This window comes from Adiantum capillus-veneris, chromosome 2 (genome assembly GCF_014529385.1).
Source record: "Adiantum capillus-veneris isolate H3 chromosome 2, ASM1452938v2, whole genome shotgun sequence".
Classification (NCBI taxonomy): Eukaryota; Viridiplantae; Streptophyta; class Polypodiopsida; order Polypodiales; family Pteridaceae; genus Adiantum; species Adiantum capillus-veneris.
The window spans coordinates 160,172,021-160,244,109 of NC_140932.1; the positions used below are offsets into that span (position 1 = coordinate 160,172,021).

General features: G+C 38.9%; 1 protein-coding gene and 1 long non-coding RNA gene across 9 annotated transcripts; both read right to left on the reverse strand.

Annotated features, from left to right (window-relative positions):
* Positions 1–16,397: 16,397 nt before the first annotated feature.
* LOC147463959 (uncharacterized) lies at positions 16,398–33,238 on the reverse strand. Of its 6 annotated transcripts, none has more exons than XR_015185512.1 (4): positions 32,809–33,234; positions 29,229–29,337; positions 29,013–29,090; positions 16,398–17,175 (listed from the first exon to the last, which is right to left on the reverse strand). It is a non-coding gene; the product is annotated as an uncharacterized LOC147463959 (long non-coding RNA). The 6 variants fall into 6 exon arrangements; XR_015185513.1 differs by lacking the exon at positions 16,398–17,175 and adding an exon at positions 24,130–24,640; XR_015185514.1 differs by lacking the exon at positions 16,398–17,175 and adding an exon at positions 25,358–26,524 and having other exon boundaries at positions 26,690–29,090; positions 32,809–33,238.
* Positions 33,239–52,841: 19,603 nt separating this feature from the next.
* LOC147463960 (uncharacterized) lies at positions 52,842–58,001 on the reverse strand. 3 transcript variants are annotated; one of them, XR_015185516.1, is made up of 7 exons: positions 57,772–58,001; positions 55,934–56,036; positions 54,710–54,805; positions 54,356–54,616; positions 53,898–54,058; positions 53,768–53,813; positions 52,842–53,089 (listed from the first exon to the last, which is right to left on the reverse strand). XR_015185516.1 is itself a non-coding variant. In XM_086492053.1 (6 exons), the coding sequence occupies exons 2-5, from the start codon at positions 56,007–56,009 to the stop codon at positions 53,904–53,906; spliced, it is 585 nt and encodes a 194-aa protein (XP_086348179.1). In that variant the 5' UTR covers positions 56,010–56,036; positions 57,772–58,001; the 3' UTR covers positions 52,842–53,089; positions 53,898–53,903. The 3 variants fall into 3 exon arrangements, 2 of the variants coding, with proteins under 2 accessions (XP_086348179.1, XP_086348178.1); XM_086492053.1 differs by lacking the exon at positions 53,768–53,813 and having other exon boundaries at positions 53,898–54,055; XM_086492052.1 differs by lacking the exon at positions 53,768–53,813.
* Positions 58,002–72,089: the final 14,088 nt, after the last annotated feature.

Here is a 72,089-nt window from a genome sequence, read left to right on the forward strand (position 1 = left end):
TTTGCAATCAACCATCTCAAGATTTTATGTCATCTCAATCTACACTTTCAATTCCAGGATAGCATTTACCATCTAGAAAGGCATTATGGTGTACCCATCTTTATCGCAGAATGTTGTGGGGGTTATCTCATTCACACAACATCTAGGGGTCATCAATATCTATTTCCATCCAAAGGGTTCAAATAACTCCTAAAAATGGCTCCTTTATATAGTGTTTATCCTCTACCGATCATTCTAGGATACAATATTCGTTTCTCAGGCTTTTGAATTCAAATGCTCTACACATCCAAACATGTGCTTTCTTCACAACCAAGCATGCAATTGTGTTTTGAATTTTGTAGTTACATTAAAGTCTTGTATTGGGTTTGATTTACATCTCTGTAACTATGGTTCTTTGTACTGACCCTTGTTGGTACACCCTTATGTCTCAAGTAGAGTGTCATAGCCCTAATCTTGAACCGTTTTGAGTTGACACATGAATGGTCATCCCAAAATAACCTCAAAGTTTTTTCCTTTTTTGAAGTCTAACACAACAAAAGTGTGCTCATACTTAATTCCACACGAGGATATAATTATTTGTTCAAGCATCCTTAAGGGTCTCTCTACAAATCCAGTTGCTAGCTACATCTTCATGCGTGTCTTACTGGGAGCTAGTCTACCCCACTTCTCCCAAATATCTTTCTTTTGTAGTGATGGCTACCCCAGCTCTACTATCGAGTATAGATATCATTTTTACTCCCTTGTGCTCAAGTGGCAAGGTGGTGTTTCCTTCTTCTCCCTCACAATAGTCACCCACCTTATTCACTGGTACTAGCTTTTCTTTTGGTTTCTCAGATTGAGTTTTATCCATGTTTTTGTCTGTAGGTCTATCATATGGTGGGATTTTCAATCCCATCTTTTCTAGGTTTTTGCTCATTTGACCCCATAAATGTGGTATGATCCCTAGAAGTTCTACATGAGTAATGGTGCATCTTATAGGAGATGACATTAGTTTGTGCAGGCTCTTTGTGTGGATTGTGGCCATAGCTCGTCCACTTCAGGAACTGGTTGTATCTCTAGAGACTTTGCCTCATCTGTAGTGTTTGTGATCACCCTCGTATCCAATACACTTTCATTTCCCGGTTTAGTTGGTTGGCCCACTTTGTTTTCTTTTAGCGTGCTTTTGTCTTCTTTTTCAGGTACAGGCACTACTTGTTTAGGAATATTCAATATTTTTGGTTGCATTAGAGCTTGAGTGGTCTCTATGAGCCTTTTGCACATTTCCAACCATTTTGTTTCAACTTTTGGATGCGGATATGTCAACAATATTTGTTCTAATGTCTGATTGTTTTCAGTCTTGCCTCGTAAGCTTGAATCATGGCATCTAAGTGCTCGTTTACTTTCTCAACCAAGACTTAACCACTCAATGCGTTTTTTGACTATTTTGCTCCCTTGGTATTTTCTTTGTTCTCTTGCTCACACTAGAGCTGCTCCTTAGTTTAGTTTAATTTTGTCTCTAAGGCCGTCTTTTCCCTTAGATTCTTTACATTCATTCTGTCTCTTTTTGCTTTCCATATTTTTCTTTGTCTTTTGCTCTTTTCACTTTCTCTTTGTTCTCTTGGTCACACTGGAGTTGCTCCTTAGTTTGGTTTAATTGTGTCTCTAAAACCATGGAGCTATTCCTAGCTGAGAAGGGGACGCTAGTAGCTGGCTTGGAGCTCACTCTTGCTTTTTGCAGAGCCTATAAAATCACCTGCAAGCCTCATTTTTCAGTGCCATCTGTTGCGTCTACTACCGCAAGGCTATACGTATCTATTATGGAGTGGTGCAAGCTCTTCATCACCATATTCATAAACTCTTCTTTCTTGTATGCAGGAAGAAGAAAAAGAAGAAGGATATTCTCCCTCTCTACTTGCTCGTTTCATGGTGTACGCGCTCTCCGAAAGCTCTCGTGGTGAAAATCTCTACCTAGCTCTCATCACCGCTCTTTTGCGGCAAATCAAGAAGCCTTTCAACAGTTCCTAATCAATTCTAAAGCATGGTGAGAATCTCTAAACTCCATAGCCATCATCATCTCTCTCTCTCTCTCTATGTCGTTTTTCTATGTAGTCACCCCCTTGGTGATTCTTTTTTCATATACGAGTGCATGTATGGATTACCCGAGTACGTATGAAGTTGCAAAAAGAATGTATCATATGGAAAAAGTGATGTGATAGAGTGCTATTCTATATTATGGATCTGAGCTTGATGCATTGGTTTGAGGTCAAATACTTTCATTTGCATGTTATACATGCTCCCAAAAATATCAAAAAGTTGTTTTTTGCATAGGTGTGAAGTTATGGTTTATGGTTGACCTAAAGGTCGGAGCTGTTTTGCATCATGTTTATGGTGATGGAATGTTATCATATGATGTATGGAACCTTGTGGATTGATGTGTATGCTTCATGTACATGGTTATGATTGCTTTCCACCTTTCTAAGTCAAAACTAGCTCTATGTGCTAGAGAGGTGAAGTGTAGATGTGATGCATCAACTTTGCATGATTGAATGTTGTCAAAATTGTATTTTTATATCATGTTTACTTGCTGGTTGGATTCCTTACATGCATGAAAAACTCATGTCTTAAGAGTCATATGTGTGTCGACTCCAATTGACCACAGGGGATGTATCAAACTCCAAGTGTGGGAGTTGGTTCATTGTGAATATGATTTGTGGTTAAGGGTTGAGATTCCCTCATGGATTATGGTTGTGATTTTATGGTGGAGGCCAGTGTGGCTCTTGGTTTTTTTTTTGGATATGGTTATACTGCCAAAATTTTTGCAGTCATGTTATGTTCTAAAGTGGTTATGCAGGATTGGTCGTGCCTCACCCGAATTGGGTGGACTACTCACCCATGTGATGTAATTAGATTATGGTTTATGGTTTTGGGATAAGATCATGAAGTGATCTGGATGGTTTATGGTAGATGTGTAAGGGTAGAGACCTTGTACAGTCTAACTGCTTGGAAAAGATTGTTTGTGCATATGGAAAGTGTTATTGTGATTGGACTCATGTGTTATGTTTCTCATCGCAGAATCGTTACAAGACTAGGATCACGTATATTGCTTAGCCTTAGACTAAAGAGTCATTGACCTGGAGCTTTGCTGAATCGGGGGTGTTGCCTAGGTCTTCTTCTTTTTGTTAGGCTCATCTACACGGTTAGTGCGTCAGGAATTGAATGAGCTACATAGCTAATGCATCGGGGATTTTGCCTTCGCATTGCCTAAACACCCGATGCTAGGCATCCAAGAGGCGTGGTGCCTAAACTGGTATGGTTGGTGTTGATACCCTACCACCTACTAGTACTTGGGATCCTTTCCGAGCTCGGGTTCATGGAGGGAGGCGAAATGGCCTCAGCTTATGTGTGGCACAGGTAGGTTGGAGGTGTTTTGGCTTGCTCCTGACGAAGTGAAATTCTCTTTGTCCATAGTAGAGTAAAAGTGGATAGGTGGACCGGTCGATCCCTACACAGGGTCCAGTGCTCTACTAGTTATTTTTTCATAAACTTTTTGATGTTATGGTATAGCTAGATTTTTTTTCATTGCATTAATACATGGTTGCGTGTTTCATTTAGACGGGCTATTTAAAGATTCTTTGTTGTCATACTCTCACGTCTCTGTGCACTCTATTTCATCTCTCTCTCTCTCTCTCTCTCTCTCTCTCTCTCTCTCTCTCTCTCTCTCTCTCTCTCTCTCTCTCTCTCTCTCTCTCTCTCTCTTCCTTCCCGCAATGCGGTGTACACATATATTCGCCCTCCAGAATGTTATATTTTTCTTGAGTATGCTTTCATTCATAACACCCATTCAGGGGTAGCACTAGTCTCTAGGTGCCTCTGGATGTAGTCCGGCTCATGGCCTAAACTCCATGCTTGGTCGAGTGTTGAGAGCTCCTCTGTTATTCAAACGATTCCGCAACTCTGATGTATATTGAAATTGTATAAAGGTGTAAATTGTATATTTTGTGCACAGACCCCCGGGGAGGGGTATCTCTCAGAATTTTCTGGTTCAAGTTGTGAATAAGATATTTAGACTAATACTCTAACACACACACACACATCCACACCCTATCCGCAATATTTTTTTTGTAAGCTACATTTGGAGGAGATTTCACCCACCTGCAATCAATCATCCTCTCGCGTTCCCAATAGCACCTCAAATACTAGCAAAATATTGTCAGTTTTTTTTCTAGATGAAAGCATATGTGTTACAAGTATTCTTGATCTCTTCTTCGGGTAGTTGTTTTCTATAAGTTTTGAAACTAATAATAAGGGAAAGGGATCATTGACATCTGTCTTCCCAAGCAAATACTAGCAAGCTTACTGATAAGTTTGTTGCGTTTGTGGATGGTGGGCAGGTAAGGGGCTCCTTCCTTGGGATTGCAACAATAAGTGTACCACTAGCAAAAGATCATCCATCTTTTGGTTGTCCCTTATTGTTGATAGATAGCCATTGTATACACTTTTTGGATAAATTTATTCAATTTGTGTCATTGTCAAGTCTAAATATCAATTATAGCCTTATCTCTCTCAAATTTAAAGTTTACTTTTGCCTAGTGTATAGACATAATTTTCAACTATTATGTACACGATGTCGGTCTTTAGTCCCATTGTATGGTTCAATAGTTTTTGAAATCAAACTATTGTTAGATAATCAATATTAAACACACACATATATATGTACACACACACACGCACACACATGCACACATGTCACACACACACACACACACACACACACACACACACACACACACACGTATGTGTGTGAGTGTGTGTGACACACACACACACACACAGAGAGAGAGAGAGAGAGAGAGAGAGAGAGAGACTTACCTCTCCTAGGCTCACAACATCCACACATCTCTCATATAGGTGTTAAGTGGACAAGGACTTAGGGTAGCATATTTTCAAAGCTCACCAAGAAGAAGTAATAGAAGGAAAATGCAAAAAATAGACCCAAAGTGTGTGCTGGCTACCAACACCCAATTGCACAACAAGATCCTCCTCAATTGTTAAAAGGTTTAATCAAGATAAATTTTGGCTTCACCTTGAAATAAGGGTACAAAACCTTGAAATTGAGTCTTTGGAATTTTTGAGGAGCTTACATGTGGAAGTTTCACAAAAAAACTCAGAAGCTAGTGCAATGGAGGAGGACCTTGAACCCTTCGAGGTCTAACTATTGACCCCTAAAGTATGGAAAAAGAGCAAGGTAAGAAAAGGTTGTTATTGAAGAAGACCTCGCAATCACAGACAAAAGACTCATTGACTTGCAGTTTTTCTTTAGAATCTAGTGATAAATTTCAAAAGGTTTTCTATATGTTTAATGAACCCTTCATTCTTAATGATATTATATCTCAATACAAACATTTCATGAACTAAAAGAGAGAGGTTTGAGTTGGAGGTACAAATGGGGTGTGCCATCATTGATGTCATGAATGTTGTCCATTCAAAAGACTTTTCTCGGATAGGATCACAGAGTATCTCATACAAGAAGTACCATTAGCTACCACTTTCCTCGATACCCTTATGGTGCCCTATGCAATAAGGAGACTACAAGCTAGTGCAAGAATCCTTTGGATTTCTTCTATTCCTTAATTGCATGTTTGGTAATCTTGTGACCAAGCCTGAGGAAGTTATGTAGGAAGAGGATTTTCAAGCGGAGGAACACGCGAATGAAGACATGTATGATGATGAAGTGGATGAGATTGTGGAGAACATTAACCTCAAGGAAAAAGAAAAGGAGGTAGAGCGACGTAAAATGATGTCAGTCTCAACATTTGAGATCAAGCTACCTTTAGATGTCTCTGGCTCTAAGTACTTGATCCCAAAACCAGATATCAATGGGAGTCCTCAGATAAGGAAAATGTTCACAATGAACATACAAAATTAAGGATCCAATTGGGGATGTTATTGGGGAATCACCTTGCTTACAAATGCATGAAGAAAATCAAAGATGAGATGAAGTATAGACTTCAAATATTGTAGATTGCAAGAAAGATACTTTTTTACAAAGTGCATATGCTACTAGGAAATAATGTATCGAGTAGAAGAGATAGAATAACCAAAGTGATAGTAAGGAAACAAGAACAATCTCTCAAATGACTTCTACTCCATTTGGTCAGAGTAACCCAAAAATGATGCATGATGAAAATGAGAATATGATGTGTTACCTTGAAATTGCGCCAAATTCACTTGTTCTCATGTATGACTTGCTTATGCAAGAAGATGAACTACCAAATTTCTATCCATCACTCTACCCTATCTACAACAAACTTGCAAACAATATAGCTTATGTTCAACTAGCAAACCAGGCTCAACACTAGCATGAGCGTACTAATGCTTAATGGGTAGCATGGAAAATAGTGCTCGATGCCATTGAAAAGGACATAGTTTTAACCACAAAGAAATGATGAGCCAATAAAAATAGTTGGGGCAGCTTGTCAAGTATACAAATGATCTACTCTAGTTGTCAATTCAAGCATCAAAAATTCTAGAGAAGGATCTCCCCAAAAGGGCTAGTCATGAGCCTTACTTTAGAGAAATAGATGAGATTTTGCTCAAGGTCAGAGCCAAGGTATATCACCCATATCCATGACGATTTATGGCCCAATAATCTCATTTTAAAACTCTTACACTTTATGACTCATGAGATCTTACAAGCACTCATTGTTGACCATTTGTATCAATCATACTTCTTAAGATACAACTTGATTTCAAGTTGTTAGTCAATCATTTTGAGAATCTTCTACCAATGTATCATTGAATCTCTGAATCTAAATCATTTGTACCCATCTATAATCTAAACCACATTCCAAGTTGTCTCTTATTCTGTGTTTCTATGATCCAAACTTGTCTATTTAATTTGGTCAATCCATTTATCTAAAGTCTCATATGAATTTGTTTTTCAATGATCCAAATTATGCTTTGTCTAATTCTATGCCATTTGATCATTTGATATCTGAAGATTTGAACCATTTACCAAATTTGACCAATTTATTTAATACTCAAATTTCTTATTAGTTTTGAGTGGAATAGCTACCAAGCTTCTGCTCATTCCAATTGCCGATAGGTATTGGGATGCACGGCTTAGTAAATATCCTAGCTTTCAAACTACAACAAATAAGGTCAATCAAATTTTCAATTCTCTAGTATTTTGGAGGAGTGTTGGTGACCAACAAGTCTACAGAACCACAGGACAAGGTGCTAATTTCTATCCATTTCAAGAGTGTGGCCTGCAAGTCTACACAATCTTAGAATGTTTCTACGCACTTGCAAACTAATCTTGTGTGAGATGCAAGACTCTAGCAAAACACAAATTAACAAAACAAAAAATTGTTAAAATTTAAATAAAATAGATAAAAATAGCAAATTTCACAAACTAACTAATTTGGCATAAGCTATCAATTCCATACTAGCTATTATAACCAAGATCTTTTATCACTATCACCTATGTTAAAGTATATTATTTGATTATAAAAAATTATTTGATTGAAACTTTTTCTCAATTATACAATTTATTCCATTTGATTCAAAAGATAGTGTATAATTTTGTGCTATACATATAGTTCATATTATACGCGTTTCAATGCAACCCAACCTCCAAATGTGTACTTTAAGTACCAATTAAACATCTCACAAAAGATAGTTAGAGTGAGTTTTCCAACATCGTGTTTGGTTTTTTAAATACACCCCTTGCTTGATAGTGGGACTTCTCCATCCGTTCACTGTTGTATGAGTGAGTTTTGCCACCATCGTGTCGGTTTTTTTTTTTAAATATACACCCCTTGTTGCTTGATAGTGCGACTTTCTCCATCCCTTGAGTGCTCTATGTGTCAAGAGAGACATATTGCATGTCGTAGGTACCATGCATAAACAATATGTGCCAGAAACATTGAAAATTTTCAATTCATTTGAAGATAACATAAGTACAAACTTAGGATTATGAGACAAGCCATGTAAGGTAATGTTTCTTTTTCCCCATGCATAAATGAATGGAAGTCATGAATCCTTGAAATTCTTGGTGTTGCTTATTCCCCATGCATAAATGAATGGAATTTATGAATTCATGGAGGAGTCCTTGAAATTCTTGGTGTTGATCTAGTGTTCTGCATGTCAAAGACATGAATTGCATGAGTCTCTCAAAGGATACTCAAACAAAATTACAATGGTTTGTGAGAGACACTTGTCTCACGAATACAAAAGCTGTTCACGAGCTACCCTTGCCTCTAGAGAAAATGAGAGAGAGAATAAAAAAGGATGAGAATAGTGTGTTTAACTCTCCATCCCACCTTAGCTTGTAATAGGAAAAGAATTTTCTCTTTTAGGAGATCCAATGTGAATCATTCCATGAGGCTCCTATTAGCCTTGGGCATTTCCATTAGACCTCTATCCCATGTTTACACCTTTTCTTCCTTATAAGAAACCCTGAGCCTAGGTTGGGATCCTAGCTAGTTGTTGCAATCCATTGCTAATATTGGCACCTTGTCCTTATGTGTTGTAGTCACATTTGACATGCCTAGCTATTCCGTTTAGCAGACCCCATCATATGTGCCAGAACCGGAGCATGCTGAAGCTTCTCCATGTAAATGTTACCCCCCAAAAACAAAGTCTGCTTGAAAAGGTGCTATGGTAGTGTTTTCTTGTCTGAGCAATGCATGCATCTCACTATTGGAAGCAAAACTAACTTCTCCTTATCTTATTGGTAGCATTGTGTCGGAGTATCCAAAATTGTCCCAGTTTTGCTATTGAGCATTGGAGTTGCATCAATTTCATCATGAGTATGGATTGATCATGGAGGGAAAGCTTCCCAACGATCTCACTGATGAAGACTTGCTACTTGATCAGTGGCTCGCTATATTCAAGGTGCATGAGAATAAGAAGACCAAGGTATTCCTTCACATGGTGCATAACCACCTCTATGAAGCTTGTTGCCTCATATACCAAGTTTGCAAGGGGCTTTGCCTTTGAGAATTGTGTAACAGACAAAGCAGAACTCATGACCAAGTTTGCAAGGGGCTTTTCCTATGAGGATTGTGTAGTAGACAAAACAGAACCTGAAAGCCACAGGATTGCATGGGTACTGGTCGGTGGCATAGTCTTGGAGAATGTCAAGTCACAGAAGGGGGGTTTGAATAGGAAAGTGATGAATTTCACTGACAGATTATGGTGTGTGCATTTTACAGGACAGAAGGATTTTGTTGTGGACTCCTACAGTCCTACTGTGTCCAATCTCCCTTCAAAACAAATTGAGATTGCAACCCAGCCCTTGTACACTGAGTGGGTGGATCAAATTTTAGATGAACTTGGTGCCATGCCCATAAAGATGAAGAGAAGGTCCCGTTTGCTTAATCTATATTAGCAAAAAAGTGTAATCTATGGTTGCGCAATGAAGGTGGCTACTCAGCTTGTGTCCCAATTATTGCAAAGATGGAGATGCTTAGAGCAAAATTGTAGGTACTGAAAGAATCTCCATCACATAATGAAGGTCTTATTGTCCAAAAGGAAGCTGAGATTGGAGTGTTGATGAGTGTAATTTCAGTTGGTGGTGGACTAATACTGTAAATATGAAGGAGGAGGTGTCTGTAATGCAGGTACTTAACTCTTACAATTCTATATTGTTCTGAATTTTTAGGTGCTTAGACCACTTCAAAGTGCTTGGACGTCACTTGAGAGATCAGAGCGCTTGAAAGTTATTAGAGTACTTTAAAGTGCTAGGAACACTACCAAGTGTATAAGGCTTGATAACGCTTATAAAATTTTGAGACACTTTATACCACTTAAAAGTGCTTAAAAATGCTTGTAAGTACTTGGTAGAGCTTAAAAGTGCTCCAGAGTGTTTCAAAGTACCTCAAAGTACTTGGAGTGCTTCATAACATCAAAGTGTTTTAAAGTACTACAATGTGCTTCAAAGTAATTCAGAGTGCTTCCAAGTGCGTGAGATTTCTTAGTAGTGCTTCATCTTATGCGCATTTCCAAGCTCTCTACACCACTTTGAAGTGTTGCAGGTACTCTAAAGTGGTTAAAAATGCTTCCAAGTGCTTAAGATTACTTGAAAATGCTTCTTCTTCAAAGAATCTTCAAGCACTTGAAACCACTTTGAAGTACTGGAAATCATTCCCTGGAACTTTGAGACACTCTAAAGTGCTTAAAAGTTTTTGAAAGTGATTCATTGTGCTTCCAAGTGCTTTGGATAGTGCTTGAAAGTGTTAATGCCTGATAAACCTTCAAGCTTCATGGTTGGTTGTGCAATTTATAATTTTCTTTTGTTTTTCATTTCGTATAGACATTAGTTTAGGATATGGAGAGGGTTCCACGTGAGGTTAGAAGGCATTCCTCCTTCATAAAGGAGTCCTACAAATTCCTAAAGAGAGAGGGCAGGGCCCTTCTAGTGCCTACTCCACCTTCCAAAAAGTGCTAATATTGTTATAATTGGTGGAAATAGTGTGGCTTGTGGACAAGTGTTATCGAGAAAACATACGGCCTGGGTTTTTTATATGCCATGTGTACAAAAGTACCATCCCTTCTGCCTTTTTGTTGATTGTGTGACTGAGCCCAAGTGCTAGACTATCAATGGGAGATACGTGTGATTGAGCCTAAGTGCATTGTATTAGACTATCAATGGGAGATACGTGTTATAGCAAGATGTTGGGCCCTTGGGAATGAGTATGAGGAGCCTGTGGGTAAGATGGAGATTTCATAGAACAGGAATCATGCTACTTTGTTATGTATACTAAATGTGTTCTATGTTTCAAGTGAGCCAATGGCTGACAAGGGATGTGACACAGGAGCTTCCACATTGTTCACGGACAATAATTAGCAAATCTCAAGTATTTTCCACATTTTGAAATAATCCTGTAAAATTTGTACAAAAGAGTTGCATCCTGCCAAACCACCCGTAAGTTTAAAGCAAACCATATAACTTCAAAGTGATTAGAGAAGCTTTGTATTGTAACTTAAATCTTGTTGTACAAATCTAAGTCGATCCCTTCAAAATAATGGAACCGAAACCTACTCTATAAGAAAGAGTATTCCAAAGTTAGTAACCGGTGGCATTTTATCCTTGAATCAAGAAGTAGAGACCACCACAAATCAAGGTCAGCTAATGCAAATCTAGCAAGATTGATACTCGGTTGCCAATAACCACTAAAAACCATATTTCTAGAAAGCCACGATGGAAGTCCTCCAGGGCTCAGCATGCTTGATCAAAACAATAGTATGATTTCAGCTAGGTAAAGCTAAAGAATAATGGTAGAACTATATTAGAAGGGTAACAAATCAAAATATCAAGCATAAAAGCTTGTGGTGGTCTAAATAAGCTAGGCCAGCAAAGTCAACATACTAAGCCAGCAAGACAAAGCCAAAACCCCCAAGATTAGCCAAGTTTAACTCCAAAATTGTCAGAATAGACATCATCATTTAGTGGACCATGCCAAACTTATCAATGTAAAAATGAAAGTATTACAAGTTAAAAGCCAGTATATCATTAATTAGGTGATGTTTAAGCAAGATTTAAAAATTAATCTTCCTAACCAACAGACCATACCCAAATCGAGCCAAGTCTTGAAAAATAAACTCTAGTCCCAGCAAAAAGACTAGCAACAACCAGAGACCAGGATTAAAATATCAGCAAATAAGCCATAGACCAAATCTCCAATCAAGACCACAGCCAGCAAAAAAATACCCGCTATTGAAACTTATGTAAAGATCAAATCCTAGTGAGCCACTATCATAACTTTCAACCCTTCAAACCCCAGCTAGGGAGAGCCATCATTGTGTATGAAAACGCTCATTTTTTAGTATTGAAGCATGAGTAATATGCCAACGCATACTTGGTAGATCATGCCATCCCTGTTCAGAATACCAAAAAGCCTGATACAAAACTCATTAATGTCATGCCTTCTTGAATCATGCCCAATTTTAAAAAGGCAAAAAAATACATGTTAATCCCAAAGTTTAGCCAATACAGGAGAGTCCATCATATTCCAAGTTAGTGTTTTTATAATCTATCAATATAGAGTTAGCAACCCCTGGTAAATGGGCACCATGGAAACAAAAGGGCCCTACCACAACTATCATACCAGATCATTATAACCCATTTATTGTCTTTCTTATGCCAAATCTCAGGTAGTAAAGCAACAAAACCAGGTTAGAAATGATATGTAGGCAAAAAAGCTATTGCTAAAGTCCACCATCTTCTTTTCCATAAGCATCCATGATAAGCAACCAAAACTACCAATGATATGCATAAGGTAATACACAAATTGTATGGTTTAGATTAGTAAATTCTCAAGCTCAGTAAATTGAGTAGGCTGGGAGTCCAGCAAAACAGATACTAGCTTTATTAGTCAGAAGACTAGCAGTAATAAGAGAAAAAAATTCATATTATTTTGCGTCCAAGCCATCCCATTAATGTAAATCCATAGTTAACCAATATGTTACTCATGCTAAGCATTAGAGATCAGGTGAGCAAAGCTCCCCTCCTTTTTTTTAGACTGGTGTCTAGAATTTCCAACATAACAGTAAAGAGATAAAATAAAAAAATTCCCCCAAATGATGCACATAATTGAATGCCATCAATATGAAATGTCAATACAACACCACCATATAGTCCAATGCTTAACACATCCATTATTAGCAGTCCATTGGGAAAACCGCATGTCCAAGTAAAAAGTCAAATGAGTCAAATAATATGCTTGGAGTGACCTAAGAAAATTTCCCAACACACTAGCTTTTATAAAAAAAAATTCAATCAATTTTATGGAACCAAAATTGTACAGCAAGTCACTAATATGAGGTAGTTACCCTTCCAAAGCCTATCAAGCATAAACTATGCTTAGAGACCAGTAACTTTAAACAATGCATGGCAACAGCGACCTTGTAGAACATGTAAGCCCAAGGCTAACCAAAGGTTAGATTTAAACCTCACCTTAGATGATATCTGATGATAAAGAAAGTCAGCCACATCTGGTTGTTTTAATTTTGCAAGGGACAACACAACAAAACCCAATTCCCAATCCCTAAACTAGAATTACTTTCTCTATTTGCAAAATGGCAAAAGGCAAAAAAACTCAAGTCTAAGTGAAGCGAGAAGAGCCCCTCACCTTTATATAGGGGTAGTGGATAGGTATGAAGCAACACAAAGCACGTAAGCTACTATCGGTATAATGAAACTTGACAGGTATGGCCACACCTGGCATTCACACCACAGTGAGGAATCCCATCAGAATAATGTCATGCAGTAGCCCATCTTGGGAGGGGAGCAATGAAAGCTAGCATCGGGCTGGATGCAAGCACATCAATATAGCAGAAACGATTAAGGTTGGCAGAGCAAGTTATAATTTCAGTTACAGGGAGGCAAGTTTTTAGTTAAAACCTAGTAGGTAAGGGATAAGAGGTGAGTCACCAGGGGTGGGGTTGGTGCAAGGTACTCAATACCCAACAAGTGTTCGCTAGCAAAATCTAGGCTACACAAAATTAAAGGCTCCAACTTGGGGTTTGTTTTCGCTGGAGTTGACGGCCAGATTGTACGAGAAATTTGAACTTAACGGAAAAGCTCGAACTTGACGAGAAATTTGAAACACCCACCTAGTTTAGCGTCATCTATGGATTGTGTGTAGCAGACAAGATTCAGACTAAAAAGACCTAGAGAAGCAAGGTGGAAATGGCCTTGTGCGTACCTGAGGAGGCGGGACGCAACAGAAAGCTTCTTGAATGGGTATCTGATGTGATTTTTTCTTGCTATATTTACTGATGGTGTGGAGGATCGAACTTAAGTTTGAGCCTCTAGACCGTCTAGTTTGTAAATAAGTTTATGGTGATCACAACAAAAATGGTATCTCATGTGCTTCCTTCTTGCTATATATTTACCTCGTTGGCCTAAGGGGTTTTCTTGAATTAAACCCGCCCATTCCTCCGTGTAGATTAATCACAACACTTAAACTCACAAAATCTACACTCACTTAGGATGTTAGCAGTCTCAATTGCCTACGCTTTTTATAGCAACTTGTCTTTATGAAGCAGTTATAATAGTTTGAGTGTTTTCGATAATGGCTTTTGTGTCTAGGTAGTTTTGGACTAGATGGGGTGAGGCTCCAACTTAAGTTTGAACCTCCAACCCAATCAACTAGGAAACAACCCCATGGTATTTTAAACTTGACAGTTTGGAGCCTAGGATCTAGTTTTCTTTGGAAATCATGCCTTCATGGGTTTCTAACCACGAAGGATTAGAGGCTCGAACTTAAGATCAAGCCTCCAAATCATCTAGTTTGTGGTGATCACAAAAAAATGATGTCAAATATGATAAGTTTTGAGCATAGTCTTTGGTTGGATCACAAGAAAACAATAGATAACTCAAAACCATATGAATAAAATCTCAAAATTAGACACGATCTATTAAATAAGACTCAAAATCATCTACTGCATGAGTCCATACACTGGTCTTTTTTCAAACATACTTAAGGATTTTTATTACAGAAGTAGTCACTTTGCAACTTGAATTTGGATAAAATCAAGTACTTTCTAGCCTTTTTTTTGTTTACATGTATACAAATTGCTTGATGAAATGGCTCCTTTTTCTTGAAATCTTAAAAAATGAGACTTGAATAAATCCCAAAATTCCTAAATATGTCTTATATCTTAATTAAAGGACCTCATTCCAAATAAACTCATGTAAGAAACCCATAAAATGCTACATACATCAGTTCAATTATGCATTGCTAAAGCGAGAATTACTCATTGAGGGAAGTGCAGAGTATAGACTCACGATAATCACCCATACAACAAAATAACCATGAACTACATCATTAAAAGTGTGTGTGTATCCATCCATGCAAATGAAGTATAGCAAGGTATAGACATCCAGGTGCTCACCCATAGGTCCATATACTTACATGTTACCTCAATAGTTCAAGTGTTTGTCTGTAGCCAGATAAAGTAGTCAAAGCTAGATGAAGTGACCAAGTAAGTGTGTGTGTGTGTGCGTGCGTGTGCGTGTGCGTGTGCGTGTGCGTGTGCGTGTGCGTGTGCGTGTGCGTGTGCGTGTGCGTGTGCGTGTGCGTGTGCATGTGTGTGTGTGTGTGTGTGTGTGTGTGAGAGAGAGAGAGAGAGAGAGAGAGAGAGAGAGAGAGAGAGAGAGAGAGAGAGAGGGCTCTAGTACACTCCTCAAGGAAGAGGCAACCAAGGCGGATTTATCTTGGAGCATAAAACAATCAAGGCATTGCCAAATTAATGAAGAGAGAGAGAGAGAGAGAGAGAGAGAGAGAGAGACCTCTATCAAATCTGTCCAAGCTTCAGAGCCGACCTTGCGCAAGTTGCAAAGATGCCAAAATAGCATCGCAAAGAGTTTTATTTTTTTAACCATTGGCTAGCCGGACATTGTTTTGAACATCCATAACCCCAAGACAAGTTTGTTCAACTTGAACTGCCGCAATAGGAGGTGGTGGTTGATGTTCTTCCTTTCCTTTTAAACTCCTTAATTTAGCTTCCTCATGTGCTTGATCTTTACTTATTGAACTCTCTTTTGTTGCTTCTTAGCTAAATGTATCTTTTTTAGCATATCGATGGTAAGAGGTTGGTGTCAATATGCAACCATTTACCCAGTTAGAAATCACCTCTCCCTCTAATGTTGCCAGTTGGATAGATCCACTTGGTGCTTTATCGTTGATCACAAATGGATAGTAACCCCACTTTTTAATTTTCTTGGAATGTTTTTTAAGGTTGTAGACTAATACGTAGTTACCCTAACTGTCAGCTATATTTGCAAGTACTCCCACCCCTCCATGTGCTCTTTGTTTGTGTATCTCCTCCATTGACCTTTGATGCACGCATGTAAAAAGCAAGACAATAGTCTGTGCCTTAGCCCATGCATATATGTTTGATGATAGCTATTAACACAATGAAAGGATCGAGACCCTTGTTGCGCATGCAATCCCACACTGTGTCTTTGTCGACATCACCAAGCTTGAAGACCTCCTAGTATAAACGATTGACTTTCTTGCATGTCTGTGGACATTCTTTTTTGAGGGTTCGATTGAGGAATGCAACAACACTTGAAGCTTTATGAAGCACCCATCCTTCAAATTTCAAATGCTCATGTGTGAAGCTCTTTTGAGTACTACACCAGTCCCATCCTGTTTACCCTTCCCATGGCAAGAAGCAAAGAAATTGTGCATCATCTCGATACTAGTCATATTGAAGAATCAAGCTATAGAATAGAATGCCCACCTTGCTTTCAATTGTGAAGTAGCACCATCATACCACACACATGGTCTCTTGACACTATAGCCTTGAATTTTTAGCCACTCATTGTGAAAAAGAAAAGAGTGTTGCACAAACAAAGTGTCATGTGTTTTGTCATCAAAGATGTAGGGCTGACTTGTCTTTTGAATGGCACCAAGCACATCACGTAAGTATGAAATGTGAACCAAAATTGTGACATGAGTTGAATACCAATGCATTGAATGAATCTCATTCTGCACCTTGAAGTAGTATTTCTTTGCAAAATCCACTACAGACACCACTACATCGTCAGGAAAGTTATCCAAGCATTCCTTGAATTGTTGAGCTTGCCATTTATACGCGTAGTTGTGTTTGATGAAGTTCATTAATTTGCTTTGAAGCAAGGAAACAAAACACATTGGACTACCTGCCAAACCCTTAGGTATTTTTGGGATTTTTTGTTATCTTTCTCATCCACTTCTTGCATAGGAACCTCATCAAAAAGCTTCATAGTCATCCTAGAGATATCATCACTCTGTTTTCCTAGACACAACAGCAACCTATCAATGCCACAATGTTTTCATGTTCCCAAAAGACATTTTTTGTGGTGATAACACTGTCAATGGGCTTTGGACACAATATAGACTCCCATAGGTTTTTTAAGCATGGAAATGTGGCATTCAATGTTGTACATTGTGCTCTTCCATCACAGGAATTGCAAAAAATACACCTGCCAAAGCATGACGCTCCATGGATCCCGTATCTTCCTTGGTGCATATAATTGAAGGCTTCCTTGAAGTATACAAGCTAAACATGGTATTCACACCAACAGCAAGTGTTGCAATCCTTCAACTTGCATACAAAGTATGGCTTTAGACCCTCAAACAATATGAGGGGGATCATAATGTTAGGATGAGCCTCCTAGAACCGCATGTAGAAGTCTCTCTATGAAATTAAAGACACATTATTAAGTATTGGAAAGTACTTGCAAGCACATTAAAACACATATAGCTAGATCTAAGATGTGCTTAGAAGCACTTGGAATAAATCATGAGCACTTGGAAGCACTGAGATGCATTTAAAAGCTTTTGGGAGCACCTGTAAGCGCTTGAAAGCTTTTTAAAGAATTTTAACACATTTAGAAGAACTTTCAACCACTTGAAAACCTTCAAAAGCACTAGTAAGCACCGAAAATCATTCAGCAACACATGGAAGTATTTGGAAGCACATGAGAGCACTCAAAGGACTATCTTCAGCTAAAACACTTTGAAGCACTTGAATTCTTTCATTTGATCCCCAACTCTGAGGTACTTGGAAGCTTTGGAAGCATTGAGAAGCATTCAGATGAGCTTGGAAGCATTTGAAATCTTTCAACAGCATTGAAAAGCACTTGGAAGCACTGGGAAGAACTTGAAAGCACTTGGAAGCATTCAAAATATTTTGGAAGCAATTGAAAGCACTCAAAAACATACAAAAGCACTTGGAAGCATTGAGAAGACCTTAGAAGCACTTGAAAGCATTCAAAATATTTTGGAAGCACTTAAAAGCATTGAGAAGAACTTGGAAGCACTTGAAAGACCTTGGAAGCACTAGGAAGAACTTGGAAACACTTGGAAGCATTTGAAAGCACCCAGAAGCATTGGGAAGCACTTGGATGAACTTGGAAGCACCAAGAATCACTAGAAAGTACATGATAGCACTCAAAGGACTTTCTTCAGAAGAACTTTGAAGCACTCAAAGTTTATATTGAGCTTTTCAAAGCACTCTAAAGTACTTGGAAGCTATAAAAATCAATTAAAAGCACTCAGAAGCCTTGGAAAGAACTTGGAAGCACTTAGAAAGAAGCATTTGAAATCACTCAAAAGTCTTCAGAAGAAATTCCAAGTACTTGGAAGCCTTTGAATTGTTTTTAAAGCACTAAGAAGTAGTCATGATCACTAATCAGCACATGGAGGTACTTAAAAGCACTTGGCATGATAACACACATGAATGGATTGTTAAGCACTTGGAAGGCCTTGAAGTATTTGGAATCATAATGGGACATTTGGAAGCACTTGGATGCACTAATAGGAAATCATGAGAAGTTGGAATCATTTATCAATCTCAGTGAAGCACTCTATAGCACAATAAATCACTATAATGAACTACCATACTAATAGGAAATCATGAGAAGTTGGAATCATTTATCAATCTCAGTCAAGCACTCTACAGCACAATCAATCACTATAATGGACTACCATACACATGAAAACCGTTGGAGGCAAGTTGTAAATACATTTTGAAAAGATTACAAGCACATAGTAAAGAATCTAAATAACACTAAGTAAAGCATTATGACACACTCCCAAGATGTTCGGGCTGATATACTTGAGGCAAATTGAGTAGATGCAGTACATGCGTACTCTTGCCTCTTCTCTTTTGAACAACATATTTCTTGTTTGGGGAGATGCGAGTTTCCACCGACCAAAATTGAAACACAATTTCTCTAAATTTGGTCATTAAGATGCTTCCTCTATGCGGTTGACAGTGACAAGCATCTAAGGGAAGTGCCCCATCCTCCACATAATGTTGCAACCAAAAATTGGTAGGATGACACATCTTTGGTGAGGTTCTAAAGCCTTGGCAACAAAGAGAGAGAGAGAGAGAGAGAGAGAGAGAGAGAGAGAGAGAGAGAGAGAGAGAGAGAGAGAGAGAGAGAGATGACACTAAGATGCTACATTGTGGAGATACCTCAACGGCTAGGCAATGAGAAAGGTACCAGCTGTTGAATATGGTGCACTTGCAAAGGCTATGAAGGAGAGACACAAAGTTCACTATGATCCCTAAACTAGACGACAAGCATAGCCAAGGAGCCCAAAAGTAGAGGCAATGAAGGAGGGAGAGAGAGAGAGAGAGAGAGAGAGAGAGAGAGAGAGAGAGAGTGACAACATATGATTAGTTCTAGGGAGGGAGGGACCCATTAAGAAATCACTATAGAGTCCAAAAGTAATGGTGGTGAGAGGATGTTCAATAATGTTTAATGGTCCAAGTAAGTTTTTTATACGTTTAAAAATTCCAAGATCGCCTGCCTTATTCCCTTCCTCTCTGCCAAAAGGGCTTTATACTTTTACTTATAACATTTGAAATTAAACAACCCACACCCTCTCTCTCTCTCTCTCTCTCTCTCTCTCTCTCTCTCTCTCTCTCTCTCTCTCTCTCTTCCAAAGGGGTGTCCAAGACACTTCTTTTTGGTACCACCTAAACATGCTTTCACCCAGAGAGTAGCATGTCTTGCTTCAACCATTCCCTATACCTGATTCTCCATCGAAAAGTATATCCAAGGATTTTATCTTTCGATTACCCAAGTCCATACATGGGAACACAAAATATGGACAATAGTAGATTGGTTTAGCAAGCAAGCACATTACCGGTCAAAAAGACTATTAAATCACACCATATGGAAACTCTCTTTATCTCAAAGGTGTTTAAGTACCATGGCTTACCAACAACTACAGTATTTGATAGAGATCCAAGAAGGACTAGTAATTTTTGGAAGGGTCTTTTTAAGAATTTAGGTGCTAAGTTGAATTTCTCCAATGGGAAAAGTATATAATGTTAGTTGGATATGCATACAATAACATTGCCCATACTTCTACAGGAAAGGCACCCTTCCAAGTAATTGAAGGAAGACCCAAACTCCCATTGATGGTCAAGACACTTGGGAATGTATTTGTTTTTTATGACTATAGCAGAGAAAGCAAAAGACTGCTACTGATAAGCATAGATGCGCCTTGAACTTCAAAGAAAATGATTGGGTATTGCTCAAGTTTCCAAAAGAATGCCTAAGTCATACTATGGGCAAGGGAACACAAGGATGCCCAACATGTCTCCATAAATATTATGCTAAGCTAGCAAAAAGGTATTATGGCCCATTTCAAATTCTCAAGACAATCAATTGAATGGCTTACAAGTTGAGGTTACCAATTTTCAAGGTGTTTTGGAGGTCCTTTTAGTAGAGAGAGAAAAAAGAGCTCCTCCAATGAGAGAAGAGCCAACATTACGTAGAATAAAAGCATGATATTAACAAAAATATGAAAAAGGTATCACCCATGCATTCAATGATCAAACGGTCCTTGAAAACAGTCACCTTTTCATTAAATGCAAGTGTCTTTTTCACGAGGTCGATGCTGCTCATTCAATATGGCTTGCGTCATCAATCAAATGAAATTTTTTTTCCACAAAACTAGAAACTAGTGTCAAAGTTTTGTTTTGAAACCCTTTGACAGCTTGCAGAGTAGCACTGTCTCTGCAAAAGATACCTCATGTTTGTGGGATAGCAATGGTAGAAGGAGCACTAATAAAATTAGAATTAAGGCCACAAAGCTTCTTGAGAAAGTTGGATAGTTCTGCTTCTGATGAAGAAAACTACGCTACCTCTTGGTTATATTGTATGGAAAGTATAGGCAATTGAGCAATATATTGGAAGATCAAGGCTACCCCATCTTTGTCATCTTTGTCTAAAGTGGCCAAGATTTTGACCAATCATTAAAAGACAGTGAATGTAAAATAGAAGACTTTATATCTGAAGCCAAGGCTCATTCATAAATTTATTGTGATGCTTGCAAACTGTTAATACATCTTAAGACAAGGGAAGCTTCCATAGAAAGGATTCAGAGGATAGTTCGAGGCCTTGAGAAAGGGCTAGGGCCTATAACAGACAACATGTAAGATTAGAAAGAGATGACTTAGGATAGGGGGCAGCAAAATTTTTAGCCTTTCTGGCAAGAAAAGGTCTAGTTCTATGGGGTGGGGGTTTTCTTTGGGGGGTGATCCTTTAAGTACAGTCTGATTTTCTCTAAAACTTTTCCATGCTTCTCCGAGTCCTGGATAACTCTCATTCGAGATGTCAATTTGTAATGTGAGTGTTCTTGAAAGAATGTATATACATCAAGGTTAGTATTTTTGGATATCCATGCAACCTTTAAACCAGCCAAGTCTAGAGACTATGATAGCCGTGAGCAGGAATTCCAAATTATAGTCTAAGAGGGACCACCTAGCACCAGCCAACCTAAAAACAGGATTTATTGACAGTGGGTACAACTTAGCTCTATAATCCAAATTAGTCTCTAAAGCCATTGTCATGGATTTTTCAAAAAACCTGGGAAAGCCTTGTGGGTAGGACATGTGTGTAGTTGTTTTCCTTAAATACATAAGCACAAAAGAACCATAAAGTTCAAAAAAAACTTGCTTTAGACAAGTGACTAGGGGTAGTAGCACAAAAACAACTCAGTCTTAGAATTATTTTGTACATTGCAATAAGAATGAGGTCTCATTCTAGTAACAGAGTAAAAAGGAACAATTGTATTGTCTGCTTTAAAAAGTGGGGTTAGTTTTATATGAAGGATGGACGATAGCAAGGCCAAAGAGATTCCAAGAAAGGATAGAGTCCTCACTTGCATCCATTTAAACAAGCCGAAAATTATGTTAGCCTTGAATGTGTATTACAGGTGTCAATGGACAATATCATTTGTTATCCATGTCAAACTTAAATCTATCATCCAAAGTGATGAGTTTTGTTGAAAAAGGTGTTTTTTTGTTAAGGTAATATAATGGCAAGTCATCCAAAGGTCATCACTCTTTTGAGATAATGGATAATTAATGCAATTTTAATAGATATGGGTTTTATATACCCCAATTTTATCAAGACCTTATATAACATATTAACATACATATCATTCTGATCGGAAGGCCACTACCCCTTTTGATCCAAGTGTTTTAATCCCAATATTAGGCCCAAAATTTTAAGTCCTTCCCTACTGCAAGATCCTTCAAACAAATAGGCCACATGATTGTGATTCCTTTATAACCTCCACCTCATTTAAGTTTCATTTATTCATTTAAACAATACAATATACATCACATTCTGTAACACTCAATAGCCAGTAGATGTTTTAAAATAAACCTCACAGGCCTCAAAGCCCCAACTTTTTATGTTTTTTTTATTAAACATTGATAGCACTTAGTAAGAGGTAAAACATTCCGATAGTGCAACTTAGCAAAATCATCGTGCAGAGTTTTCTTTGCTTGTCAATATACAGGGTAAACCTCCTATTTTTATCCATAAACATGAGCCAAATCATTTCTACACAAGACCAATACCAAGATAACAAAGCCATAAATTAATCCAACCATATGTGTGGTTATTAATACAAACTCATAAGTGGTCAGTACTCTGCAAGGGCAAGCACGAGAAAAAGGTGTTAACATAAGACATTTATTAGTACAGTATACCATATGCAGCACCAAATGAGCAGTCTGGGCAAAATGCGGGCCACCTTTTACTTGCTATGCAAGGCAATTAGAACCAAAAAAGGCCAAAGTGTGTTATCACAAGGCTTGTGAGCCTTACAAACATCATAAATTATGTTGATCCCTTTTACCCGTTGGACTCAAATCAAAACAGAGTATGATAAGGTTGACTGGCTTAGAAAACAAATAACTAGCACTAACAAAATACATCAGTTTTTCCTACAGCAAAACCGTCAGCATGACATCATGTTATATCTACATTTTATGCAGTAAAACTAGAGTCGTATCATGACCAACGCCCAATGGACAAGTAAATGCCTTTGCAAAACAACCTTTTTAGTGCAAAGTATATAGAACGACAAGGGCGGGTATATCGAGTACGAACCTGTGTAGTTCCCTTGTGTTCCACTAACTCCATAGTCATGCAGTGAGAGATCGACTAGAGAAAAGCCCTCAAATTCTCTCTTTGAAACACTTAAACTCACACACACAGTCAAGGCTAAATGAGTGGTATAAAGCATCCCTCACCTTGTTTATATATTGATAGGTCATCCTCTGAAGCAATGAGTAGAGCTAGCAGGGCAAATCACATTCAGATCTACTTATCACCAAGGCACACAAATGCTAGTGGCGGTCGCCATGGAATCAATGTAGAGGAGAGGGTGATGGTAGAGAATAAATATCACAAAGACGACTCAGTCCTCACAGTGCATAGAGAAAATTTTAAGCGTGATGCGTTAATGCTTGATTATGTGCTAAAAAGTCATGGGTTAGAGAGCCAAGATAACAAATCATGTTAAGGATTAAATTACCTTGACTCAAGAGGCAAAGCAGCCCCTTCAAGGGTAGTATCATATGCGGGATGCGAGCTCTATACTATTGTAGTGTTTTATAACCAGACAAGAACCTTCTTGACTAGATAGGTGTTTTTTGCCACAAAGGTACCAACCTTGGGTAAAAGAACTAAGTAAAAAAAAATTGTGTGTGTGTGTGTGTGTGTGTGTGTGTGTGTTAGCAGACAAGGGTTTTGCTTGTGCACTTTCAAGGCAAAGTTCCCACGGGGAATAAACGACAACCATATACTACCACCAGAAAGACATCTCAGGTAAAAAGTTATTCACACTAGGGAGAAATCCAAAGAAATCACAACAAAACCTTTCACAAGAGGTGGGTGTCCATATTGCCCCCCATAACCAAAGGTTCCAGCTGTGGGTGAAACAAAAACCAACTCCCCCCCTTTTTTAAAACAAAACTAACTAGAAAAACTTGTTTGTGTGTGTGTGTGTGTGTGTGTGTGTGTGTGTGTGTGTGTGTGTGTGTGTGTGTGAGAGAGAGAGAGAGAGAGAGAGAGAGGGTCCCTACGCTATTGTAGAGTTTATAATAGGAGAAAAACCTTTTTGATTAGGTATGCGTTTAATTTTCCACAAAGGTGCCAACCGTGGGTTAAAAATTCCAAGTAAAGACCTTGTGTGTGTGTGTGTGTGTGTGTGTGCGCGTGCACGCACACACACGAGAGAGAGAGAGAGAGAGAGAGAGAGAGAGAGAGAGAGAGAGAGAGAGAGAGAGAGGGGGGGGGGGGGGGGGGGGGGGGGGGGGGGGGGGGGGGCGGTGCTTAATGAAGAAATTTATGGGCAAGTCTTGGCAATATTAAAGTGTGCATGTGGATGTAGTGTAAACCCTTGTGAACCCGATGTAGAAATTCACATTTTTAAAAACTTTGAGCTATTAATTGTTTGCCTATGCATTCTTAGAGAACCTCATCAAAAAGTCTCTAAAAGCATTCCTCCTTACAATACATCGTGCTCTATCTCATGTGCCATGGAGGGAGACCCCCATGAGGGAGATTGGAGATCACTCATGTCACTATATAAAAGTACTCTTTCACAAAAAAAGCATCCAAACATATTAAAGAGATTTTTGCATAGCTAATTAATGTATTTGAGGAGATGACTTACAATTTGAGATGAAAAATTGATATTGACCCATTTTTGGCATATACAGAGGGCATTGCATTAACCTGCCTCACTCTTTTTGCCTTGTCTAAAAGGAACTTTGCATTTTTTTATTCTTATTGGATAAAATTGTCTCTACAATTGGAAACAAGGTGAAAATTCATTGTAGCCTACATAAGGATATAAGAAGAATTTAATAATAAAATATTTCTTTGTGAGAAAAAAAAATTAACAATAATTTTTTAAAGCATTTGTTATCACAAAAAAAATATTATATTTCTTAAAAACAATGTAACAATAAACTATTTAAACTACAAAATATTCTAAAAACATAAAAAATATTTTTTGAAAAACCACTTCGAAGCATTGTAACAAATTGAGAAAAAAATGTGAAAGAGGACAAGAAAGATTGTGTGTGACCCAATATTCAATGACACTCTTTAAAGAGAGAGGTACACATTCACAAATGTCAACACCTCTCACAAACACCTTAAAAAATATTAAACAAGGTGAAGACTTTACGATGGCCTCAAGAAGGCAACATTCTTTACTATAATAAATTGAGTGCTATATATAAAGTATGGGCAAAAACCATGAAAACTATACAATGACAAATTGACCAAAATCCCTATCCACCACTGGTGGAGTAGCAAAACGTGGTCTAATGCTAAAGACCAAAGATAATCTCAAGTGTTTGCTTAAAACCATCATGTAGCATCCCATAGAAATTAGAGAATTGAGAAGGCTCTATGATGTACCTTAGAACTCATCCGCATCCAATCCAGTGTGTGTGTGTGTGTGTGTGTGTGTGTGTGTGTGTGTGAGAGAGAGAGAGAGAGAGAGAGAGAGAGAGAGAGAAGAAGCAGAAGAAGAAGAGAGTTTTAATGTGTGTGTGTGTGTGTGTGTGTGTGCAAAAAAGAGAGAGAGAGAGAGAGAGAGAGAGAAGAAGCAGAAGAAGAAGAGAGTTTTAACGTCGTAGGAAACTATCCCAAGAGACCTTAATGATCTAGCCGACAAGGAGAGTTGAACTCAAGACCTGTTATTCAAGAGTAAGTGAGTGAGTGAGTGTGTGTGTGTGTGCGGTGCTCTAGAAACATGGATTCTCAATGATTTCATATGCTTTTAGGTTTTGATTGATAATAATGGTTTTCAACTATATCCCCACACACACACACACACACACACACACACACTTTCATAGTGGAAATGTTCAAATGAGTATAGTAAGGCTTCATTACAAAGAAAACTTAAAGGTCATGATTGCTAGCATATTTCTAAGGTTCTTTCTCATATATATATATATGTCAAATAGCATTTAACATTGTATACCAACAATTCAGATAAATATTCTTCATATTTTATTAAGCAGCTCATGATGTGAGCAATTAACTATTAAAATTATATGGTGTGACTTTTTTTTTGAAATGCCTTGAAATGTCAACAATTAAAGTTAATATGATGGTGACAATTTGGATGGTGACAGGTTTGCACGTTTTTTTCCACCACTCTCTTGTGGCCTTCAAACTAAAAAGAAAGTTTTTTGTCATAAGACACTAATCCGTAAGCTTTATCCAATGATCCACAATTGCACCAAAAATATAACACTTTAATAAGGACTCCTCATGTAGTCCAACAATAAAGTGATTAGGTCTCCACAATTGAAAAAAATAAAACTCCTTTTAAAACATCTAAAATGTAAAAGTGAAGGGAGAGAAAATTAAATGCTTGTTCAATTGGGAAGTGAGAAGGCTTCTATTTTATTCTATATAAAGGGGTGGCCTTACCTATATGCAATGTGCAATGTGTAAGGCTTTTGCGGAATTTAGTTTACTTCTTAATTTTAAAATGGTTTGTGGTACACAAAAAGAAGCAAAATTTTTCAAAAGATTATTATGTTCAAACTTCAAATCATTTTTTGCACCGTCTCCAAAAAACAATAAATGCAGCTTTTTGGGAAAGATCATTTGAAAGGACATAATTTTTTTTTTTTTATTCTACTCAAGACTTTTAAGACTCTTTTAAGGACACATATCAAACGACAAGAATTGAACGACCTTCATCCAATGGATACAAAGACCTTTAGAGACCAAAAATAATGGTTCTCTCAAGGGTTTCAATTGAGCCAACCAACCATAGGAAAGTTTTTCTTAAAAACTTTTTGGCATACTAAAGGCCTTAGTTCACTATGGATGAAGGTCGTTCAATCCTCATTGCTTGACAAGTGTCCCAAAGGAAGCTTAAAAATTTGTGACTGAAAAGAAATCACGGTCTTTTAAATGTTATTTTCTAAAGTTGCATTTACCTTTTTGGATTAAGAAGTGTGTTCAAAGGAGTTTGATCCCATGATCCATCATATGAAGTATTGATAAAGGGTCCTTTGATTTAAGAACTTCATAAAGATTCATTTCAGTAATTTGTTGGCCAAGAGGCCATAGGAGAGTGGTATAGAAACCGTGCAATTCCTCTTTGTACCTCTCACCATTCAATGGTCGCCATCACATTAACTTTGATTGCTGACATTTCAAGTCATTCAAAAAATAATTTCACACCATATAGTTTTAAGTTGGCTGATTGTTCACATTTCAAGTCATTTTTTAAAAAATCACACCATATAATTTTTAAAGTTGATTGTGCACATCATGGATTGCTTAATAAACTATGAAGAATATTTATTTGAATTGTTGGTATGCAATGTTAAATGTTATTTCACACACACACACACACACACACACACACACACACACATATATATATATATATATACATAGATAGATAGATATATATATATATATATATATATATATATATATATATACACATATATATATATATATACATATATATATATATATATGTATATATATATACACACATATATATGAGAAAGAATCTTACAAATGTGCTTACAGTCATGTGCATCTCTCTCTCTCTCTCTCTCTCTCTCTCTCTCTCTCTCTCTCTCTCTCTCTCTCTCTCCATCTCCATCCATCCATCCATTAACATGTCAAATGTGTTCTAATAATCGCTCAATTTATTACAACAAAAATTGTTGCTTTCTTGAGGCCATCGTGAAGTCGTCACCTTAATTTATTATTTTTTATATTTATTAAATTTATCTTTTCTGATGAAAAAACACTAAATTATTTTTTTGTTATAATTTTTTATTTAATTGGTTTTATTTTACTTCCTTCTCATTTCATTTTGTTTCAAAATGTTGATATGCAATGTGCACCTTTCATATTATTTAAGTGGGGCCCTTCGTAATATACAAATGATTTGTGATTATATATGTATAATAGATAATACAATTTTATAAAAAAACGCAATAAAAATTCCGTGTGATTGTAGGTACATATTCAAACTTACTCTCCCTAGTCTCCCCTTAGCTTAGCAAGCCTTTGTATCTCCTCACCCTCTTATAGGTAGTTTTGTATAGGCACAAAAAAGAATTCTTAATAGGGTGTTCCATACAACCTAATTCCATTCTCACTTCAATACAAGATTGGTAACACAACACTTTTACATCCAAAAGGGTGAGAGAGAGAGAGAGAGAGAGAGAGAGAGAGAGAGAGAGAGAGGGTTGTGTTTATAAAGGCTACCCAACCACTCAGAATGGGTCCCCTTGAACTTGTGCAACTACCCCATGCGAGTATCAATAATAAAGGACAACATCCATTGGATAAACAAGTCCCAGAGGTCATCCCCTTTTAGAGTAACCCCTATCTATGAAGTAAATATAACTTCCCAAGTGAAGAAAGTTGGCTCTTTCAACCCAAGAGATCAAGTAAATAATAAATAACTTTGCATGCCTGATCAGGTGATTCGATATTATCTAAAGATAGAAACAGTGAGAGAGTGTGAGGGATTGTGAGCACCATATTAGTGAATTTGAGAATTCCCAATTCCCACTTTCAAAATGAGCTTAAAATTTGACCACATCGTCAAATCTTAGCCAAAGTTTTGAGAGCATGGCTCGAAAGAGCTTCTCAAGTACTACCTTCTGGAAGGAGTTGCCCTCAAGAAATAGTTTGAGATTTGTCTATATGGTCAAATATTTAAGACATAAGTGATTCCCAAATTGGGTCTAAAGTCTCAAACTCTCTAATATTCTGTTTGTGGCTATTTTCATCAATTATTGTGCATGTACGTACGTGTGTGTGTGTGTGTGTGTGGCCCTTCCCCAACCCTAAGTGAATGTCCACATGGCAAGAGGCAGGGCCCACCATGTGGAACCCTGTCCCCAACCAAGTTTTAAAACTAGTGACAGATTTCTTTTTAAAGAAAGTAGTATGCACTGTTCAAAGAGGTATCTATCATACGTAGAAAGGTTACCATTTGGTAAAGTGGTGCCAATAGGGCTAATATATAAACATCATCACTCATAGAAAAAGTAGTATAATCAAGATACTTCGTCAAGAACTTAGTAAGAGAGAATCTCTACCATTGTCCACCAATAGGGCTAATATATAAACATCATCACTCATAGAAAAAGTAGTATAATCAAGATACTTCATCAAGAACTTAGTAAGAGAGAATCTCTACCATTGTCCACCATAACTGAATTGATCTATGTTCAAGAAAATAGTTTCCAGTGTTTCTATATGGAAATCATCGAATAGCCTGAAAAAAACATACATATTAGATTGATATCTTAAGAGGTATCTAGAAGCTGTTTAAACTTTTAAGTTTAAAGAGATAAGACTATAATTGATATTTAACGACAATGACACAAATTGTATTGCTTGTGAATAAAATTACCCAAAAAGTGTATACAAGGGTTGTCTATCAATAAAAGACAACCGAACGATGGATGATCTTCTACTACTGCTACGGTTGTTGTTGTAATCTCAATGAAGGAACCTCTTACCTGCCACCATCCAGGAAACACAACAAACTTATCAGTAAGCTTACTACTTATCAAGAAACACCTATCTTGGAAAGATAGGTGTCAATGATGCCTTTCCCTTGTTATCGGTGTCAAAAATTATAAAGAAAAACTACCAACTAAGTAGAGATCAAGTATACTTATAATACCTATGCTTTCATCTAGAAAAAAAATTGACAACAGTTTGCTAGTATTTGGGATGCTATTGGGAATGACAGAGGTTGATTAACTAGAGGTGGGTGAAATTTCCTCCAAATGTAGTTTACAAACATGATATTAGGGTAGGGTGTGTGTGTGTGTGTGTGTGTGTGTGTGTGTGTGTGTGTGTGTGTGTGTGTGTGTGTGTGTGTGTGTGTGTGTGTGTGTGTGTGTAACAGTTCATCTTTATAAAAACTGTTTACTTGTGAAAGGAAGCCGTCTGCACCATATCATTCAAAGTATTCTTTTAGGTAAACATTGTATGAAAAACCAACCAAAGTATTTAGATAGTTTTTTTTCAAAGCTCAGTGAGCAGGCCCGAAGTACATTTGTCCAGTTTGAAGAATTCCAACCTATTTAATGCTGAGGCCAAAATATAATATTTTATTTCTGCTAAACCAAGTAAGCATATCTGCCTAGATTTATAAAATATATTTTCTCAGAAGTTTCAAAAACTTCAACTACTCAGTGTACCAAAACTAGCTAGTTAAGTGCCATCAAAAAGATGAGCTAGCTGTAAAAAGTTTCGAATTTAAGCTAGATATCCAAGACCCAAAAAGGACAACCAGTAGTCAGCAGTCAAGGAGTAGGTAAGGCAAACCAGTAACCCCACCTTGGTATAGAGATACCCAAAAAAGGCCAACCAGTAATCAGTAGTCAAGGTGTAGGTAAATCAAAGCAAACCAGCAGCCCCTGCTTAGTATAGAGATTTTTGTATTTTGAGATTTATCAAACCTGGACCAGATTAAAGGTATTAATCCAGTAATCAGTGTCATGTTTTAGATTTTTCACCTCAAGGCAAGCAAGACAAGGTCAGCACAAAAAAGTGAGAGGATTTTGCAAAAAAACAGCTCAGAGAAGTATTAGCCAGAGCTGGCCAACCAGATGTAGTAAAAAAAGAGCCAGTTTTAAGCTAATAAACTAAGTATCAGGCTGAAGGTTTAGTGTTTTGTCAATGCAAGTAGCCTCCCCCATATCATACCATACAAAGGTAGTAGAGCAAGAAAAGGCCATATCAATACTTCACACGCTCAGATCAAAATTTAAGCCAATGCTTTTTATAAAAAAAACCAGATTATATATGAAGCCAAACCAGGAAAAATCCAAAACATGTTTTAATCCTGCAAAACCATAGAGGCCAGTAAGAAGTGAAAGGATCTAGCAACAGTTTAGAGAAGAATTTTCCAAAGTAAGAGAAGTGTCAGAGTAAGAGAAGTGCTAGCCAGAGCCAGAGCCATAGCCATAGCACCAATGTTTCAGATTTTCTGCAAATTGAATGTATCATACCCAGATAAACAACTGCAACATTCCAAATTTAGATTTTGGCAGCATAACCAGCAATGCCACTATTCTCACCAGAAGTATCAATTTCAATGCAAAGAAACATCAAATTTTTAACAGTTTCCACGATAAGTTCCTTGAATCTCCTCATAACCCACCAGAATATGAACCATCACATAATATTTCGGAGTATCAACCAGTGATCAGTTAGATCGGTTTCCCCATATTACCATAGTATACCACATTTAGGTAACAACGAGATCAGTACCATAGAACTGATGCCACTTTTTTGTCAAGCAACAAAAAACTAGAGTGAGTAAGTATGTAAACAGTACCAGGCAGGAAGCAAAAAGAAACCATCTGTTGATGTGCAATTAACAGTGTCAAGGTTATCAAACATATGCTTTAGCTAAAGAAAATCCAAAATGTATAGTTCTGCCAATATTTCTAATGTAAAAAACCTGTTGTAATTTCCCAACAGAGCAAGGAATTAAGCATTTGAGATTTTGAGCATTAGTAAAAGACTAAAAAAGCCAGTGTGGTAGAATGCTTAGTACACATTAATGGTGGTGAATAAAACCTTTGAAGTGAAGCCATCATCACAGCAGCAGTGTATATAGATTATTGCGAAGCCAAGCATCAAACTGACCTTACCCGTAAATTCTACACCAAGTCTAAGTGAGGGAGTTCCCCTCACCTTATATAGTGGAAGAGACTGCGGACGCCGCAGTTATGGAGGTGCCGCAGACACCTAGCATAGGGGGGGAAGGATGCCTTTTGAATCATACCACGTTGTTGAAGGCTCACAGTCATGTCAAGCCACCGATCCTTTGATCGAGATGTAGTGTGACGCTTCATGAGTGGAAGGGGAAGAGACATGCCTCGATAGAGCAACCTGCCAGTAATGCAGAGCATAACCAAGAGGGGAGCACTTATAGGTATAGAGAATCTTTTAGGGAATGCTCCCACTGGGACCATGTTCCAAAAGACTGGTTCAAACTAACCCAAGCAAACCAAGTATGGTTAAATCCACAAGGGGTTTTACCTTCCAAGTGTTATGATAAGAGTCTATTCCCATGGGGAAAGTTTATTAGAGGTACCAAGCTCCGCAAAACAGCAAAGTTTTGCTTTAGCCATAGTGTTTTTTCATAGCAGGAGATAGCATTAATTATTATGTAAAGCCTAAGGTAGATACACATAAGGCAACAACTCAAATCAAGTATGAGTGTAAAAGGTTGGATGTCATATTTTGCAGCCAAATACAGTGCTTCGAGACACAATAAGAAGCCCACCCAATGTTAGCAAGTTCAGATGTAGTGACCAAGAGTGTGTGTGTGTGTGTGTGTGTGTGTGTGTGTGTGTGTTTTCATGTTCGTTCTCAACCCCATTAAACTATAGACTTGAAAGTGCATATTGAAACTAGAAATACTTACAAAAGTGTGGAAATTGTATTCTCAGCTCAAAATCCATAAATTGTGATCCTCAAAGGTGTGGAATTTCATAGTGAAAAAGCATAAATCTTGAGTGAAAAAAACTGAAAAAAACCTGCCTAAACGCTATGCTCTTGCCTCAAAACACTCTTCAAATTCAACCACGAAGTTTGCATATTTGTAGCACCAAAACCCTTAAACTCAGTTCCCAACATTATAACAACTCATAGCAAAAAGAAGAAGAATGCTCAGCTTGAAAATACCTCCAAATCTTAGTGACAAAATCCATAATTTTTAAAGCTAACTAGCTTCAAGTCCAAAACACTACTCACATGCCTTGCAAAATGAAGTATTTACAACACTATGTAGCTGTGAAAATGTTAATAGATCTCTATAATTTAAAGACTTTCAACATTATTTACATATATGCTTACAGCTCATTAATGCCCTTTATTATGAGCAAACCTATGAGTAGAGTTCGACAATGAGGAGCATGAACTGCAGCTTATAGAATATGGTATGAGTCGGAGAATAAGGAAATCACCACGGTGATTCTAAACTCGAGAGGCCATGTCCCCTTCATAGAAAGTTAGTTTGATTGCTTGAGTCTGCTAGGTGTGTGTATGTGTGAATGGAGAAGGCAAGTACCTCTGTGTGTGTGTGTGTGTGTGTGTGTGTGTGTGTGAGAGAGAGAGAGAGAGAGAGAGAGTGAAATCATGTTTCCTCATGAGCATAAGATAGAAGAATGTCCACTTTTTGTGTGTGTGTGTGTTTGAGAGAGAGAGAGAGAGAGTGTGTGAAATCATGTTTCCTGATGAGCATAAGATAGAAGAATGTCCACTTGTATGTGTGTGTGTGTGTGTGTGTGCGTGCGCGCACGTGCGCGCGCATGCTTGTGTGTGTGCGCACACACACACAAGATAGAGAGAAAGGTGGAGGGAGAGGGGTGGAGAAAGCTTAATGAAGCAGTTTATGAGCAAGCCTTGGCGATATTAAAGTGTGCATGTGAGTGCGGTGTAGACCCATATGGCCAAGTTGGCAAGTCAATTTTGCACCCTATATGTGCGCAATGAGTCACGATAGTGCTTCTCTATGTTTACACCCCCCTGTGCATGATAGAGAGCGTATAAAAATCAAGAAAATCATGTGCACAAATGAACCTTACATACGATCTTGCAATCGGTTGTTATTGAATCCTTAAGAGTATGGAACCCAAGTGTATTTGACTGTTTGTTTTGGTAAACATAAAGGCACCCTCTTTTTTTTTTTTTTTTTTTTTTTTTTGTGGCATGCTAAGGCCTCACTACCTGAAGGGTGAAGGTCATTCAATTTTCATTGCTGGACAAGTGTCCCTTAGGGGCCTTAAAAGTCTCGTGAATAGGAAGAAGTCGTAGACTTTTAAATATTATTCTCTAAGCCTACATTCTCTTTTTTGGCATGCTTGAAAAAGGCTTCACGGAATAAAGGATTAAACAATATATTCATAGGAGTTTGATCTTACGATGTAAGATATTGATAAAAGGTCATTTCATTTAAGGATTTTCAAAAAAAAAATGATTAAATTGTTTTATTATCTTGCGCGCCTTTTCATAGAATGCCAGGCAATCGGGGCATGGCTGGAAAAATATGCAAATGGATTCAAAAGACATGGCAAATTAAGTTCTTCAAGAATGATATGTTCTTTAGTAGTAAGAGGATGGAAAGTCCTGCTCTTCTCGTCTGCACTCAAATAATCAGGTACTACTTCTTGCACCATATTTGGTAAGCAAGGAACTGCGGCATGTTTGAGGGGGATCTAGTTGTGGCAAGCTTTTGTGAAATCACGCAAGAGAGCAGATTGATGATCCACATGATCGAATGCAAACAAACCTCAAAGGACTGGTTTAGAACAATACATAACATTTTGTAATAAGTAAAGCCAAGGAGTAGGAGTGGTTTCTCTGCCGAGCAGACAACTTGTAATCCTTTGATCCTCAAGATTGGTGTATATTTTTGTTCTTAATACTATCCATTCACAATTGTGAGTATATATAATTTTTTTTATTATTATCTTTGTGTTTATTAAATCTATCTATTTTATATAAAAAACATTAAAAAATTTGCTAGAATTTTTAATGTCTTTTTATTTTATTATCTTTATTGCATATGTAATTTTCACAAGATGTGAAACTTAATAACTTTTTTAATTTTATTATATCTTATCACTATTAGACCATTAAAAGTTTTATTATGAAAACATTAAAAGTTGCTTTTGCTTTTATTTGGCAATGCCCATTTTTATTTATTTTACTTCTTTTTTATTTTATTTTATTTTAGAATGTCAATGTGAACCTTTCAACTTGTTTTTTAAGTGGGCCCCTCTGTAACATATAAGCCATTCGCGATTATGTATCTATAATGGACAATAAAATTTTATATTAGAATAAAAAAAATAAAGTGATTGTAAGCACTCATTCATATCCGTAGCTCCCCAAAACTCTCATCCCCCGTAATGATGGATTTTTTCATTAGTAGGCCTAAGTGACTCTTCACCTTGTTTTATAAAACCAATAGACACACAATATGCAAAGTTGTAGATGCACCAAGATGAAATTAAAAAACAATGGTTCTCTCTGGGGTTTCAAGTGAGATACTAACCATGGGAAAGGTTTTTTTTTTTTTACTTTTCATAGGTAGTTTTGTATAGGTGGTCCACACAACCTAATTTCCTCAATTCTCAATTTAACACTAGATTGGTAACACGACACTTTAATGTCCAAAAGGGAGGGAGAGAGAGAGAGAGAGACAGAGAAGGTTGTGTTCATAAAAGCTACCCAACCACTCAAAATGGGTCCCCTTGAACTTGTGGAACTACCCTATGTGGGTATCAATAATAAAGGGCAACATACATTGGATAAACAAGTCTAAGAGGTCATCGTGTTTTGTGACAACATCCATTGGATGAACAAATCCCGGAGGTCATCCTGTTTCGTGGTGAGAGTACACCCCATCTATGAAGCAAAATATAACTTCCCGAGTGAAGAAAGTTTCTCTTTCAACCCAAGAGATCAAGAAGAAATTAAATCAATCTCTCTCTCTCTCTCTCTCTCTCTCTCTCTCTCTCTCTCTCTCGCCATGAACACTCCTATGTGTGGGGTTTGGGGGGGGGGGGGGGGGGGGGGGGGGGGGGGGGGGGGGTCCTTATATGATAAAAACTACCTATCACTTGGGTTCATTAGTCGGGATTTTTTGTTATTATTATTTTTTTACATTTTCACATAGAGAAGGGTGTTGAAAAAATAATCTTGAAAGAAACATGTACAAATTGAATAAGAAAAAGGTCCCTTTTATGGGTGAAAATTTACTGTTAAGGGTTTTAGTAAAGAGTCCTTAAAGAGATATATAGGTTTTACATACAGTGACCCCCTCCCCCCCCCCCCCCCCCCCCCCCCCCCCCCCACACACATGAACAGCTTGTATTTTAGGATACCTCTTGTGATCTAGATGCAACTTGCTTAGGAGAGACCATAAATTGTCTCACCAAACCAGCTTCAAGCTCCAATCTTGCCAATTTACAAACACATTCATGAAGCTACCCACCATCATCTTTTGCATTGAGCAATTATGGGCCCTCTGCATCCACACTCAATTTTCCATCCCAATGTAACATGTATTCAATAAGCTATGCCATACTTATCGGATGTAAATAACCTTTATGATCTTGGAATTAAAAATTTACCATACAGTGTGTGAATCATATAATGCCAAAACCATAACATTAATCTCCGTATCCTTCATGTGAAGCAATGTTTTGGCCATTGATGGCATGTATGGACCATTGCCAGATCAAAACATTACACATACTTACTGATGAAAACTATTCATTTAATCAATGTACATGTGCAATTAATTTTGGGTACAATTCCACCAAAGGTAACATAACACATTTGGTAGCCGTGGAACAACATTTTTGGAAAAATTCGAAGCAATCATGGCTTGTACTCTCATCATCTAGCATTCAAAGAGTAGAACAGTTGTTTATCATCTTGAGAGCTCGCAAATTTTTGGCAATTGCTCTCTCACACACACACACACACACACACACTCGCACCTTGAGGTAGACAAGTTTTGAGAAGGTGATATCCATCACAAGGAATCTATATATTGAAGGTGATGTCCAACATAAGAAGCTATGTACCTTTAGACAACTTATGAGCTTGCATTGATATAGAGGAGCTACCTTAACTCACCAATATTTCACCACTTCTTGCAGGTGGCTCAACATTGGAAGTGCTCTGCAAGCAAGCGAGTACTTTTTTGGCCTCTAGAGGCCTTAGTATCCCAAGGGTGAAAGTCGTTCAACTTTGTTTGTTAGAGAGGTTTCCTACTTGCTATAAAAGTCTTAGCTTTTTTTAAAAAATTTAAAATTACAAGGTCTTGTCATGCTCTTGTTGAGCCATGACATCATCCAGGGACAGTAATTACAATATAATTCACTCACAATTGTGACTTTTGCTATTTTTTTAAAAAAAGTCGTAGCTTTTTAAATTTTTTTAATTATATTCTCTAAAGCCTACATTGACTTGTTGGGCATGATTGAAAATGGCTTTAGAAAACAAACAATTAAACAATATAGCGTTGAATTAAATGGAATAAAGGGAGATGCTCACTTGGGAATAAAGGTCAAAGGGAAAAGGAAAGGAAAGTCCTTGGGAGATGTCAAGTTAGGGAAGAAAAAGGAAGGCATTAACGAAATATCTCTCTTTGCATGTGTTCGTGTGTTTGTTTTGAGCGTACGGGTGGTGGAGGGCAAATGGACATAGAGCACAATTGTTTTGCTTATTGCAGTGCAACTTAATCGACTCCAGCAAATTTTTGAATTGATCGACTCTCGACTCCATTGTAGCTTGATTGAATTGAAGAGAAATTTGTAGATTGCAGGGAGCATTGCAGAACAAGGCGATGACTTGAGCTCACAAGGTTATCTATCTCGCATCATTTAACCGTGGTCGTAGAGGAGGGCGGCAAGTTGACCTAGAGGTGAGGTGGGGTTGGATTGACGACGGATCCCTAGGGAATGGTTCTCTCTCTCTCTCTCTCTCTCTCTCTCTCTCTCTCTCTCTCTCTCTCTCTCTCTCTCGTGCTTGACATGCTTGAGATGCTAGGATTGTACTTGAGGTGAGAACCCAGCCCAAGCTTGAAGTGCTTAAGGGGCAAGCTTGTGGTGGGAACTGAACTTATGCATGAGAGGATTGAGGTGTAAAAAGGTCAAATCCAATCCCTTCAAGGAGGGGGCGAGCCCTACATGAGGGGGGATGAGAGAGAACACCCACACACTCACACAAGGCCTACTTGGTACAAAGAAATCATAAGGGACACTTGTCAAGTTCCTCCTCATGTTGCCCTCATGGTGTGCCTGAAGCCAATTAATTGGCCACCCAAGGGGTCCAATGATAATTTAAGAGATTTAATTAATTTTTTTGCATTTATCAAGTCTTCTCTCTCAAAGGGGAAAGGGGGACACTTGTTCCAAGATGACCCTTGTTGCTTGGTATCCTGCTCATGATTGGCTAGGTTTGGAGGGGTCCAATGAGCTTCAAGCATGAGCTAAAAGGGGGGGGGGGGGTCGACCAAAGCAAGCTAGGGGGCTGCTTAGGGGGTATATCTACCACACACACTCACACAAACTCTCATTAGGCAATGTGAAAAATTGCAAGAGCTCCTTCTCCTTCTCCAAGCAAGTAGAGGTTGAGAGCCTACACCAATACTCTTGGCTATGGAGTGCAAATCCAACCAAGAGTCATGCTTCAATGCTTAAGCTTGCCATCTTCTCCTTCTTCATTACTATGCTATTATGTATGCTAGCAAAAAGATTTATGATAAGTGAGGAACGAATTCTTTCTCCTATGAAATGTTTCTTCTTCCTCTTCCCTACCCTCATTCCCTGCTAGCTCTCTCCACCTTCGAAGGTGTTTGAGGTCTTGGGACTGAGGCTTGGGATAGTTAAACCTTTCTTCAAATTTTATGTTATGCTTGTGATGCATGAAGCTTTCCATCTTCATTGCATCACCTAGGTCATAAGGAACACAAAGATTATATTGTAACAAGTCTTTCTTAATGGGAGAAATCATAATACAAATGCGTATTGGAGGGTGACTGGCTCCACATAAATCCGGTCCTCCACTATTGTCATGTTCTCTAAATTCTCTCTCTTGCAAAAGTATTGTTCATGCCAAGTTAACTAACTGCTATGTCTTTGTTGTTATCTTCAATTCTGTTGACCCGATATGCTCACAAAGTAATTTCTCAAAAGTACTCTCATTAATTTCCGTTACTCTCAAGTTATTAGGCCAATTCCATTACATTGGTATCAGAGCATTTGATTTTTCTTTTCTTGCTTAAGAAGAGAGGTCCTTAAGTAGCCTATAAATGGTCCCTAAATGGTTGATGTTGTTAATTATATTGGAACTGGGATCTATAATCGGTTTTGTTGAGCCCACTATGTGGGATATGGTGCACACCTCGGGAGCTTTGGATTTAATAATGGAGTCCTTTTAGACTTGCCTACGGCTTTACCATTATTGAGCCATAAGAAATTCGAAAGGAGCTAGCCCTCAGCAACTTTGTTATGTTAGACCTACTCCACTACTCTCTATAATTAACCACATCGAGCCGTGGGTGTAGATACTTAAGAGCCAATTTTCAAAGGCTAAGAGGAGTGGCAACTAAGGTTTTGAATTGCCAAAGCATACACTAAGTACATACATAAATTTTGTTAACATGGCTGACAATAATCAAGAGAGTAGAATGAACATTGATAGCTTTGATTTTTCACATGAAGGTGCTAATGATGATGCCCCCATGTTTGTGAATTATCTCGTCACTAGGTTGTAGCAAGCTATGGGCAACCCTGCTTTGCAAGCCGAAGTTACTCAACAACTTCGTGCTTATGGAATTTCCCTTCCTCTCCAAGAGGAGAGAGAGCTTAGGAGGTCTCTTGAAGAGACCCCAAAAGAAGACTCTCTCCCAATCGAGAGGAGGAATCCAAAGAGTAAGAAAGCAATGAAACATTAAGCTCCTCTGAGGATGTGGCTCCACAAAGACGGCGGTCTAGACGATCGCCACTCCTCCCAAGAGGAAAAGATCAACACACAGTCCTTCTCCTCGTCATTCTGAAAGGGAAGAGAGGAAACAAAGGAAGAAAAGGGCTAGAAAGAGTTCACCCTCTTCTCCTTCTTCTTCACCTTCCTCCTATTCCAATGAAAGCTATGGCTATTCTCCTAGAGAATACATGAGGGGAGGACATCGCAAATCATTCCCTACATGGTGAAGGTCACATAAGCTAAAGAAGTTCAAGGAGGGAGAAAAGAGTATCTCTTTTCTCACCTATGATGGCACCTTTGGTACTACCGACAAAGTGTTGGCCTTCATCCAGCAATTTGATGCGGCCTTTGGAGACGGCTTTACGGAGTCCTCCAAGCTACACCATGTAACTATGCACTTTCAAAAATCAACTTTTCAATTGCTAGCCTTCGTGCCAACGGCAAAGCCCCAAAGACATGGAAAAATCTACGAGTTTCCATCATGAAGCAATTTCTTGCAAGCGATGCAAAGGACAAAGTGCTTACCGAATGGCGTAGCTTGAAGCTTCTCTCTCATGAGTCTATCCACAAGTATGTAAACAAGTTTTGGGATTTACATGTCAAGGCTACTGTCTTTCAAAAGATAGACTTTGCGGAGCAAAGGTAGCAATTCTGTGCGGGATTTCCTTAAGAGATGGTAGAATACATCAACTCTCAACGTCCTGGTACTATTAGCAAAGTAATCCATCACACCATGGTTGCTTCACGCATCAATTTCCATCAAGGGGCTAGACGGAATGTCAAGCCCATGGAAAACAAAGATAAAAATGATGCAAAGGGAAAAACCAATGCTCAAAATTCTTCCCGAGGCACTTCCAACAACAACAATCAGTCCAAGGAGAAGGGAGTTTACAAAGGCAAAAACAAACTCTCTCATGAAGAGCTTGAAGCTTTTTGCAAGGACCATAAGTGTTTCAAGTGTGGGGAGCACGGACATGGCTATCGTTCTTGCCCCAAAAAAGAATGCTTGCACTGAGACTTCTAGGGCTTCCACCATCGAAGCTCCAAAAGAGGATGGTCGTTGCAAAGCATCATCACTTTCCTATGCTTGGGAAAAGGTAAGAGAGCATGATGCCTCCATCTTGTTTGACCCTGGCTCTACTCACAACTTCATATCAACGGAGTTGGCCACCAAGTTGGGCATTCAAGCTTTCAAGATGGGAGATATGGTAGCGGCTGACACAACTTTCAAGGGACAGCAAGCCTCCGTTACTCCCTTGATTGCAAAGTTGAGGCTTCATGTCTAAAGCTATGTCGACAAAGAAGACTTTTTCATCTCTCCTCTCAAACATGAGGATGCTATCCTAGGGGCACCATGGTTTGATCGCATGGTTGCCAATATGAAGTTCCCTAAAAGGAGAATGTACTTCACCTACAGGGGAAAGAATATGTATGTAGAAGCTAATGAGGGTGGTCGCATCCACTTGTAAATCCTCATGATTTTGATAAGTCGATGAAGAGCTCAGTTTCTATGTACATGATTTTTGTCAAAGAGTCTCTAAAAGATCCTAATGTTTCATCAAATGTAAATGGTAGGAATCAACAAGAGTTATTTTGTAAAAGGATTCCAAGATGTGTTCATCGATGATATCCCTATGGACTTACCTCCAAAACAAGGGGATAATGACCATCGCATTGAACTCCTTCCAGGGAGCTCACCGTCTAACAAGACTCCTTATCAAGTCTCACAAGCTCAACAAGAGGAGATCAGGAGGCAAGTACAGGAATTAGTAGACAAAGGGATGGTGAGGCCTAGTTCCTCTCCCTTTTGTTCCAATCCTTTAGTGCAAAAGAAAGATGGTACATACCGTATGTGTGTGGACCATCGAGCACTAAACCATATCACTATCAAAAACAGATTTCCCGTGCCTCGGGTAGAAGATCTATTTGATAAGCTACAAGGCTCTACCTACTTCAGTAAGATTGACCTTAAAAGTGGCTATCATCAAATAAGGATAGTGGATGAAGATATCCTAAAGGCCGCGTTTCGCGCAACGTTTGGTCTTTATGAATATATATTCATGTCTTTTGGCTTGACTAATGCACCAGCTACACTCAATCGTCTAATGGAGAAAAATTTTAGACCTTACCCCAAATTCACTGGAGTGCTCTTCGATGATATCATCATCTACTCCAAGTCTTTGGAGGAACATAAGCAACATCTCCAAGTGATTTTTCAAGCATTGAGGAAAAACAAGCTTTTTCTCAACCAAAAGAAAAAGTAATTTTTTCCTTCAAGAGATTCAATACCTAGGTCATATTATCTCTCAAGATGGTATCCGTATGGATCCATCAAAGTTAGAGGTAATAAAAGCATGGCCTAATCCAAGGAATCTACATGAGCTAAGAAGCTTTATTGGTATGTGCATATACTACAGGCGCTTCATAGCAAAATTCTCTCAAATAGCAGGACCATTACATGACTTAACAAAGAAGAACGTTAAGTACTCATGGACTACTAAAGAGAAAAATGCTTTTGACAAGCTCAAAGAGAAACTTACCTCCCAACCAATCCTTATGCTTCTAGACCTCTCAAAGCCATTTGAGGTCCAATGTGATGCTTGTGGTGATTGCCTTGGAGCAGTCTTACTTCAAGAAGGGCATGCCATAGCATATGAGAGCTGAAGGCTCAATGCCAATGAACAAGTCTTGGGCATATACGAAAAAGAGCTTTTAGCTGTTCTACATGTCCTAGACACATGGAAGCGCTATCTATTGGGGAGACTCCATTTATTTTGCGAACGGACCACCAAAGTCTCAAGTACTTCATGATGCAAACCAAGCTTTCCGACAAACAAATGAGGTGGGTAAATTTTCTTTTACAATTTTATTTTCATATTTCTCACATTACTAGTAAGCACCATCAAGTGGCCTATGTACTTTCACGACAACCAAAAGTTAATGCGGTGTCTATAGCAACTCACAATGATCTATTTTCTATAATAGATGGTATGCTACTGACCCTGACATTAAAGAGATAATGTCAGTCCTTGAACTGGGGAAGAAAGAAGAACCATTCACCTTGCAGGATGGTTATCTTCTCCATGGCAATAGGCTATGTGTTACCCACTCCCTTCGTGGAAAAGCTACGTATGAATCCCATGTTCCTCCCTATGCGGGGCATAGAAGCATTTAACCTACTCTTTGAGAAGTAGAGACATAATTCTATTGGCCTACCATGAAAGTGGACATACAAGAGTATGTTTCAAAATGTGTGGTATGCCAAAAGACCAAGTATGATAGAGGGAAGAAACCTGGATTACTCTATCCATTGCCAATCCCTAATTCACTATGGGAGAGTATATCCATGGATTTTATCATTGGATTGCCCAAGTCTATCCATGGGTATACAAAAATATGGACATTAGTCGACAGGTTTAGCAAGCAAGCACACTTTATTCCTATCAAAAAGACCATTAAGCCACACCAAATGGCAACTCTCTTCATATCTCAGATTTTCAAGCACCATGGATGACACGCATCCATTGTGCCAGATAGAGATCCTAGAATGACCAGTAATTTCTAGAAAGGTCTCTTTGAAAATCTCGGAACAAGATTGAATTTCTCTTCGGCCTATCATCCACAAATGGATGGCCAAAGTGAGATAGCCATTCTTATGATACTCGATCTACTCAAGACTTATGTTACCAAAGTAGATCAACGCTCATAATGGGAAAAGTACTTACCTCTTGTAGAGTATGCTTACAATAATAATGTACATACTTCTACAGAAAAAGCACCTTTTGATATCATTGAGGGAAGATCTAAAAGTCTCTTGCTACTCAAAGTACATGAGAAGATCTTCGCTGCCGATCAGTATAGCCGTGACCTACAAGAATATTTTCAAAAGATTAAGGAGGCTATATCCATCTCTTAACAAAGGAAAAAAGATGTTGATGACAAGCACAGAAGGGCCTTAACATTCAAAGAAAATGATTGGGTCTTACTCAAGTTTCCTAAAGCTCGATTAAGGCAAACGACGGGCAAAAATCCTACGGGCCATCAAAAGTATTATACTAAGCTAGCAAAAAGATACTATGGTCCTTTCCAAATCATGAAGCCTATCAATGAGACGGCTTACCAACTCAAGTTGCCCAACCATTGGCTCATACACATTGCTTTTCATGTGAGCCTACTTAAACCCTACAAAGGAGAGCCACCAAGTGAACCAATTATTGAAGACCCACCCGAAGTCGAAGACCAAGAAGAGGTGCTACAACCCGAAGCTATCCTTAGGCATGAAGACAAGGTACTACGACATGGTAAGATTATCTGACGATATCTTATTAAGTTCAAAAATTATCCTTTTGAAGATTCTATATGGATGCAAGGAATACATCTTAAGGATATTATGAACCTTGTCAATGCTTACAATGCTACATTTGAGTAAGCAAATATACAAATTTCTTATAAATGACCCATGTTTTTGTCTTATAAGACTAGTTCTCTTTTTAATTGTGCACAAATTTAAATAGTATGCATTCTTAGAATCATGTTTGTGACGCCATCTCTCAAACACCACGTAGAATTTGTCACTGTACTTTGGGAGAATAAAATGGACTAAGGAGCAGACATGCTTTCACCTACTACGCCTCCCAAGCACCAAATGGATTAGTCATCCAGCTTGGAATGATTTTGTAGGGTAAAAAGGGATCCTCTACCAGCTAAGTAAGATTGACTAAGGCTTTATCTCTTCTATCTCATAGTCGAGGACGACTATGATTTCAAGAGAGAGGTAATGTCATAAAATCTAATATCTAACCAACCCAAATGATTTTTTCATATTAAACTGATCACTTAATGTGGGAGAATAAACGGGAACAAGTGTTAAGATATAGACATGTGCTTATGGATCTATCTCAACACGGGGCCAATGGTAAAGGGGCCCAAATGAAATATGGTCTATCAAAGAGCAAGGCTACCAATGGAGCTTAGAAGACCTTCGGGTTGACTTCATTGAAGACCTCCAATAGTTGGTGTAAAAGTCCTTTGACCTTAGGTAAGCTAGGGCTAAGCTTGAGGTGGGAACCCGGCCCAAGCTTAAGGTGCTTGAGGTGCTTGATGGTTGAGGTGCTTGAGATGCTTGAGGTGCTTGATGATTTGAGATGCTTGAGGTGCTTGACATGCTTGAGATGTTAGGACTGTACTTGAGGTGAGAACCCAGCCCAAGCTTGAAGTGCTTAAGGGGCAAACTTGTGGTGGGAACTGAACTTATGCATGAGAGGATTGAGGTGTAAAAAACTCAAATCCAATCCCTACAAGGAGGGGGCGAGCCCTACATGAGGGGGGATGAGAGAGAACACCCACACACTCACACAAGGCCTACTTGGTACAAAGAAATCATAAGGGACACTTGTCAAGTTCCTCCTCATGTTGCCCTCATGGTGTGCCTGAAGCCAATTATTTGGCCACCCAAGGGGTCCAATGATAATTTAAGAGATTTAATTAATTTTTTTTCATTTATCAAGTCTTCTCTCTCAAAGGGGAAAGGGGGACACTTGTTCCAAGATGAACCTTGTTTCTTGGTATCCTGCTCATGATTGGCTAGGTTTGGAGGGGTCCAATGAGCTTCACGCATGAGCTACAAGGGGGGGGGGGGGGGGTCGACCAAAGCAAGCTAGGGGGCTGCTTAGGGGGTATATCTACCACACACACTCACACAAACTCTCATTAGGCAATGTGCAAAAGTGCAAGAGCTCCCTCTCCTTCTCCAAGCAAGTAGAAGTTGAGAGCCTACACCAACACTCTTGGCTATGGAGTGCAAATCCAACCAAGAGTCATGCTTCAATGCTTAAGCTTGCCATCTTCTCCTTCTTCATTACTATGCTATTATGTATGCTAGCAAGAAGATTTATGATAAGTGAGGAACGAATTCTTTCTCCTATGAAATGTTTCTTCTTCCTTTTTCCTACCCTCATTCGCTACTAGCTCTCTCCACCTTCGAAGGTGTTTGAGGTCTTAGGACTGAGGCTTGAGATAGTTAAAGCTTTCTTCAAAGTTTATGTTATGCTTGTGATGCATGAAGCTTTCCATATTCACTGCATCACCTAGGTCACAAGGAACACAAATATTGTATTATAATAAGTCTCTCTTAATGAGAGAAATCATAATACAAATGCCTATTGGAGGGGGGACTGGCTCCACATAAATCCGGTCCTCAATTGTTGTCATGTTCTCTAAATTCTCTCTCTTGCAAAAGTATTGTTCATGCCAAGTCAATTAATTGCTATATCTATGTTGTTATCTTCAATTATGTTCACTCGCTATGCTCACAAAGTAATTTCTCAAAAGTACTCTCATTAATTTCCGCTACTCTCAAGTTATTAGGCCAATTCCATTACATATAGTATCATGTCCTCGATGTAAGAAGGACAATTGTCAAACATACCATTAGCGTGTGGGCCAAGAAGATTTTGTGGATATTAATATATTGAAGGATCCAAATAATAGATTCTATTGTCTATGTATGCCTAAAGTGAGTTCCATTCTCTTGCTCTAACCACCTTAGCCTATGTTTTTGGAATCAAAACCTAGAGCTAACTTGCATTTACTTTTACAGTTAATAAAGAGCCAACTTCCCCAACAAAGAAATTTGGAGATATATATATCTTGGGTCCACAACTCTATGTGCTTCTCTGAATGAAAAATATCCCTCATGGCACATTAGCCTAGAGATGGTTTGTTCATTTCCTCATACTCCAAGTAACAACAATTGTTTTCCCATATGAAAGCAACAATGACATAAGCTTAATATGTGTTGAGCTTGACAAGCCAATAGTGTGGACACTAAATTCACTCTGAGGAACTCATTTAGAACAAAGGATGTGAGTGTTCGAATTTTGAAATAAGTATTTTGTGGGTTTGCAATTAGTATAACTTGACCAACCATTTTGTGTGTTTGCATCGGCATAAAGTGATGGTTGCATGTATATGGGAATCTCTCTAGAGACTATGAATTGTACAAGGTAGATATAAAATAAATCAAAGTGCCAAATCAAACAGATGATAACTCTTGTGGATGGAGATGTCTTCTGCATGTGGAGTACATATTGTAGAGTCTCTTTGCATTAAATCGAGTCATGTTAAAGGTAGCCATTTTGCAATGTTCTCCAATAACTTTTGGTTGTATAGGTTAAGGGAATGATCCAAAAATATTTTATTTTAGTAAAGTTTATTGGAAAGATACACCATTACTAATCTATAATGGTACCATGCTATACTTGTCTGCCAACATCTACGAGTTGTCTCACAACCTTGAGTTTTGGATGCGAAAAACAATTTGTGGATGACCATGCCCAACAAGAGTGAGGAAGCTAGTAGATGAACAAGTGAAAGGATCACGATGGCTTTCTAAAACAATAAGAAAGTAGTAAAATCTTTAGGTTGAGTTTAAGTAGAATTATATAAGGTGAAGCACTATTCAAGAATGTCTTTTATTAACCAAATATACTAGTAAATCTTTTGAAATTTGTAGGATTTTTTAGCTAAGTTTTGACATCATTGCACCGGTTTTATTCTCTTTATCATGGTTTGCTCACTAATATATATATATATATATATATATATATATATATATATATATATATATATATAAAACTAATCAATATATGTGTATGTGTGTATGTGTATGTATGTAGTATAGAACTTACTAGAATTAAGATGAAATAAAAATATCCATTTAATACTTTAAAACCAAAATAACATTTAAGGTAAGTCTCAATCATCACTAAAAACATTGAAAGTATCCTAACCCAATATATCTCTGAACCAATGGTCCACAATTGTACCCAAAATGTAACCCTTTTACAATGGCCTTATGGAATCCCAAAAAAACAATTTGAAAGTTCATTATGGTCTACATAAGGCTATGTGAGAGAAAACAAATAAAATTTAAATAACCTTTAAGGTAAGTCTCAATCAGGTCATTTTTTTATGTTCTTCTAGTCGGTACTCGCTACTCGCAAATGGTTTATATAATTTGAAAGGGCCCCAATAATAAGGTAAATGGTGCACATTGCACATTAGTATTTTGAAACAAAATAAAACAAAAAAAAGTAAAATAAAAAGACACATTAAAAATCAAAACAAAAGAATGTTTTAATGCTTTCAAATAAGCATAGAAAATAATTAGACAATTTTGTGAAGTGATTTGTTTTTTAAATCCTCAAATGAGAGAATCATTTATCAATACCTTAGTGTTTGAGAAAGATGTGTATGAGCTTAGGCTTAAGTCGATTGAAAATCGAGATTAGTCGGTTGCAAAGGACAGCAAAGGAGAAAAAACCCGATAAAATATAGTAGAAAAAAATAGTTCGAATATTTTGTAAATTTAAAATTTTCTACTAGTATTTTCATTTTGTATTTGTATAAGGAGGAAACTTGTCGCTTAGACAAAAAGGACTTTCTCGAAGATTGCATCGTAAGATCAAACTCTTATGAGTATTTTGTTTAATGTTTTGATTTCTAAAGTCATTTTCAAGCATGCAAAGAAAGTAAATGCTGCCTTGGAGAATAGCTTTGTATTCCAAAGTTTTAGCTTTCTATTCCGAAGACTTTTGAATCCCTTAGGGACACTTATCTCTCAAAGAAGGTGATGTAAGGAAACAAAAAGGACAACAAAGTTATTTTACAAAGACCCTTGCCATGTGGCGCTCATCCAACCAAAGAATCCAACGGCCTGACAAACTATGGGGTTTGTCCTAAGTCTTTTTTTTTTTTCAAAACTCACAATTGTGAGTAGATTATATAGAAAATGTGAAAAAATTACAAGTTCTTGCTATGCTCAAATTGAGACATGAAAGCTTACATACGTCATCATTACATCAACTAAACTAAGGGGAGCCACCCCATGGCAAGAGATGAACCCACTCTTTCATCCATGAGAGTCAGTCATAACGACGCTAACGGCCTTGCTTCACTCATTAGAGACATTCTGTTTTTCTCCCTACTTTCTTGAACTATCTTCGTGAACTTAGTTGTTTCCAATGTGGTCTCGAATATTTGAACGTTGCTTGTCTTCCAAACGATTCAAAAATAGGAGTCTCTCACTATTTGCGTGACAATGAGTAGCACTTGACTCTTCACTACCTTTCCTCCGAAGCAAAGGCCATTCATATAAAATCCTATTTTCCAAGTTTTTTGGATCCATTTGCAGATTTTTCCTGCTAGGCCACAAATCCTTGGGTTTGTCCTAGTCTTCTATAGTCTTTCTAGACGACCTAAAAGTTTTGGGTATTTAAAGAGGTTTATCTGAACCCAAAGTTTACTCACTATATGAGTGTTCATCTTGTATCATTCTTTCTCTATTGTTATTGAGTTCCGAGCTTCACATCTCTCTCTCTCTCTCTCTCTCTCTCTCTCTCTCTCTCTCTCTCTCTCTCTCTCTCGTTCTCATGAGTTCACGTTGCTACACATTTTTTGGAAAGTTTTTCCGTGCTTTTCTTTCATGTTTAGATACCAACGAGCGATGGCTGCTCATTTTAGCTTGGAGTGGTTTTTATTAGGCAATTGCTTTTCTTTTCCACAAGTATGCGTTTTTTGACAACATGCACGACGTTAATATCTTATCACACCTAAGAAATGGTTAAAAGTACTTACCTCGGGTTTTATGAGAGGAAGGCATCGGTTGATGTGAAGTCAAAAATCCTTGGCACTAAGTAACACCTATATTTAATGTAGGGGAGAGTAATGGGATTGACGGTCGGGGTTGGGGGCGGGATCTCGAGGCGCACTAAATCTGGCCGGCGAAAAAAACGAGGCACGCCACCGAAAAAATGAGAGGCGCTTAACTTGACCAGCGGGAAAAATGAGGCGCACCGTCGCGATTTGAACCCGTAACCTCGAGGTCCATCTTTAGGGTCACATGGGCTAACCACCTCACCCGCGCGCACATTGTGTATCTCAAACCGGTTTTACGATGTAATATTGTGAGTTGATATGCATTGCCCACGTTGTCCAGGTTTAGTGCGTGTCCAAGTTTAGTTTTTGAGCAGTCCAGGTTTAGTGCGTGTCTAGGTTTAGTTTTTGAGCAGACATCTGCGACTACGATCTTTTCGATAATCGTGTGTGAACTTCTCCGCCCTTGATCTCTTTTTAAAAAAACCACACCCCCTCTCCCCCTTTTTTCTTTTTGTTTTCTTTTTTTTAAAAGCAAAACTCACAATTGTGAGTGAATTATATTGAACATCCCAAAAAATCACAAGGTCTTGTCATGCTCTTGTTAAGCCATGACATCATCCAGGGACTATAATTACATCGGCTATCATGGCAGCCACACCCACCAAACCGACGCCTCCTCCTCGATAGACAAGGTCCAAAAACTTGTCCTTATGAAATTCTATTTACCGATGGCCAAGATTTTCCCCTGTCGTAGGCATTCCGTCTGCTGTCTGACAACAAGGCACAAGTAGTCCTAGACCAATCCTCCGAGCGTCCATATTAGCACTTTGCTTTCTTGAGTAATTTCTGCGAAGCTTGCCACCTCCAAACCTCCTTCAAACACACGGCGGTTCCTTGTCTGCCATACATTATGTAAGAAGAAGTATCAGACTATTTGAGTGTTGACGAGGAGGGCAAGACTTCCTGTATTCTTGCCTCCAAGAAAAAGGTCAGTCTTGAAGAAACTAATTTTTCATGTTCTTTCGACCCATTTGCATATTTTCCCTCCGAGGCCTTTGATAGGTGGGCAGTCCATGAATAGGTGGGCCAGATCTTCACTAGCCATACTGCACCCCAAGCATCGCTCTGATCCCCCCCCCCCCGCCCCCCCTTTTTTTCTTAAATATAGGTGTCACTTAATGTTGAGGGTCCAAAATGGCTGCTCGACTTTGAAGCAGGATGTTTTTGGAAACGGGGCTTGGTGCTTCCAGTTGTCACAGAGAGGCCAGCGGCCATTCCAGAACTAGGTGGTGTGTCGATCGCTCCTAGGGAGAAAAATAGCACAGGGAGAAGGGCAACACCAACAAGGGCAGACAAAACAAAACAAAAAATCATCCCAAAAGCAGGGTAAGGACCCCTCCCCTTTAAGTGCCACAGGGTCATAAGCATGGGATCAACGACGCTCTTTCAAAAAGAGGGGGCGCACGCTATCTGGCCCGTCGATCTTTAAAAACTAAACTCGGGATCCCGAGTTTAGTTTTTTTCCCGAGTTTAGTTTTCAGCAGATTGCACCTAATTCAAAAATTGGAGAGGGTCTTTGAATTAGAGAGTTCGTTTATCAAAAGCGGGAACGTCAGCACACAGAGAGGAACCTCAAGTTGAGAGAGAGAGAGAGAGAGAGAGAGAGAGGGAGGGAGGGTGGGAGAGTCTTGGGCCGATATTGAGAGTCTTGGGCCAATCATCCGCTATGCAAGCAGGGTGAAAGAGGATCCCGAAGATCTTAGAGAATGATTGGCCCAAGCACTTGGAGAAGTGCCATTGCAAAAGGAATAGACTATGGATTTTTTCTATACATGTACAATTATACATAAAAGTATAATTGGAGCAATTATACATAAAAGTATTATGAAATGCACCACCAAGTAAGAGCCAAGTCTCCCTTTGAAAAGTAGGGACTTTAAGAAATCCGAATCTAGTCCCAAAGAGTTGGTCTAACAATAAGGCTTTGGCCTCTCGACCTCAGGGTTGTGGGTTCAAATCCCCCGTTGGGTCACATTCTAGAGGGACACCTTGTGCTCACCTAGTGTTCACATTGCTAAGGCTCTTGCCCTTGGACACTCGAGTGCATCCTCCTCCTGGGGTGGGTCACCCAAGCAAGAGGTTCCTATTTGGTTGCTACGAGTTCTCTCCGTCGTTCCCAGCACGTGGTGCATCAATTAGGTGGCCATGGTGATGCCTACGCGTAGCTCTTGCTCGATGGTGCACGGCCCTTGCCCAACCATGTAACATGGCTAATATTTGGAAGGGATAAGTACCTCCCCTTGTGGGGCCTCTACTGTGTCAAAAAAAATTTGAATCTAGGCATGAGAGGTGCATTGACTCTTCATCCAAAGCGGAAAAACCTTACGCTTTTTTGCCTAAATTTACTTCAATCTCTGATTTAGTACCAATAGTGATGTTGGAGATTTTCTCCAAATATATTCTACAAATATTGATGAGCTATATAATGCTTGCACTTGTTAGACCATGCCTAGGGCGCCAATGGGGGCATGCATGTGGACACCTATACTTAAATATTGATGAGCTAAATAATGCTTGCACTTGTTAGACCATGCCTAGGGCGCCAATGGGGGCATGCATGTGGACACCTATACTTACACATGCATACATTATTGTACTGACTTATTTAATGAAATTTATCATGAGTTTTCAAGTTTGACACAAGGCTCTCTCTCACTCTCTCTCTCTCTCTCAAACAAGGGTGCAAAAATGTCTTTTTCTCTAGTCACCCATAGAATTCTTTCAGTAAGTGGGCGATGGGATATGGGATGTTCAACAAGGGCATATTAGCCCTTTACTCGACATGAGTCCATAAGTTTCAAGATGTGGATATTGAATGCTTTCAATCTTCCTAAAGGGCTACATGAAGAAGAACTGTAAGTGAAAAGAAGAAGAGAAGGGAAAACATGAGGATGGCAAGACAGAGAACAAGTGCAAAGCTAAGATAAGAGGAAATTACTGTCACTAGAGACGTTCTTTGTGCCTCCTCTACTTGCATGTGCGTTGACCTGAAGTTGGATCTTGGATTTGTGTGCATCAGCTCTTGATGCAACACGTGGATACGTGCATTTAAGCAACAATTTTATTTTGATATAGGTGATGCAAGAAACATACATTCCATGGCTGCCAACGGTTCAGCGTTTGTGCTCAAAAATGTGCAACATGCACCTACTCGGTTGCTATCCACTGGAATATGGATGATTGTGGCATGATCGTGGCTATCATATGTGCTTTGGCAATGGGGCTTAGAAGATTCAAGGAGGATTTCCGGTCTTGGCTCGAGAAGACAAGTGTAGTACTCTTTTAACTTTATATGCATCTACAAACCAAGATTGTGTTGTAATATCACCGAACAGCTCTATCTCACTTAGGTTATCAACTTTTCGAACTTTGAACTGAGAGAGCATTGTGGGTGCGGTAAGAATTGCTAGATCAACCAGTTCTAGTTTTCAAGCAAAAGGAAGTTTGAGAAATTAGCTTGAAATAGTTCCTCACCAAATGAAAAGAACGGAAAAGGGACATGACACAAATGGCGGTACATATTGAAGTGTATCCCATCCAAAATACAAGTGATGAGCTAACTTTGAGGAAGCAGGTTCCTGCTGTTTGAGATAAAACGGTCAAAACTTAGTCTCCTCTCTGTTTTGTTGCACAAGAAAGGCTGCATGATTTGCAGCCATCGTTCAAACTTTGCAGCACATGTAGATCCCAAACACAAATGCTTGTCACATGTTTTGTGCATTGTGCAGATGGATGGGAAAGCAAAAGAACTCTAAAATATGAATACATACCAAGGCAATTACACTCTACAACTTCAACCAGATAACTCAATAGGTTGTCGATACATTGACTGTTTGATACAGAATACAATAGCAGGGCAATCGACCATGAGGATAGTAGTCAGGTGCCCTCAGCCTCTGGAAGTCATTGTTAAGGTAAGGTACATATACAAAACCGCATAACATGCTCATGCCCAAGGCATTTGCACTTGACTAAGCTGGCTTTCACATTTAGGTACAGAAAGAAGCTCAAAGACCGCAAAAGCACCTGCTCCACATGGCAACAAGGAAACACTTAACATGGCAACATGAGAATCCTCCCAAACACCAAATACAATTCTGAGCCCCTGTGAACACAGCATGCTATGCCAAAAAAAAGAGGGGCGGGGTGGGTGGGGGGGAGAAGGGTTCCTGTGGTAAGGTCTTTTTCTGTCATCCAAAAGCAGACAACTGCTAATTACAAAAATTTATGTAAATTACAAACATCAGCAGACATTGATACTGAGGTAGAACAGGTAACATCTATTGTTCTCAACCACCATGCACACTTACAAAAGCGGAATAACTGAAGAAAAATTCAGCATTTCAAAGAACCCCAACAGAGTTTTATGTGTGTACATGTGATACTGGCCATCTTCTTCAGTTAATGCGCTCAATAACTACTTCTTAGTTATAGTTACGACACAGTAGTAAATGCTGACATTCACTCCAGCAAAAATTATCATTACTCTAAAAAGCTCAGGCAATGCTCTTTTTTCCCCACACACAACAGGGCTGGGTACGAAGACCCATCCATAGAGAGCCTTCAAATTGTGCAGGTACCATGCAGTTGGCCCTCTCTAACATACCTAGTCAGCAAGCTTGAACTAGCCTAGAAAGACTAAATACTCTACTTGTACACTAGCTTCATCCTAAGGAATGTCTTTTGAAAAAAAACAGGTCAGACCTAAATGAAGAAAGTTGTATGCCAAGCCTTGTCATTAAGAGGTGCTCTGCAACAGATAATGTACAACGAAGACATCAAAGTTCATAACAAGCTTGTAAATACCTAAGTGGTCATTGACACTCGATATTACCTTGAATCAAGATGCACATAGCCGATAAGGTAGCCACGATTGGGAAGTTTTCGTTTTTTGAGCTGCTGGACTACTCGGTGACTTCTTTTCGGCCGAGCCTAGGGATGGAAGTATTCCAGGAAAGCATGATCTTTGCGAGACGGCATCATGAGGATACCCTGCTAAGGATTAACCAAAACCCTGATGGAATTAAACACAAAAGGATAATCCCATTAAACACACCTTATGCAAATGTACATGAATAAACGTGCATAGAACCTTGAACATCAATAGCTATGCCACTGATATAAGCAATGCTGAAAGACCATTGCTTAGGGAAAACATTAGCTAGCCAGGTACTGTAACATATATTAGCAAAATCAGAAGATGGGTGGTAGTTTGACATTATGTGCACTGTAAGACTTTGATTTGTGACCGCAAAACTCCAACGTAACTAGACCCAGGAAATAGTGTATTACCCTTCTTTGATCCTTGCCTTGGCATAACAGAATGCTTATTTTCACTTTCTGGCTTTTTCTCTCCTTCTAGCTTGAAAGTGAACAATTGTCCCAGTGTTTTCTTCTCTTCTGGGCTGGTTTGCCCACTTTGAGGTAGGACAAAGGCTTCATGTACACCGTTTTCTCGAACCAGTTCTTCCATCCTTTCTTTCAAAGATGAAAAGGTTGGCCGTGGTGTTCCTTGGCTCGAGTAAGAGTAGCCAAAGCTTGAAGGCAATGAATCTGAAGACACCCAGTCCCAGGATGACGATGGCGAAAACTGCACAAATTCCCTATTAACGGAAGGAGAACTAGAAAAGACAATAAGCACCTTACCGCCATTCACCGACTTGAAATCATCATCTGAATCAGATTCGAATATTAGCCTCGAATCAAACCAGACTTCATTCTTCATGTCATCATCGTCACTGTCTGAAGAGAAGACAAACATAAGAACAATTCATGGTTAGCAACATAAATAAGACGTGCCTAAATGGGGTTGGCATTTACCTACAAAAAATTAAAAGGTATTCCGTAGAAGGTATTCTTAATTCAAAGATTCCCTCAACAACAACAAAAACAATGTGCTAGTCTATAGCAGACAGCAACGGGTGCAATGATGAAGCATGTAGATTTGCAACAGTATCGGATGGACGTGAGAAGGACACATACAACATAGTGAGAGAGAGAGAGAGAGAGAGAGAGAGAGAGGACAATTTAAAGTGAAGAAAACGCTGAAGGGAAAATGAAGAAGAAGAGAAACACAAATGGACCAATGGAAAGTCGACCACCTCTTTATATGGACACAAAAGGTCTTTTGACTTTTCACCTTCGTATGTCTTTTGATTTTCCACCTTCATGTGTCTTTTCATTTCCTAAACTCACCTTTCACTTATGCACTTGAGATGTTTCGAAAGAATTTTTATTTTTCCAAGATTGAGGAGAGCTATTTACCTACAAAGAAAGCGCAAATTATAAACTAGAGGTAGAACAATACATTGCTTTAGGAGTCTGATAATTCAAGCACTAATGGAAAAACCCTAAATACAACTTTAAGGAAAGCGTTATAGACTCATGGTAGTCATCCACAAGACAATACAACTAAAAGGTTCATCATGCATGGTGTCCACTAAATACTACGACATCCCCTTTAATATCATCCGGGCCCAATAGAGGCCTAATCTATCCCCCCCCCCCAAAAAAAGAAACACACACACACGAGCAAGTACGATATTTGAATATCTTCTGTGCTGATCAGATGTAAATGGGCTGTGAACAACAAGGGGAGTAGTAATATTTGAATATCTTCTGCGACTTCAAAAAAATTGAGGAGAACACAAACAAACACTTCTATAGCTATTTTGGAGATTATCAAATCTCTATCAAGCCCATGTGCATGTTGTAAACAGCAGGAGATACAAGACTATATAAGAGAGAAACTGTGACAGAATTTGGCGGGTCTTCCTGTGGCATTCTTCCCAAGATAGAAATCAATATGAAAGCAGAGGGCATGTTTCTATGATGAATTGAAACAAAAAGGTACTTTGTGCTGTGGTATACCTCTTTTAGAACTCGGACTGTTGCCCACTATATCCTTCCTACGTCTTCTCCTTACATAGCTGAGGCATCCTCTCATGTTGTTGTGCGCTTCAGCATAAGCAGTCTGCAAAGAATTTCCCAATGCATTATGAAGTGACATCCAATTCTCGACAGAGGACAAAACAAAATTGAGGAGAATACTAAAAATTAAGAGATAAGAACGTTCAATAGCAGTTTGGATAAACACCGCCAAGTTCTACTCCAATGAACAAGCTCAATTTTCTCTTCAAAGAGCTACCACACACTTTTATAAACATTGTTCAGAATGTGCAATGCTTAGTAAAGGCATAAAACCAAAGCACACTTTAACAAACACCGTATGCACTACAAACACGAGCATACTCGAAAACCACACTGCTCATTTCAATGAATCAAATGAGCTATAGCTTTATACTGAAGTTGCCCCTCCATAGAAGCTTGAACAGCAAGTCTACATATTGGGGACCGTTGCAGTACATTAAAAGATAGAGATAACTCGCCGCCATATTGTTCATGGTGAACATCAGACTGAACAGGAGGGAACTAAGTGCTTACGAGAGACTAGGGCTTTTCAAAAACTTGATTTCTACAAATTAGAGCGAATGACTGTAAGGCTGCATTAGAAGTTTCGATGAGCCCAAAATTCTATCAGCAAAGGTATGAACAGAACGGATCATACTAGACCGGTAGATAACTCTCCGCCATATTGTTCATGGTGAACATCAGACTCAACAGGAGGGAACTAAGTGCTTACGAGAGACTAGGGCTTTTCAAAAACTTGATTTCTACAAATTAGAGCGAATGACTGTAAGGCTGCATTAGAAGTTTCGATGAGCCCAAAATTCTATCAGCAAAGGTATGAACAGAACGGATCATACTAGACCGGTACCACCCTCCTTACACATCATCTTGAACTCATCTAGCATACTGTCGATCTTTAGCAAAATAATCAAAATCATAACCTTCAAAACACTATCTTTTATTTAATCTACCAAAACTACCTGATAAAGAGATGCTTGATTCTTCTAAAGTCAATCCTGTTAAATTGATGGTGAAAAATGTGTAGTTAGGTAATAAGTTCCTGATAAGAAAGCAAGTAGCAACACCATTCGTGTGGTTCATGAGGGCATATAATAAGCCAAAAACAAAGGATGGAATCACAATCCAGTGATGGAACAGAAACAATGTCATCATCCAGATAACCCAAACAACATGCACACAAAGTTGGCTTGTTCACTAAATGTTTCTCCCGAAGAGAATTTTCCTATTTGCATGTACATGCAACGGCGTATCTATGCAGGCTCTGCCAAGCATGGTGTTCGTAGAAGGACAACTAGTGCTTCATGGTTCCAACAGTCGAAAATTGACCTTGTAAACTACGGACATGGTGTTGCTACACTACTTTCTTCCTTTAAACTCACCAACTATCGAAGCATTTTCGCCATCAACTCACACAAGTTTTAGCTTGAAAAAAAATCAAGTGTCCTAAACAACTTCCGTGCAGACAAAGATCTCGTGTAATTCCTTCAGCTGGTCTTCTTATCATTAGAAAACAAGGGCCCTTTCAAAGAGCCGAGTTTGGCCCCTAGCACTATAGCTATGGCTACTTCACCTTATACTACACAGATTCGGTCTCTCTCTTTCTACATGCACAACTCAATTAGATTAATTGAGCAACTGTTGTCGGCTTTTCTGCACATAATTCAATTGGCTTCATTGAGCAACTGTTTGGTTAAGTGAAGGTAGTCCACAAGCAAAGAAAGCAGGCTGATTGAAAGCGAATAACGATTACAATAACAACAGAAACTTTGAGGTCTAACCTTTTGAAAGTGGGTGAAGCAGATTTGAGCAGAAGCAGCGATGTGTAGGAAAAAGGCAACTGGGGGGAAGAAGCCACCTTTTCTGCTAAGAGAACACCATAGCCGATTGTTAAGAAAGTGGCAACTTCTATCTGTGGCCGTGCGCTTTGCGGGAGGATGAAGTGAAGAGAAAGAGGTCTTCCTTGCCCCCACCCCACAGTTGAAAGGTGCTGGGTGCGTAAGGAGGAAAACAAACTCCTCAATAATGGAAAAGATATAATAACCCCATTTTACCAATTTTATATTGCTGTCAACTTGCAAACTACCCACTACCTTTTGAAACTACCCTATTCTCTTTACAGTGGTAGCCTTGACTTGTTTCTTTGTTTTCTTTTGTTGAAGGCATGTGTCACATTCACACAAATAGACATCACTACTATTGTACTCGTAGTCGTTGCCGGTCGTTAACGAAAACCGACCATGCGTATCGCTTATTCCGACTAAAATCATGAAATCGATCGTTAGTTTTCACAGTTCTTTGTAAAAAAAAACCATCTAGGTTTTACATATTGTAGTATAAAAACAACATACATTGTAAAGAATTGTAACTCTTTTTGAGATGATCATTCAATCCATAAGAACTGTTTGGTGAGCACTTAAATGTTTGGTGAGCACTGAAATATGTTTTTCTTGACCACTTTGACATGTGGCCACAAGACTCTTGAGTCCTTCCTTTTTTTTTCACCATTAGCGCGGGGGAAGGTAGTAGGGAGAAACTATACACATATCATGTATTTACAATTGTACATTGTAGTACATTACACCCTCGAGGGGCAACCGTTGGAAACATCTTCCCAATAGGGGAGGAGAATACACTCAAGAGAACTCAACCGGTGATTGTGTCTCTTGCTAGCTCTAGGCCATCTAAGCCACTCTTCCCTTCGGATAGAAAGCATTTTATGAATTGAGCTAATCAAAATCTCATATCCATCTTGGTGATAGTTGAGTTGCCTGAGAGGACTAGAACTTTTGTCTACATTTGACTCTCGTATTGGCTATTCCTTGGACTGAATCTCGATTTAACTCTTGGCCTCTTTGGTGATAGTTGCTCTTGGAGGAGTGTCTATCCCTTGGACTGAATCTAGATTGAACTTGGCCTCCTTTGGGAAATAGCATCTCATCCTATTATGCTAACCTCGGAGTCAAATCCAATCTTTGGCTTCAAGAATCAAAAGCATCTAGCTAGATACTTTTTAGCCCTTGCTAAGGCAAAAAGGCTTTGAAAAGTATATAAGCTTTTTAAAAGGGAGAATTTCTTCTTTTATGAAATTGCTTTGGGTGTAATATGGAAAATCCAATCTTTGGCTTCAAGAATCAAAAGCATCTAGCTAGATACTTTTTAGCCCTTGCTAAGGCAAAAAGGCTTTGAAAAGTATATAAGCTTTTTAAAAGGGAGAATTTCTTCTTTTATGAAATTGCTTTGGGTGCAATATGGAAAATCCAATCTTTGGCTTCAAGAATCAAAAGCATCTAGCTAGATGCTTTTTAGCCCTTGCTAAGGCAAAAAGGCTTTGAAAAGTATATAAGCTTTTTAAAAGGGAGAATTTCTTCTTGTATGAAATTGCTTTGGGTGTAATATGGAAAATCCAATCTTTGGCTTCAAGAATCAAAAGCATCTAGCTAGATGCTTTTTAGCCCTTGCTAAGGCAAAAAGGCTTTGAAAAGTATATAAGCTTTTTAAAAGGGAGAATTTCTTCTTTTATGAAATTGCTTTGGGTGTAGTATGGAAAATCCAATCTTTGGCTTCAAGAATCAAAAGCATCTAGCTAGATGCTTTTTAGCCCTTGCTAAGGCAAAAAGGCTTTGAAAAGTATATAAGCTTTTTAAAAGGGAGAATTTCTTCTTTTATGAAATTGCGTTGGGTGTAATATGGAAAATCCAATCTTTGGCTTCAAGAATCAAAAGCATCTAGCTAGATGCTTTTTAGCCCTTGCTAAGGCAAAAAGGCTTTGAAAAGTATATAAGCTTTCTAAATCGGAAAATTTCTTCTTTTATGAAATTGCTTTGGGTGTAATATGGAAAAAGTGAATGGACACTTGAGGATGAGCAGTTACTATTGGCAATTTAAATTTATCATATCCTACTCCATTTGTATAAATAGCTCCATCTCCAAGAGTTTGTATATGTGCATCTATGCATCATGTACTATATCATGTATTGCTTGTATCCATTAATATAGTTATTTTGGTTGCAGTGTGCATTTAATGTCTCGTGTTCTTTTAAATTCAAAATGGTATCAGTGTAGATGTGATCCTATTTTATTTTTAATATTCTCTATTTTTATCATTAAACTCATGGAGAATATTTATTCATAGGGAAAATTACCAAAATACCCCTCAAATTTCAAAAATTCCCAAAATACCCTTGTCTTTATTTTGATTGGATTGTTCAAGATTTTTTAATCTTTATTGTTTTGTACAATTGAGATCCTATCACAAATTACCTCACAAAAAAAGGCAATGATGTCTAAAAATAATGAAGCAATTCGTCTCCAAAGCCAACATAACAAACTCAGATTCTATTTTTAGCATCTTGTATTGATAAACAATCAATCTTCTTTTGAAAAGCTACAAATTTTTGTATCTTCAGAGATATTTTAATCTCAAAATTTCTCACAACAAGGGGTTTTGATTTGGGAATTTTGGAAAATTTGAAGGGCATTTTGGGAATTTATGACAAAATATTGGGCGTATTTTGGGAATTTCCAAAAATTAGAGGGGTATTTTGGTAATTTTCCCTTATTCATAATATCCAAAGGGTTTTATCATCTTATCCAAAAGGGAATTTTTGCCATGGCCCATTTAAATAATAGCTAAATTTCTTTTATTTAGTGTTAAATTATGGGAGGTTTGGTCCTTTAAGAGCCTTGAACTCTATTCATAATATCCAAAGGGTTTTATCATCTTATCCACAAGGGAATTTTTAGCCAATGGCCATGGCTCATTTTGATAATAGCTAAACTTCTTTTATTTAATATTAGATTATGGGAGGTTTGGTCCTGTAAGTGCCTTGAACTCTTTTAACAAGAGGCTCTAATGTCCAAAAAGCCTTCATAGGCTATACAAAATAGCCATTGCTTTATATTTCTAGAGCTACTAAAAGTTTCTAATGCCCACAATCTCTCTCTCTCTCTCTCTCTCTCTCTCTCTCTCTCTCTCTCTCTCTTTTTGTGTGTGTGTGTGTGTGTTCACTCGAGAGTGCCTCAAGAGCTTGACACCATCATTGTCTTCACAAGGCACTTGTGCCAGCAAAACTTTCATCTTGTGCTATCCATGTCATCATCCACACCCTCGTCAACCTCATCGCCTACACCCTCGATCTCTATCGCTTCATCGCCCTCAAAGGTTGTGTGATTGCCTATGGCCTATCAATGCCTTCGCATGCACACAAGGCCACTTCTAGCCCTTCAATGCTATCAAATTGTGCCTTCTTTTGCCTACTGGTTGACCTTTTCTCTCAGGCACCTCTTACAAGATCACCAAACAGGGGTCTAAAAGCTTCTCATTAAGCTTAGAAGTATTGTACATGAAGAGAGGTTTGTTGAAATTGTCACTACACTCAAAGTAGGGCGGGAAATGAAGTAATACTTCTTAGAAGTATTGTACATGAAGAGTGGTTTGTTGAAATTCTCACTACACTCATAGTAGGGAGGGAAATGAAGTACGAGGAAATGATTGCCATCCTCATAGAAGCTGGTAGAAGAGATACCGCTACATTCATACAGTCTTTCATCACAAAGGCTCTCTTAACAAAAGATGTTAAGAAATGCAGTTATTGTGAAAAGCTTGGTCATACAATTGACCAATGTATCAAGAAGATAACAAAGCAGCAAGGGAAGCAATGTTCTAATCTTGTAGCTCAAAGCAATGAGGAGATAGAGCTTACACAAGGCGAGGAGCAAGCTATGACAGTGACCTCTAATCTACACAAAGGTGAGATTTCTAAAAGCACATAAAAATCATAAAGATGTTCATCTTTGATGCATTGCATGAATAGGCAAAGCGTTTTTTCCCATGAGGTTTTTCCCTTTGGCTTGTATATATTCGTGTAACTTGTTGTATTCACAAGGTTAAGACACCGCACATACTCCTAGTATGAGGTAACACCGCTCTTTCCATTTGCATCCAATAAACTCTAATCACTTGGTCATTAACCTAGTTTGTATTGAGGGTTGCCTTTTCAATCTACGGGGGATTTCATATGGTTTTTCTCTAAAGGTCACATTTCCTCCACTGTTGAGCCACAACACTTTCCTCTAAGCCATGAACACATGCCCTTGAGCAACATTGAGCCATGCATGGTGGTTTCCTCTAAGGCATGCATGTTGTCCATATAAGCCATGTTGAGGTAGTCATCTCTTAAATCACCAGGATTTCTTTCACCACCTATCCACCTCCTATACTCTTTTAGAGCAACTTTCCCATCATTTCACTAGTCATCTCATAAATAAATTTGCTATGTGATAAAGGGTGGTTTGTTAAGTCTAAAAGGAATCAACCTCTAGAGAAGAACATCATGATGCTATTTGGGCATCTATATTTATCCTATCCTGGTCCCGCTTGTAAAGATAGCTCCACCTCCACTCTACAAGTCTCATATTCGTGCATATATGCATCATGTGATAGCCTAGGGCTATCATGTATCGGTTGTATCTATTAATCTAATTATTTTGGTTTTCTTCCCTATTTAATCTCTCGTGTTTCCTTAAATCTTACAAACTTGACTACCTGAAGACAGAATGCATATGATGAAAAACTATGCCAAATAGGGCATGCTTTGATATGCTATGCAAGCAGTGTTCGGGAAAAGTGTGCCTCAGCTTAGCCTTGAGCCGGTTGCAAAATCAAAGTAGCCGGTTGAGGGGAGTGCAAGAAGGAGAAAATTCTGCTTAAAATACATGGAAAATAGTGTAAATTTGCAAAAACATTGGCTAATATTGTAAAATTTCTGGTTCAGATTTGTCTTGGGGGGATTTTTGTATGTTTGTGAAAATGATTTTTCGCAAACGCTGTATGCAAGATCATCATACAAAGGGGATTTCACAAAAGGTCTCGGTGGAAGACCCTCTAGCATTTTTGGCTTACATAAGGCCTTAGTGAAGCATGGACTTCTTCTAGAAATTGTGGGCAGTTGGATAAAGCTTGTTGGTTAGTGCCAAATTAATGAAGCAATTCATCTCCAAAGCCTACATAACTAGCTCAAATTCTAGTTTTAGTATCTTGTATTGATAGACAATCAGTCTTCTTATGAAAAGCTACAAATTTTTTTATCTTTGGATAAATTTACTCTCACAACCAAGGGTCTTTTGGGAATTTTGGAAAATTTGATGGGCATTTTGGGAATTTATGACAAAATATGAGGGGTATATTGGGAATTTTTGAAATTTGAAGGGTATTTTGGGAATTTCCACAAATTAGAGGGGTATTTTGGTAAATTTTCCTTCTTTTTAGTGTAGTCTTTAAGTGAGCTCACAAACGAAAGATTGATTGGGTACAAATCCTTCCTGGTGGAGTCTTTCAGCGACCTCACAAAGGAAAGAATGATTCTCTTTCCTTATTGCCTTGGTACAAATCCTTCTTTTTAGCGCAGTCTTTAAGTGACCTCACAAAAGAAAATTCATTCGCTTGTTTAAGATGGCGCACGGGATGCTGAGTGCGACCATTGTTGGATGACGGGCAGAGCTCGTAGGTAAAGCCCTTGTGGATAATGCAGGGTTGTCGCGAGTGTGGGCAGGGTAGCCTACTGCAGAGTCGCCACTATTTATCAATACCCATCCTCCTCTCAAGAGTACATTCTCACGCATTGCGGCTGCATCGATTGCCATGATTGACGTGTTCTTCTTTTACGAAACCATAAAACGGCTAATTGATTAATTTCCTCATGATGGCGGCCTTCTTCTCCACACTCGTGTGAGTCCAAAATGCAAAAGGTTGCACGATTTTCATTGCGTGAGTGTGGATTTAAAGCTACCTCTGAGTCTGCGCACTCCCCCCCCCCTCGTTTATAAATGACACAGGGTGTCATTCATGAGATCGACGGCGGAGGAGAATTTTTGGTGGGGCGGGGGGTTTTGGGCCGTCAGATCAACGCAACAGGGGGGGACAGCGTTTTATAGTATTGTACTCGCATGCATTACAAGCAAGCACGACAGGCGGGTTGATAGGGATCGCGTGTCTCAAGCGTGAGGTGGTGAGGTAGAATCCGAGCGAGAGGTTGGGGATGTTACCTTTTTGCCATGCAAAGATTGGGATCAATGGTGGATTGAATATCCACTGTAGATCCCTCGAGAAAGGCCCGTGACACTTATGAACGAGGCCCTCCTCCCCCCCCCCCCCCCTCTCTCTCTCTCTCTCTCTCTCTCTCTCTCTAACGTGGGCTCAGTCCATTGTCATGCCGGCATTGCAGGACACACGGACGGGATCAAGGAGGTCGTGCCATGTGGCAGGGAGGGGGGGGGGGGGGGGGGGGGGGGAATCCCTCCACCCATTATATATGTATAGATTATACATGTATAGATAGATTATAATGTGCTGGGACACCTCGCTATAGATTATTTCGCTATAAGTTATCTTTTTTTTTTTGTCACAATTGTGAGTGGATGTATTATAATACATCCACATTTGCTAACACATTTTGGTTAACCTAGACGTTCTGTGTGATAAGAGCTTTAAATATTTATGACATGACATTCATGTGGTAAAGAGGCTCGTTTTTTGTTTTCAAACAAAACTAGTATGTGACCCGCGCGTTGCTGCGGCCAAGGAAACAATGCCTCTATTCTCATAGGGTTATCTTCTCTTCCAAGTGGAACAGTGTCAATACTCTCTTCCTACACTCATAGTCTATCACATTTATAAAAGTGATGCATGACAAGACCTCTTAATAGATGCTACAAAGCATTCTTTGATACCAAGATTAAAAGTTTGTCATAGACATTATTTTGCATAAGGTGCTAGCTCTTGTTCAACAAACTTAGGAGTGCTCTAGTTCTAATAGGGTGTGTGTGTGTGTGTGTGTGTGTGTGTGTGTGTGTGTGTATATATATATATATATATATGTATATGTAGAGAGAGAGGGAGAGAGATTCCTTCATTTGGTCTACCTTGATTTAGCAATGCTACCAAGTTTGATTATAGAGATTAGATAAGTTATCATGGTGTGAAGAGATGAAATCTAAGAGAATTCAATGTAACAATAAAAAAAAATTTGGAGTGAGTTCTAGAATTGGTTTCAATGATGGGAACGCAATTGGATTCAATATCTCTGCTCCACTCTCTTAATTGCTTCTATCCTTGTACTTATGTATGGATGTATGTATACATATATATATATCTAAATGTGCACATAGCACACACACACACACACACACACACACACACACACACACACACACACATATATATATATATATATATATATATATATATATATATATATGCATATGCTTGAAGCGAAGATTTGTCACATAGGTCTTGAGACATCATGATATGTTCCAATTGTGTCCATATGTACACATAGCGCGCGCAGACACATATATGCTTGAAGGAAAGATTTATCACATATGTATTGAGTTTGTCACATTTGTCAAAAAGAGCATCTTGCTATTGTTCCAATACAATAACTATGACATTCAAAGTTTCTATGCTCCCCTCTTCCCCCCCCCGCCCCCCAAAATCCTCTAGTTGAAGTGACTATCCCAAGTGGACACTTAAAAAGGAGAAGCGAATTCCTTTTTGTCATTTTTTTGAAAAAAAAAATATAGATGGCCATGATTAGTGGTCTGCCTCTCTCTCTCTCTCTCTCTCTCTCTCTCTCTCTCTCTCTCTCTCTACCATCAGATAGATCTTTGAGATCTCATTGGATGTTTCTACAATATTTCAAATTCTCCTTTTATCAAGACGTGTGTGTATGTGTGTGTGTGTGTGTGTGTGTGTGTGTGAGAGAGAGAGAGAGAGAGAGAGAGAGAGAAGATGAAACAAAAATAACTTCATTCTTACCCATGTTGTGAGATATATCTTTTGGGATTGTTTCGATGACATTAAAAATTTTCTTCTTGTTTATCTTCTCTCTCTCTCTCTCTCTCTCTCTCTCTCTCTCCCCATAGATATTCACTTTTGTTGAAGGCTTGTCTTGTAACTTTTAAAGTCACTTTAGGTTCTTCCTACATGCGACCATTTTGTTCTATCTTCCTCTCTCCTCTTGCATCATTTATTGGACTTAGCATTTTAACACATTAAATACGGCACTTAACAATTGTCCTCCCCACTCTCTCTCTCTCTCTCTCTCTCTCTCTCTCTCTCTCTCTCTCTCTCTCTCTCTCTCTCTCGTTCTCTCGTTGATTTTAGATTGGTACCCTTGCCTGCCAAAATTTAAGGAATTTATAGATTTTAAAGCATGGCCCACATGTTAACTCTTGAAAATAAAAAGAACAAAATATCCAAGAATTGGTTAAAGGTCCATCAACTGCGAAATCTCTCTACCCATTTGGGGTGTCCTCTCTCGTTGATTTTAGATTGGCACCCTTGCCTGCCAAAATTTAAAGAATTTATGGATTTTTAAGCATGGCCCACATATTAACTCTTAAAAATAAAAAGAACAAAATATCTTAGAATTGGTAAAAGGTCCATCAACTCGGAAATCTCTCTACCCATTTGGGGTGTTAAATGTGAGGGTTGGTCTTTGTCGGGCATTTAATCCATTTTCTACGAGTGAAAAACTTTAGCTATCGTTTAAAAAATACACTAATGTCAAAAAATAATATCTTGAAAATTTGAAAAGTGAGTGAGGCTCAACGGTAAAAATTTTCTTTCTTTCTCTCTCCCTCATAAAAGTACATGTGTATGCACAAATGCAATGCAATGGTCTCTCTCTCTCTCTCTCTCTCTCTCTCTCTCTCTCTCTCTCTCATGGTCAATAATGTGGATAACGATCTCTGTATTTGCATGTCATGCATGTCTTCAAAGCGAGACAACCCCAAGTCGATGTTAGGTGAGTTTTTTTCTTTTTCTCAAGCTCTTTAAAGAAATATATACTTCCAAAATTTTCTAAAACATATCAATATTGGTCTTTAAAAAAGCCCTTTGAAAAGATAAAACCAAATATATCTTCAAAAATCACTAAATTTTTTTCTTTTTTGTTTTATCTTTAAAAAGTAAATTCGCATTAAGTAACAAAACTTCCACTAAAGTTATCCCCTTTTTGTTATGTGCAATCAAACTTCAACATTTACTTTATGTGGAATAGAAAGTCTCTTGACTTTACATTTGAAAAAGCTTGTCACTTCTTACATTCTGAAAAGGCTATCATTTCTTACAATTTTACCCTTTACTTTTGCATTTTACATTAGATGTTTTGTAAAGTGTTTTTTGAAATGAACCAAGGAGTGACATGTGGACGCCCTCTCCTTCCTTGAAAATTTTAAGCTGCATTATAAAGAGTATAGATAACTAGATATTCACCAAATAAAAGGTAGATCAAGAGCTGGCCGCTCCACCAAAGTCGCTAAAGCAATATATCTCCTTCACATAATAAGAATTTTCTATTTTAATAACAAAAAATTACAAGTCTATGTTCAACACAAGCCATCTACTTAACATAATATGGTGGAAGGGAGTCTTCTTTTTATGTGGCACAAGCTGCAAGATGAAAGCTAGATTCCAAAAATAGAAGTGGCTTCTGGACATCCGATAAAGAGGGAGAGAGAAAGAGAGAGAGAGAGGTCGTCGAAGGCGGCCAACCGTACTACTATAATGTACACCACTGTGAGTTTTTTTTTTTTTTTGGGGGGGGGGGGGGGGGGGGAGAATTTTATATTTTCCTTCTATATCTATATCATATGTTGACTTGTTTTGTCATTGTCGCCGACAAGATCACAAAATTGTCTTGCCAAGAAGTGCTAGATTCAACAAACTTGCCCCAAAAAGTGTGAACGTGATGCCTTTTTTTTCCGATCATCTCTATGTTGTGTTGATTTAAAGATTATTCTATCAACATTATTGAGCTAGGCCCCAAAGAGTGTGCATGCACCCAAAGCATATGAGGGATGTACATTTTCAATCCTATCATTTTGTTGTTTTTCTTTTGAAAATTACCTGAATATCACAAGGATCAATCATTCCTCTGTGTACTACGCTACGATCCCATTTACATAATCACTTTTTTCATGGTTTTGGAGTAACTCCTTCATGTTGCACGTGAGCCAACATGGGCTTCTATCTTTTTTTTGGCCTAAGAAGGCCATATAGAGGAGTTGGTAGAGAAAACGTGCAAATCTCTCACCATCAAAAGTTTCACTATCACATTAAATGTAATGTACCCTTTGTTTGCACAAGCAGACTCAATGAACCTACGTAGCTCTGCAAGAGGACAAGAAAAGGAAGCATCCAATTAAGCGTAGCATTGACTAGTTGAGCAGAGAAAAGAGGATGTCAAAAATGTCCAACATGCAAGACACTCGAAAAAGACAAGGAAGAATGAGCCGCAGAAACGAAGCTCTTGAGAGGATCCAGAGAAGCTTGCGCCGGCACGCCGGGATGCCAGGCAGAGCATCCCAAGTTAGCTATCGATAACTCCCAAACTATAGATTTCAATCTGAAAAACGATGACCTTCTTACAATAGAGTTAGGCAAGAATGACTACGACTGGTAATTCTACTTTAGCCTCTTGTGTTAATTTTAATAACAGTCTTCGATCACTCTTTGTCTAAAATCTGGTCTCGGTCATAAGTTTGCTTACTCCTCCTAGTACCCCTCTAAGAAACCATTCAAAACTCAACTCGGCGCCAGAAGACGACTCCCTATTTCAATTGGAGTCTTTTAGCTTGGTTCAATCTGTAGTTGCTATTAAAACATCAGGAGTAAGTTTCTGTGCATAATTTTGATAAAGAAATCTTGTGTCACTACATTTATTTGCAAGAAAGAGGAAGAAAGCTTTAGGTTCCTTGTTGTATTAACACTCACTCCTCACTTTATGTTCATACTCGTAGTTTTCAAGCAACCAAGCATAAGTGAACTCAAGAAACCAAGGTGCTACTTTATTTACAAATCTAGAATTGGCTTATAGAAAGGGGCACAATGGTGCGACTAGATCCAATGGGCTGCCAGGAAACTCAATGTATTCAACCACCAATGTGACCACATCGGCACCCAAAAAGACACCTCTTCCTCTGCGGTCTCGATCTACATTAAGGCCTGCAAGCCCTTCCAAAAGAACCCCAGTATCCTCAGCACACATAATCAACCCAACAATACCAAAGAGCAAAGCTAAACCTTTATCAGCACCTGGTTCTCACCCCACAACACCCACAAGCAGACACACAGCAGCTGTAGCATCAAAAGGTGGAGGCAACTTTGTTCTCTCATCTTCGACGACAACCAAAAAACATCTACTTTCTCCGTTGCAGTGCATTAGCTAAGAGGCTATCACCTTTGCGTGCACAAAACCAACCCGTTTCTGCTGGTGTTTCAAGATCCTCCTCTTTTAGCGAAGCAAGGCCTCAGCCTTCCACAAGTGCGCCTTCCTCAAGAGGCAACCCGCCCAGAGGAGCCTCTCATGATTGGCAGCAAGCATTCTCATCAAAGCCTCAAAGGTGACTACAACCCCTATTCTTTGATCGAACCATAGCACAATCACTTCTTTCAATACAAGGAGTTGACAAATGGGGAATTCACATAGGCAAGTAGCAACTACCTCCACAAAACAAGCACTTTTTTCTTCATTAAATCACCAAGAAACATCTATGGACATCCCCAAAAAGACAAGTTCTCGAGTGCGTTGCACGCAAGCAGAAACAAGCCAGAACCAGCAATCAAAAAGATCGAACACGCAGTTAAGCTCAAAAATAGGGCCAACAAATGCCGAACATAGTCGCCAAGGGAGAATACAACCAGCTCAACCAGTAGTAACAGAAAAAAATGGAGCAACAGTAGACCACTGTAGGCAAGACCAGCTCAAAAAATCAGCAAATGAAATGATATCGTTGCAATCGTCACGAGTACATCGTTTGCAAGCATAACAAGAAGTAAGCAGCAGGACCAGGAGAACAACACCAGCGCAACAAATGTTTTCGACTGCGTCGCTCGCAAGCAAGAAGAAACTAGGACGGACAATGGAAAACAACACCAGCACACGAGACAGAGACGCAAATCTCTAGAGAAGTCCATGCTCTCACCGTCGTTGGGTGAGGCATTGCTTGCACTCCCTCACCGCCACTGGCAATGCCATCATCAGATGCCATGATAAAGAGGATCTCCAAAGAAATGTTGATGCAACTACTTTAAGGCACAAGACATAAAGCCTCAAACTAATCTACAGCAGACGCTCAGCAAATTTCAACTCCTCGACTGATTTAAATTTGGAATTGCAGCATATAAGCATAGACAAATTGAATAGCAAGAGATAGGTCAAAGCTCAAACGTCAAAACAAAGATTGAGACTTGAGGGCACATGTGCAAAAGCAAGACAGAGAGAGAATCTTCCACTAGATAATGTAGCTCAAAAGCTCATACATGAAAACAAATCTTCAGACTTCCTGCCATATCTATAAAAGCATGGCACAATATAATGATTGGCACATGTACACAAGCACGACAAAGAGATAATTTTCCACTAGATAATGTAGCTCAAAAGCTCATACATCAAAACAAATCTTCAGACTTGCTGCCATGACACAGTATAATGATAACCACCGGAGACAAGGACTTGCTACAGTGCATTTTTCTGCCCTTTCTGGCCTGTTATATAAGATACAATAAGCACATGGAAATCCCGTGCCTTTCAACACGTGCACTGAAGCACAAAGAGCAACACAAGCAGTGCTCGTCACCTCAGCCTGCACAACGACACAGCCGCCTTCAATGATCTTGAGAAGCCCGCCTTCGGCATTAAACGAGCAGAACAGCGCATCAAACACCTCTTGCTGCCACGTCCTCGCCACCTGGGCCTACAGAGCAACCCCATTGAATGCAGTCGCCTTCCATAACCTTGAAAACCTCGCGGCATTAAACAAGGAAAGCTGCGTATCGAACAACTCTTGGTGCTCTAGCAGAAGCAGCACAAAAAGAAATACCTCTTGTGCAGTCCTCTTCTCGGAAGGACAGCACCCGCTGCGCGCGCCACATTCTCTGGTAGGAGCAAGGCAGAAAGGACCGAGGCCCGCCAGGAGCAGCACGAAAAGGAGTTGCACATGGGTCAAATGAACCTTAAAAACCCTAAAAGCCTAATAACACGTGGCAGGCATCCAACAAATGATCGAACAGCCTGGAGTTTGCAACAACTTTGCAGCTAAAACCCTATGGACTTCCGCAGGCCAAAAAAACATTTTGCTCAATGAGATAGATATTTAAGGTCTCTTGGGATAGTTTCCTGCGACGTTAAAACTCTCTTCTTCTTCTTCTTCTCTCTCTCTCTCTCTCTCTCTCTCTCTCTCTCTCTCTCTCTCAGCCAAGCAGCGTTCTATAAGATAAGCAGTTGGATAAGTATTTATCAACAATTCTGGACCCATTTCTCGAGTTCGAGGGGGCAAAGGAGGGCGCATGATACGTGGAGGAGAGAGAGAAAGAGACGATGCCACGTGGAGCAGGGTCTTGGAGAGAGAGAGAGAGAGAGAGAGAGAGAGAGAGAGAGAGAGAGACGACTAAAAAATTTCAAGGGGTATTTTTGTTCTTGTCGAGGCAAACCTGCGAGGCAAGCTACGAATGCCAAATCGTAGTATGTATGTGTGTGTGTGTGTGTGTGTGTGTGTGTGTGTGTGTGTGTAGAATAGTAGGAGAAATGTACAAGGCAGAGTTGGGGGCAGGGTTGATCGATCGTATCGGGGGTATGTAGCGAGCTGTGCAGAAGGTCGTTCAATCAGCAACTTGCAAGGAGCATGTTAGCGGGCTTCCTTGCTGCTTACGAGGGGGGGCTGAAATTTGACCGCTTTGAAGCTAGGATATTTTGTGCCTACTGTGCAGGGTTGGCCATGTGTAAGGCCTCGCTCTCTCTCTATTCTTCGAGGGCAGCTTGCGTAAACATCGTCGAGCTTACGATATGGTATGAATAGGGTAGGATAGCAAGCAATGATGAGGTGTTGTAGTCACGATGATGAGAGCAGTTGGGTGCGCAACCCTGTTCGCTTTTGCAAGGGTGCAAGCCTATTCTCTCGCGATAATGACAACAATGGAGGACGTAACATTTTTGTTCTTGGATTAGCGCAACCACTGAGGCAAGGCAACACACAGAGGGAGAGGGGAGCAAGATGCGTGGGTGGAGCCTGGGGAGCAGCGTGGCCTTTTCCTTTG

Coding starts and splice junctions, on each gene's coding strand:
- LOC147463960 (XM_086492052.1), bottom strand. CDS start 56,009: ATGAGAGGATGCCTCAGCTATGTAAGGAGAAGACGTAGGAAGGATATA. Junction 54,806..55,933: donor CAGTCCGAGTTCTAAAAGAG/GTATACCACAGC, acceptor TCTTCTCTTCAG/ACAGTGACGATGATGACATG. Junction 54,059..54,355: donor AAGGCAAGGATCAAAGAAGG/GTAATACACTAT, acceptor GTTAATCCTTAG/CAGGGTATCCTCATGATGCC.